General features: G+C 31.6%; 2 protein-coding genes and 1 long non-coding RNA gene across 3 annotated transcripts; 1 reads left to right on the forward strand and 2 right to left on the reverse strand.

Annotated features, from left to right (window-relative positions):
• Window positions 1–12,824: 12,824 nt before the first annotated feature.
• Window positions 12,825–14,030, reverse strand: LOC139901663 (L-type lectin-domain containing receptor kinase IX.1-like). Its single transcript, XM_071884348.1, has 2 exons — window positions 14,024–14,030; window positions 12,825–13,909 (listed from the first exon to the last, which is right to left on the reverse strand). Exons 1-2 carry the CDS (start codon window positions 14,028–14,030, stop codon window positions 12,825–12,827), a joined length of 1,092 nt encoding a protein of 363 aa, XP_071740449.1.
• Window positions 14,031–14,528: 498 nt separating this feature from the next.
• Window positions 14,529–16,538, forward strand: LOC139901664 (L-type lectin-domain containing receptor kinase IX.1-like). The gene has a single exon (XM_071884349.1). It carries the CDS (start codon window positions 14,529–14,531, stop codon window positions 16,536–16,538), a length of 2,010 nt encoding a protein of 669 aa, XP_071740450.1.
• A 164-nt stretch (window positions 16,539–16,702) lies between these two features.
• On the reverse strand, window positions 16,703–17,384 carry LOC139898109 (uncharacterized). The gene is made up of 2 exons (XR_011776881.1): window positions 17,158–17,384; window positions 16,703–17,031 (listed from the first exon to the last, which is right to left on the reverse strand). It is a non-coding gene; the product is annotated as an uncharacterized lncRNA (long non-coding RNA).
• Window positions 17,385–72,089: the final 54,705 nt, after the last annotated feature.

Here is a 72,089-nt window from a genome sequence, read left to right on the forward strand (position 1 = left end):
ACTTTAAACATTTGATAATGAACTTTCAATGATCTTTTGATGTAGAATTAATTGTTGTAAATACTAGTTTTGGTTTATTATATGTTCTTAGTTCTATCCCTCGTTAAAGTAGCTTTCCAACGATGTATGATATGTGTTTTAAGTGTTCTCGGGTCATATTATGTGTTGTGGTGAAAATTGTTTCGAGACTTGAACACTTGAAACAGCCCAGGAATCAGCCCAAGTGGTTTGCCGCGGCGCGGCCAACCTTGGCGCAGCGCGGCATATGCCTTGAAAGTGGGCTGTCCAATTTTGTGGTTTCACGATTAATTCTAACTATGCTACGCAACTCCGATTAACATGAAACTTGTTTTAACATGCTCATATATGATTATGAAACTCAGAAAAATTGTCCGAGACCCGACCCGAACGTGTTGAATTTTTCGTTGACTTTGACTTAACCAAAGTTGACTTTTATTCAAACTTAACCAATACTTTGTTTAATCGTTATAACTTTTCTCTTATACTTGATTCTTGCATGAAACTTGACAACTTGATTCACATGCTATATAATCGAGTAGTAACGAGCCATAGGACTAATTAAACGCATTTTGACCGACCTCGTGTCTTACCCGGTATTGATATAACATACTTGTTTAGGTCAAGACTAAACAACTTTCATGCACACGTTTACTTTATGAAGTACCTTTATACTCGTGCACTCAAGGTGAGATCATAGTCCCACCTTTTCAACAACTTTTACTCTTTAAATTATGGGATGAGAAACATATACGTATCATACTTTTATACTTTGAACACAAATACGAAAAAAAACATTCCATGTGCGAGTTAGAACAAAAAGCCTCAATTCAATTATCATTAGTTACACTTGTAGGGTGTAAGCGAGAACTTATGTTGTGTGGATCCATGCGGGCTTGACGTGCCCTCATTCGGACGGTTCGCTACCGTTAGCGGATGAAATATATTTTCGAGTATACTGTATGTTCTAACACTACGTAACAGGGTACAAAACAGTTAAGTCTTGATAATTGGGTGCTCCACAAACGTACAACAACTTTGGAATGCAAACGATTTGAATAATCAACTATACAAAATCTTGTGGTTCAAAAAAAACGTTTACAAATACACCTATGATTTCACCAACGTTTTTCGTTGATAGTTTTCAATATGTTTCTCATGTTCATACTTGGCTACTTGATACATGCTTCCGCACACATTGATTACTTGCTTGGGGTCAAGCATACAAGCATACGCTAGTGATAGCACCTTTAGATTCAAACTTAATGTTTACATGCATACGCTATTGATAGCATTCGTGATTTTCAAGTTATATTATGTCGCAAGTTATTTCATTTATACTTTACAACTTATGTAAACTTAAACTCATTGTCGAACCGTTTGGTAACTTAAAACTTTGCAAGTCTTACACGTTTCAAATGATTGCGACATAATTTTGGTCAAACGCGTCTCATTTAGGGACTATGACCACGTAACGGGACCTAAGTTGACGGCGCCGTCAATGACAATTTTGTCGGGTCATCACACATACAGTCTACCATTCACTAAACTACCTTCTGTTTCTTTTCCCTGAATCCCAAAAATTCTCTCACAAAAAACCCTAAAACCCTGAATACTCTCCCAAAATCTTCTTCCATACTCAACGACAGCCGCATTTTTCAACATTTAAATCAAAATCTCCCACGAGGCCACGAACGTACCTTGAAAAAGTAAACGTACACATATTGGTATGTGCTTTTCTGGATTTAATTCTTATGAATTTTGATTCAGATGTTGATCGTTTTTTCTAGTTTTTTTTTTCAACTGATAATCACAAATTTATTATTGAAATTCTTGTCTGTTTCTTCGATTGATACGTTGTGATTTTTTTGCTGTTCACAATTTTTATTGAAACCTTCTAACATGTTGTAACCTATTTGTACCTTTCAATGGTGACAACGTGTTGTGACTTTGGTTTAATATTTGAAACAATTTAGGGCTTTTATGACTGATTCTGTAATAAGTATTGTATTATCCTACAAATGATATCCGCGCACACAAGAGAGCGAGACTCGCACAATGACCGAAAGTGTACACAACATCCATTAGTGTACTTAATACCACGTATCACTAACCCCTAGGTGGTGTCTTAACACCTCGACTAACCCACCCATCACGACAAATGTGGCACTTTCACAAGAAAGTATTTTGATTCTTTCTTCACTTGGAAGAACTCTATGAAGTAGTGATATAGCATCAAATTGCTTTAGCACTTTGTTCATTACTTCAACATTTTGGAATGTTGAGTACACCATATTTGAAGATTCTTGAGGAACAAGGTTTCCTTCCTTGACGATCCTTCATATGTCATAATCCTTTGATTTGACATAAATCATGAATCTTAATTTCCACACATAGGCATCCATTTTATCAAAGATTGATGCTTCTCCAGCCAATCCATCTAGGTATGCCATTATATGAGTTGATCCCAAGAACGTTTGACTCGCATTTTTGCACAAAATAATTTTTGACACAATAAAAAATGTTTTTAGAGCAAAGGATCAAGCAATCGCTCTAATACCAATTATAAGTAACTAAAAGGGGGGGTTGTGAATAGTTACTTAATACGTGTTAAAAACTTTTTCGATGATTAACAATATTTTATCAACCTTGATCAACTTAATCAACTCAAACTCAATGTGTGTAGTGTTTAAGTTTGAAGAAATCTTGAAATTAAAGTAAAGAACATAAACACGAGGATTTATGGTGGTTCGGGTGGATGCTAACTAATCCACCTTAATCCACTCCCTGATTCACTAATCGGGAGTTTGCTTCACAAAGCCTTTTCTCCAAACTCGGTGAAGATCCGATTTAAAAATCTTGTACTCCTTGTAGACAAAACATCTAATCTTTCTGTCCTTTCGAAAGATTAATTCTAACTTAGATCAACTTGTCTTCACCTTGGACAAGTATTAATTCCCAATGGAATTAATCAAGCTCCTAGTTCTCTTTAAGGAAGATGATCCTTAAGCTAACTTTTTCTTCTATTACAAAGTACAAGATTCACTCTTATAGTGATGATATTCCTAAGACAATTCAAAGGATAATATCACACTAAGTGAACTCACAAAGATAGTAATTTGAAAGTAAGTTTACATCAATTCTACAATCTATGTGATTATAGAATATCTCTCTTGCTAATCACAAACATATATGAATGAAGGTATTGTGATTCTCTGATATATTTAGAGTTCAAGCATGCAAGAGAGTCCCCATTTGAATCTCTCCAAATCTTGCTATTTATAGTGAGAGACAAAAAAATAGTCGTTGCCACGGCTTTTCCTACGGTCGACCGTGGGTCGACCGCACGCTGGCTGGTCATTTTCACCTAGCCGTTGTATGACCGTGTGAATCCATTCAAACCTGATTCTTTAGGCCTCTTTACTTCATTTAATACCTGCAAAAGATGCCCAACATCCTATACAAGTACTACATGCATTAAGTGTTTGGTTTCTCTTGGATGTATTACCTTGATAGTGACTTGTCATAACCAAAGAGGCAAGTCTACTTTTCATGGATACAATTCTTGATAATATTTGAGGTAATCTCAGATTTGCCATAACCATTAATTTATATTTAACATACATGCTATTGGATAGTCATTTTGTTTGTATGTACATGCTTAAGTGTTATTGGCTAGTCAACATGTTATTAACAACATTATCATAATTTAATCACTAAGCATATTGTAGTTCATCTTTAAGCTTGCACATAGATTAATTAGGTGTGTTTATGATATCTTACTAAGTGAAACATGTAAGTTCAATTAAGCTCATTATAAGCAAGACATCATATTAAACAAGACTAAACCATACTTAGACATGTTGCTAGACTTAAACATGTTTCTTGTGATATTTCAATGTGTGTGTTAATAATCCTTTAAGCATACAAGACCATTTGATTATGAACCTTCAATTGTTATCAAAAAAGTTACACTTAATGCATTTGTGTAGGCTAAACATACATTTGTGGTTTCTTAACTTATAGCATATAGCAAGACAAAGATCATATTTAATGAGTATAAGCAAGTTGACATTTAGCACACAGTGAAGTAATACTTATGTAATGATAGCAAGTAGTCAAGTTATACTTATGTAATGATATCAAGATTGCACTGGTGATTAACCTAGGATTAAACACATAGTGATGACATAGCAGTATACTAAGGCTATGTAAGTTTACTTGCAATATAGCATATTGCAAGATTAATGTATAATTATACATTAATGTTCAAAACATGTACAAGGAAAGAAAAACTCTTGGTTGGGACTTGATGATCATCCTAAATATGTCTAGATACATTTTAGCAGCACAAGTTATTTTGTAACACTTATGTGCTCTCCTTAATTAAGGCTAGAACGTCATTAAGATGTCATTAAGTGTGATTAACAAAGATTAACATTCTAGTGACCAAAACTCTTTTGGATATGAAGATGGCAACTATTCTAAGTATGTTGAAAAAGGTTTAGTGAATTATAGATGCCCCAAAGTGGTCAAACATTATTTGGTTAACGATTTTAGACAGAACAACTGCGGTAGATTCACGATCAGCCTAGGAGTCAACCGTGTACCTGGTTTCTTAGGAACCAAGGTACAGGACATCCACAGTCTGATTGCGATCGACCGTGGACCCAAACCATGTACCACCTGAGTTTTGTATTCTTTTTGATTTTCTAATGTTTTCACTTTAAGCTTCATTTGGTTTGCTCATTTGCTAGAGTAAGTGTAGATTAGTGAACTTGTATATTTATGTCAAGATGTTTACCTTCACTTTTGGTTATGTGTGTGTGTCATCATCAAAACACTTATTACCGTTGGTTAAGATTAATATTACCGTTAAGCATAAACTAACATTCTCCCTCAACACCCTTTTCTTTACAACCTCCTTTTCATTACAACCTTTTATTCACTTCCTTTTTCATTTCATAATCTTTTAAACGTCCAATTAACCAATCAAATCGCTGACTGTTAACCGACCGAAACAACCCCGCGACGAAGCACGAGTTTGTTTTCCTCGTTGTTACTATTTTTGAGTTGAGAAGTTATTTATTTTGTATTTGTTTTCACCCATTATCCATCACACTAGAGTTAATAGACCAACCACTTCGTTAACTCTATGTAATGTGATCATGAATGAGTGATATTATTATCACCTTGATATCTATGTAGTAAGGTAGTAATCTATCACAATGGTTTTTAAACAAACCCGTAAATTTACGGGTCATTTAACTAGTTATATATTGATACAACTAGTAGGACATCCAACCGCGCATTGCTGCGGCATTTTTTTAGTAAAAATGGGGGTGATAACTCGTGTGTTGCTGCGGGAAATGATTTTGCTTCATACACTTATAATTACAATTCGCACATCGACGATTAATACAACCATTTTAACAATTAAAAGTTATATATATATATATATATATATATATATATATATATATATATATATATATATATATATATATATATATATATATATATATATATATATATATATATATATATATATATTTACACACACACTCCGCTAAAGTTTATAAATGTAAAAATGTAAAGCTAAAGCATGTTGCGAACAAAAAACATTTTTTAAAGAGTAAAAAATAACAAAAAACATTTTTAAGGGGCTATGATAAATAATTTCGCTATATATCACACCGATGACCAGTACAAAAAAATAATAATAATTTTTGTTATTACTATTATTATAATTATAATAACAATAATAATAAATATAATATAACAAAAATATTAATTAATAACAATAACTATTAATATTAATTAATAACATATGAATGGAGTAACAATTAAAAGACACTTAAACTTGATCAAACCATGTGCTTATCGTTTTGTCATTAAGTGGAACTAAAGTACACTTCAAACGACATAATTTGGAGCGTGTTTTAGTATATAAAAGAAATAACATAAGAAGAGAAACCATCCTCCTATTACAATTCTATCTCAAAAAATATGTGTGAACTAATTGGGCGACTTGGCTTTACGCCGGTTCTTCACCATTTATTAACATTAATTACATAGCTAATTATTGAAAAAGTAACTATTTATCATCTTTTTTGTTTTATTTTTCTTTTTGTCGAGGAAGAACCCAAAATAGTTATGTGATTGATTTTTTAATAAGCGTGAAAGTAATTATTCATCATTTTTTGTTTTAGTTTTCGTCTTGTCGAGAGAAAAGACCCAAATGCTGAATCAATAAAGTGAGACGTACATCAACGATTGATACAAACTATTTAATGAAATAGGGAAAACTATTTATATAATATGTATATATATATATATATATATATATATATATGTGTGTGTGTGTGTGTATGTGTGTGTGTGTATATATATATATATATATATATATATATATATATATATATAGTGGTAGGATCAAGGGGGAAGTAACCAATCGGGGGAAAGCGGGGGAAAGCAATTTTTTTTTTCGTTTTTTGTGATGACCCGTACTAATCCTCATGGATGAATCATCAACATCTGGTCCCATTGCGAGGTTCTGACCTAAATATGTCATGAATGACTCCAAGTAATATCTTTCAATTGAGCATATGCACAGCGGAAGATTTCTTTCATACCTGAGAATAAACATGCTTAAAAGTGTCAACCAAAAGGTTGGTGAGTTCATAGGTTTATCATAACAATCATTTCAATATTTTAATAGACCACAAGATTTCCATTTATAAATATATGTACACTCGCAAGTGTATAAAACTGTTCTGCTTATGTTGAGGCCTCAGTAACCAACCTTAACAATAATATAATAAGTCATCTTTGCAAAGATGGATACGTACACCGGTGCTAATAAATAATCCTCGAAGTACTAAACATCCGCCCACTAGCTCTAATGTCTAGTGCAGCCTACAGGATGGGGGTGTCAAGCCCGATAGATCTATCTTTAGGATTCGCGCTTACATGTTCTTATAACATGTAACTAAATTACCTAGCACATCAATCCGCAGAATATCATTTTTAATCACTTGTCTCTATTTCGTAAAGCATTTATAAAAGCAGCGCATGTATTCTCAGCCCAAAAATATATATTGCAAAAGCAATTTAAAAGGGAGCAAATGAAACTCACAATACGATTTTTGTAGTAAAAATATGCATACGACGGAACCGAACAATGCAGGGTTGGCGTCGGATTCACGAACCTATATCAAGTATGTATATTAACACATATAATAATATTCAAATAAATGTATATTTTGATATTAGTGATATACTTGTGATATTAAATTTAATTTTAATAATTACTTAAATATTTTTATTTTATATATTTTATTAAATTATCATAATAATATATTATATACTTTATTAATATATTTTGAATAAATACTTAGTATTAATATTTTTAAATACTCATAATTTTTAATATGATAATATTTTTAATAAATTCGAGTTATATTAAAACGTAAATGAACAAAAAGTATTTTATTAGTAAAAGTAGTATACTTATTATATATACTTCTATATATCTAATGTTTGTATCTAACTTATAATATCTATCTTTTTAGTTTAAGATCATAAAAATATAGTTATATTTTATATACAAGATACATTTAAAACTAAAGTTATAGTTAGTAATATTAATATAATAATAATAATAATAATAATAATAATAATAATAATAATAATAATAATAATAATAATAATAATAATAATAATAATAATAAAAATAATGGTAATAATAATAATATAGTTGTAATAATAATAATAATAATGATACTAGTAGTGAAAATAATAATAATAATAATAATAATAATAATAATAATAATAATAATAATAATAATAATAATAATAATAATAATAATAATAATAATAATAATAATAATAATAATAATAATAATAATAATATCTTAAAGAATAAGCTTCCTAAAAAGTATTTCCACAGATCAGGCTCGAACCCAAGACCTCTCGCTAACCAGTGCTCTGCCTATTGTTTTTCTGTTTTAAAATCACGAAAATAAATATATATAACCACTATCTGCCTGCTTCTTCCTTTTCCTTTCTTTCTGAATCACGTGTTTAACAAAGCAACCAACTTCAAGGTTTATGTAACGGCCCATCATAGAAGCTATTGATTGGAGGCCCAAATTCAATCCTAATTGTTACCGGCCCACTTTGATGACTTAGTTGATCGTTAGCATTGAATAATAATAGGGTTCACGGTTGGTTATGATTTGATCAAATGAAAAACAGCAAAACAATATTAGCAGCATCATTATCATACTCTTCATCATCATCGTTACAATATCATGATCACTGTCTTCCCACCATCTTCATCGTTAACACAGAAACAGACATGGAAAAGTACAGCAAATAACAAAAGGGATATTGATGATGGTTGGGTTTTCGCTAAAAATAAATAAATAAATTACAGTTGCATTAGCGAACAGGAATGGCAGTAGCATTAGTTGGTGTTTATGGTGGTGTTTGTAGCTGCAATAACACGTGATGGAAACAGAATTATAGCGATAGCAACAGCAAGTAACCTGCAGTAATATTACGTATTTGCAAGTGGTATTTTATGGTTTGTTTTGGTGGTGATTTATCGGCTGAAAGAGCTTCATAGCAGCTGCAGCTATATCGTAGTAGTAAGATTAGAAACAGAATATAATCTGAAGTAGAAAAGAGATGACGATTTAAAATGGAGAAGGAGCTCGACCAAGAAAGAAACAGGAAGAAGAAAAACAAAATGGTGATCGTCGGTTGATGGCAGTTGTAGGTGGTTTAATGATGACTATGGTGGTGGTGCTTTAGTGTGGTGGTCGTGGGTGGTGCGAGCCGATGGTGGTTTATGTTGGCAGAGAAAGAGATAGAGAGTGAGAGTGAAATGGTGGCGAGGGTGGTGAAGATTCAAAGGTGGTGGCCGATGGTTTGATAGTGGTCCGGAGAAGAGGTGGTCATGGTGGTGTTGCGTTTATGATGAAACAAGAGAATGACAAAGTTGGTGATCGATCAACTTGAGTCTTTGCCAAAAATCAATTGGGTTTGTTTTTTTATTAAGCAGGTATTGTATGTATGGATATATACAAGAGAATGAGGTCGTGAAGTGGTAGTAATAGCTCTTGGTTCTCAAATGCAGTGTATGTAAGTCATACACAGGCGATTCTAGGATGAAATTTCATTGGGGTCCCAAAAAAAAATTCAAGGCTAAAAAAATTTAAAAAGTACTTTAGTGGTTGTTTACCTCTAAAAAACACAAGTTCTAAAAATATATGGGGTCCTATAGTTAAATTTAGTGGTGTCCTATACAATTTAAAGAGTAAATGATAAAAAAAAAATTCTAAAGTAGTGGGGTCATAGGACCCCACACCCCTCCATGTAGAATCGCCATTGGTCATACATATATAATAAAGTGATTGATAGATAGAGATGTTGATAGGTAGCAAATTGATTGATACAAATTGATAGATAAGAAATTGATTGATACACGGATACATGAATATATATATTTTTCATATAACAAGCTGGTTTCACAAATAAAACAAAAAGGAAAATAGAAGTAGTAGTATGTTCAAATGATTAAGAGATGGTGGGTTTTGATAATTGGAATAGAAACAAGAAGTCAGAGAAAGAGAAGGAATATGTTTCAATTTGCGATATGCATATACGGTAGTGGAAGTGGGTGTGGGGTAGTTGATTATCAATCAATCAAGGAAAAACAATAACACTTCAATTCTCTAATTCAGAAAGTGATCAAAGAAATTAAGAGAATGGTGGAAAGCAAAGAACAAAAACATTATCATAAATTAAGTTCACGTGAATTTTAATTGTTGGTAGGCTACCGACAGTCATGATCCGTTGTTAATCAGTGGCGGATAAAAGTTTTCAGGAAAAAAAATCCCAAATTTTTTTATTAGTTATAATTATTTATTCAGATTATTATGGTATAAAATTTGATCATTAATTTATTAAATAAAAATTACATCAACTGTCCCTCTCAACTCTGGGTAAAATATAAACAGTGTTAAAATTTAATAACTAGATCCTAAATACATTTTTAGTAAGCCTAAAATTTATAGAACTCATTTTCGAATCACCGTTTATTTTAAAATCATATAAGTTTGAATTTAACTTACTTAATATCAATCGGGACATCAAATGAGTATTACAATCATTTAATATTTATTTTTTTAATATACTTTATTTATATATATAGATATATTTTAAATAATAATTATTATAATATCCTATTTTTATTTTATTTTACATAATTAAATTTTAATAGCAATAACATATAGTATTTCAAATTATATTTTCAATTACCATTTATATATATATATATATATACACACACACACACACACACACACACACATATCGATTTACAATTAATTGTTCGTGAATCGTCGAAATTGGTCGAAGGTAATTGAATACATGAACATAGTTCTAAAATTTTCGAGACTCAACATTATAGACTTTGCTTATCGTGTCGGAAACATATAAAGATCAAGTTTAAATTTGGTCGAAAATTTCTGGGTCGTCACATTTTTTTAAAAAACTTTGTTCACGAACATTAAAGATTGGATGAAAATATGAACATTTAATAAAGACACTTTGTGATAAATGTTTTTATTTTGACGGGAAAACGGTCGAAGAATTAATGTATAACAATTATCGTGTTTTTCGAGCGTATTTTGAGGTTTTAGATATTAGGGTTTAGAAAAAAAACATGAAAAAACGTTAATATTCTTCACGATCAATATTATCTTGAATGTTATTTTTGTCGATCGTTTTCCCGCCTAAATAATAACATTCGTCACGAAGTGTCTTTTTTAAATGTTCATATTTTCGTGTGATCTTGATGCCTGAAACAAAATTCCAAAAAAACGAAAAAAAAAATTTACTTTCCCCCGATTGATTACTTCCCATTGATTCTGTCCCTATATATATATATATATATATATATATATATATATATATATATATATATATATATATATATATAACAATAAAACAGTTATTAGACAATGAGTTACGTGGTTAATCTGTAATAAGGAAAAAAGTTAAACAATAATAAAGTGAAAATTATGTGATTTAATAATAATAATAATAATAATAATATTAATAATAATAATAATAATAATAATAATAATAATAATCTAATAATAATAATAATAATAATAATAATAATAATAATAATAATAATAATAATAATAATAATAATAATAATAATAATAGTTGTTAGGTAGTAAAAATTGTGTAGTCGATTCATAATGAATGAGAAGTTTTATGGGTAAATTATAAAACGTGAAAAGGTTATGGTAAGTTTATAAAAGCTATAAAGTTAACTATTATAAATGGGGTGATTGAATTATAGAAATTAAAAAGTTTGGTGTAAATTTGTGAATCTTATGAAGTTAACTATTCATTTGGCGTACCGATTTATAATGAATGATAAGTTTTATGGGTAAATTATATATATATGTGTATGTGTATATATATATATATATATATATATATATATATGTATGTATATATATATATATGTATGTATGTATGTATTCAAACATGTACGGATACTATATCATATCATTTATTTATAAAACAAAAGTATATCTTGAATTTATATAGTCACGTAGTCATATTATGTTGAATATATTCGGTATTTTTAATATTATTTTATATATAGTTTAGGCAATATATTAGGTATTGATATCAATCAAATTTAAAACTGTTAAATAAATATTATTTAATAATATAGTGTCATGTGGCAGTGTAATATGTGGAGTTGACATGTGGCTGGATTTAATCATGAGATAACACGTAGGATTTATATTACGCATTTTATATAATGTAATAATAATAGATAAACTCTTAATAGAGCAATTCTTAAAGATCTAATTCGTTTCAACCATTGGATTTGTAAATTACAAAAATTATTCCCTTAATCTTAACCATCCAAATCAAGTTTAATGACTAATAGACCAATAAGTAATTCTTAATTTATTTTAATCCTTAAGTGCCCTTTCACGATAAACACTATTTATATTTTTTCTAATATATACCATAGGATTAAAGTTACTATTACTAATTTGTTAAATATACATAATTTAATAATTTTTATCATTTTTGTTAATTTTAATTAATATTTACTATATTTGTTTACGGGTATTATTAATAAAGTAAAATTTAATATATTTTGGATTAACATAATAGGGTGTATAAATTGATAACCTAATAATGACATGACATTATATAAATATATAATTTGATTTAAATTATATAATGTTTATCAGCGGATACTCGTCTTATACTAATACTAACTTTATTAATAATAAAGTTAACTTATTGCTCAAATCTAGGAAGAATTTATAATTTATTTAATTAATAATGAAGTTAATAATTTATTTTAAATAATACGGAATAAAATTGTGGGGATAAACACACTTTGTGTATCTTTATTTCTTTTTTAATAAAATAATACGGAGTAATATCTTAATAATAAGTAATACGGAATAAGATTTTGTTTCCAATAATCTCTTTTATACCTTCTTTTTATAATAATGATTATTATTTAATATTTAATTCTGTTTAATAATAAAATGACATGTAGGATTAGTTTAGTTGAGAATTTGACACGTAGGATAATTTTATTCAGATTAATTTAGAAAATGACACGTATGATTTATAGCACGTGCTTTATAATAATGTATAGATGTATAGATAGATAGATAGATGTATAGATAGATAGATAACAGATTGTAAATATACACACACTTATTAACCGCGATAGAAAGTATCTAGTAAGATGAAACTGGCATCTTTGACGGGAGTCTAGGCATGGAAGCTTCGTGTTTTAGTACTTGAATCACTTGTCTCATCGATGGGCGAACATCTAAATCGGGGTGCACACACCATAGCCCAACCATCATCAAATGCTCGACTTCATCTTCTTCAAATTCTGACCCTAGACGCAGATCAACTGCTTGTAATAGAGTACCAGCCCCATATAGCTCCCAAATCCATTCTATCAACCATATTTGATTTTCTCGATCCTTGTACTCAATGATATTTCTCCCACAAGCTATTTCTAATACAACAACTCCAAAACCAAAAACATCTGATTTTGTTTCTTTGCCGGTCACCACACACTCATGAGCCAAGTAATCACTCGTTTGAGCCATCTTTGTTGTTTCCGAGCCTTTCTTGTGGTCAACCAACTTAGCTAGCCCAAAACCGCCAAGCTTTGCGTTGAAATTTGAATCCAAGATAACATTACTCGATTTAATATCTCTGTGCAAAACATGTGGCTCACATTCTTCATGTAGGTGCAACAAAGCACAAGCCAAACCATGAACAATTTTGTACCTTGTGTCCCAAGTTAACAAGCTTTTGTTCTTGAAAAGATGCGAGTCTAAGCTTCCATTTTCCATGTATTCGTACAAAAGCAGGAGTTCGCCTTTTACATGACCCCAACCTATGACCTGCACCAAATTTATGTGCCTCAACCGGCCACCGATCCGTATTTCTGATGCGTATTCATTAATCCATTGTTTCGAACTCCTTAATACTTTTTTGACTGTAACATAGGTATTTGAATCTTTCAAAATAGCTCGATAAACCCCTCCGAAACCTCCCTCCTCATGCTTCTCAAACTCTGCAAATTTCTTGGTTGATGAAGCTAATTCATAGTAAGAGAATTGTTTAGGCACCATGCCCATTTGAAGTTCCTTATTATTGAGTCCACCTTTTTTCGCTTGTAAATCCCTTGTTTTGTTCCTATTACTTAACAAAACAAAAACAAGTACGCCCAAAATAGTAACCGTAATCAGTACTAATCCAACTATAAAACCCACCATTAAAACAATATTGCTAATTTTCTTTGCTTAGATTAACATCTATACTAATATGCTATTGAATTGGTCTTGAATTCGACTTTTGTAATTGACAAAGAGTAATAAAAGATTAAAATTTTATATATTTATAGAAGGTCAAATACGTTCCATAATAATTTATTTTCAGAAATATATATTGATTCACACCTTTAGAGTTTAGAGCCCTCCATTTGGGGTCATGCTAACAGAGTACTTTTTTCTTTTCAACATATGTTTTCTATAAATATATATTAACTGATTGATCAACCTAATTAGGATTAAAAAAGTTGATTGAAAAAGTTGCACCATTTGTTTTTGGCATTAAAAGATGATCAACGCTAGCTGCTAATTTTTTTTCAACCAAAACCCCCCATGTTGTCACATCATGCTAACCCGTGAAAACGGTGATATTTGTATTAATTAATATTAATAACAGATTTAAAAAGTCCAGGTATAATACGGCCTGCAGTTGACTACTCAAGTCTTCTGATATTGTATTTGCTGACGATCATTAGCTAATTAACCTGTACCAGATAACTATGATTCTCTTAATAGATTGCTGAACCAAAAAACTAGCCTTTTATCATTCTGACTTCACCTTATTCCATTTCAATTTACCGGAATCATATCATGGCCATCTTAATATGTTTCCTTATGTTGTTCACAATCTCGTACACAACTTCACTTGCTTTCAATTTGACAAACATTAGACCAGATTCCGATAACATCTTTACGTTACTTGGCGACGCTTATATCTCTGATGACGGTATCCAAGTAACCCCCGAAATCAAACGTTCAAATAAAAGATGGTATTGTGGTCGAGCCACATACGTCAAACCGCTTCATCTTTGGGACAAAACCTCTGATGAGCTGGCAAGCTTTTCAACCAATTTCTCATTTGTCATTAATTCTTACCCGCAAAATAATTACGCCGATGGTCTCACATTCTTCCTCGCTGAGGATAACGACGTATGTGGCTTAGGTGGGGCCATGGGTCTTCCGTTTGATACGAAACCAGAAGGCGCGCAAGTAGGCATGGATAATAACAGTAAGCATCCATTTGTTGCAGTTGAGTTTGATACTTTTGGTATGAATGACTGGGATAATCATTCGATAGGCGACCATGTAGGCATTGATGTTAACAGTCTTTCTTCGGTTAGGGTTTCGGAGTGGTTGAACGATATACCTAATGGAACACGAAATCAAGCTTGGATAGAGTACGATTCTAATTCGAAAAATCTTAGCGTCTCTTTTACTAATTTTGTAAATACTAGCGTTGCAAGGCAAAATGGACTTTCTTACACTATTGATCTGAGAAACGCGTTGCCTGAATGGGTTATTTTCGGGTTTTCAGGTACTACGGGTGATTTGTTTGAGAAAAACACTGTAAATGATTGGAACTTTACTAGTTCTGTTTTACAAGTTGATATAGGGTTAGAAGATGCAGATCGAAATAAGACCGTATCATCAAGCGAGAAAAACAAGACTAGTCGAAATATAACAGTGGTATTGTTAATAAGTGGACTATTGGTTTTAGTTGTGTTTTTAGTTATACTTGCATTTTTTTTCTGGCGAAAAACGAAAAAATATGAAGATGAAGTTGAGGAACTTAAATTTGCTGTAGAGATGAGCAATGAATTCGAGATGCAGGCGACCGGGCCCAGAGGATTTTCTTACTTAGAATTAGCTCAGTCAACGGATGACTTTTCAAGAACGAAGAAGCTTGGAGAAGGGGGTTTCGGTGAGGTTTACAAAGGTTTATTGAAAGATTCAAACACGTATGTCGCAGTAAAAAGAGTGTCAAAGTCTTCTAATCAAGGGATCAAGGAGTACGCGTCAGAAGTAAGGATCATTAGCCGGTTAAGGCACAGAAATTTGGTGCAACTCAAAGGTTGGTGCCACCAAAAAGGCGAACTCTTACTTGTATATGAGTATTTAGAAAACGGAAGCTTAGATTCACATCTTTTTAAGGCGCAAAGCTTGTTAACATGGGAGACAAGGTACAAAATTGCACAAGGTCTTGCTTACGCGTTGTTGTATCTACATGAAGAATGGGAGCAATGTGTTTTGCATAGAGATATTAAATCAAGTAATGTGATGTTGGATTCAAATTTTAATGTAAAGCTTGGTGATTTTGGGTTAGCTAAGTTGGTTGATCACGACAAAGGCTATAAGACAACGGCGTTGGCGGGAACTAGGGGTTACATGGCTCCCGAATGTTTTGTGACGGGCAAAGCGAGTAAGGAATCCGATGTTTTTAGCTTTGGAGTTGTTGCACTGGAAATAGCGTGTGGGCGAAAACCTATAGATATAAGTGCTCAAGATAATAAAGTGTTGTTACTCAAATGGGTTTCAGAACTCTATGGAAAGGGGACTCTTTTAGAAGGAGTGGACCCACGTCTAGGGTCAAGTTTCGACGAAGAAGAAATCAAATGTCTAATGACAGTGGGGTTATGGTGCGTCGACCGAGACCCTAAACATCGCCCATCGATAAAACAAGTGATTCAAGTACTAAACTCTGAAGCTTCCTTGCCGGAACTTCCCTCAAAAACACGGGTGGCGATATTGGGTGACTCTGATTTGAGCTGGTCAAACCGAAAAACGCGATCAGTGACTTTATCTTCTATATACGGTCGGTAAATACCTTTATAGGTCACTCTTTAATAAACAAGTTCTTCATTGTATTGAGCTAGCTTATTACCAAACTGTCAATGTGTACGTTTTCTTCTTTATATGATCATTAATGAAACCGTGTTTTGTAGACTACTGCTTGATAATTAATATTATGATGCCTTTTCAATTGATGTACACAATTTAATACTCAGACTATGATTTATTCTTATTGGGTGCAAACATTTGACAACACATACAATAGCACAGGCATACCAAGCATACATGTACATAGAGATATTACCTAGACATTTCATCAAACAGCTTATGTGCATTCACTATACACTCATCGATTTCAATCATTTCGTTCTAATAAAATAAAATTGATCTCCAATAGCTCAATCCCAGTTAATCACGAAAGATTATTAGCACAATCAATGTAGGACGCATTGTTTTAAAGACTAGCAGATACCGCTTACCAGATATAGGATTTGAATGTGGTAGCTCAATCCCAGTTTATTTCCTGTTGATATTAAGTAATGACGTGAGCAGAAATATACTTAAAAATTTAGGGAAAAGAGGATTCGATTAGTGAGTTTAGGGAAAAACTAGGGCAAAATTTTAAGTAATGACGTGAACAGAAATATACTTAAAAATTTAAAGATCATCATCTGTGACGGGGTGTTTAGCCCCTTTTACGTGTCTTTTGCGTTCCATGGGTTAGAGAGACTGATGGATATAGTTCACATATTTATCAGATTCTTACTAGTTCTCACGCCATCAAGTTTACCATTAGTCTCTCACAGATTCTTTGGGTAGTATTGTGTGTATATATGAATATGAATTCTCTTGGTCTCATTTTCAGTGTCAATTGTATGTTTGGGTCAGTTTTTGCGCGGTCAATTGTTTCGGTCCGTTTACTTTGTCGTTGATCTTCTCAACACTGTAGCGTCTATTTTCTCGGCTTGTCGTTTCAAGTTCGCTAACCTTCCGAGGAATATATTGAGAAGATGGGTTTTTTCCCAAGCTTCCTATTCTATTTACCGAGCCTGCATTCGTCCTTTTTGTGGTTTACTTGTATTTAATAGTCGTGTGTAGCTTCGTTTCTCTGTATGTTTGTTCGAGCTTTTTTAGGATCTCTTTGGAGTTCCCGTTCGTGTATTTGTTATTTTTGTTGATAAAAGTTTGATATTTCAAAAAAAAAAAAAAAGAGGCTTAGAGCAGAAGCTTTTTTTTTCTTTTTTTTTTTTTCAGAGTGTGTGTGACCTGAAAGTACGCTGAATGGGGAACATTATTTACTTAAATGTCTACAAAATAGCTTATTCATCTACGCAACATTTAAAAACATATTTGTAAGTCTGCAAGTTTACAGACAAAATAACATATTATTTTATCTTATATCTTCATAAAAATAAATAGTTCGCAGTAATAATTATACGGACGCGCAGACATAAGACATTTTAAAATTTGCATACTGAAAAAAAAACCACACCAAACTCAATCACATTGTTTCAATCAAGTCAAGGAATCTAATCCAATCAATCAGAAGAAAAGTTTATATAGATGACTTTTATGGTTCTTACAAAGTAAGGAGTGTTATAAAATATCTAGATTGTGTTATAAAATATCTAGATTGGATGTTAAATTTATTATTATTATATTTTTGCATAGTAATATTTTATACTATAAATAGACATGTATGGTAACCATTTAAGGCGTACCATTTCTCTTGAAATATCAATATCAATATTTCTTCTCTCATTCTTCTCTCTTTTTCTCTCTTTGTTCTTATAACCATTAAAGGTAGTTATAAGCCTACTGAATTATAACACGTTATCAGCACGAAGTGCTCCATATAATCAAGGTTTATCTAAGCAAGCACAAGTCACTAATCAAGGTAAGAAATTCTTTAACGATATCTTCTATTATTTATTAGTAAGATCAATGGCGGAGCTAGTAGGGGGACTTTGGGGTGCCCAGCCTCCGCTAATCGTGTTAAGAATATAGAGTACTAATTATGTATATGGCGAAAAAATATTTGAAGTCCGGTCCTGGGAATTGCAGGTGGGGTTTGGTAAAAGATTTAATAGACACGATGAGTTTTTATTATCTTTTTGTTAAAATCCCTTAACTAGTGTATTCCACACTCTTTTACTCCCTCAAATTTTATAATATAAAAATTAAACCCCAAATGTTAATGTATACATAAGTACTCCGTTTTTGTTATAAATGAAACAGAAATCTAAATGTCAATATATCACATATTTCAACCTCATATACTTTTATGTTGTTTACACTAAAAATCTAAGAGTCAATTTTTATCACTATGTCTCACATGTAAGTTTACACTAAAAATAATTTCTCAATTTTCGCTTTTCAATTATGATACTTTTTATGTTGTTCGATATAATTTTATATTTCTATTTAAAAGTAAATGAAGCCTCCCTTAACGGAAATTCCTGGCTCCGCCTCTGAGTAAGGTAAATATTATTATCATCATAAGTAAAATTATATTTCTGCAATCTAACTTTTACTAACTTCACTAACATTTATATTTATGTTATTTAAGTTATATATATGGTCGGTTATACCACCTGAATTATAATTCCATAATCTAACTTTTACTAACTTCACTAACATTTATATTTATGTTATTTAAGTTATATATGGTCGGTTATACCACCTGAATTATATTTCTGTAATCTAACTTTTACTAACTTCACTAACATTTATATTTATGTTATTTAAGTTATATATGGTCGGTTATACCACCTGAATTATATTTCTGTAATCTAACTTTTACTAACTTCACTAACATTTATATTTATGTTATTTAAGTTATATATGGTCGGTTATACCACCTGAATTATATTTTCTGTAATCTAACTCTTATTAACTTCACTAACATTTATATTTATGTTAATAAGACCTCATGATTGTACGCAACACGTCATTTGACAACACGGTACTTTATGTACGCAACACGTCATTTGACAACACGGTACCATGGGTCGAGATTAATTCCGATCAATACGAATACGACGGGGTCTTTATATGTTATCTAACATTTATGATTACTTATGCAATTAATCATTATTTATTTCATGCATACTAATGTTTATTCTTAAATTTATAATTTTAAAAGTTAAAATAAAAAAATAGTTTGTATTTTTATTAAAAGTAAATCTTAAAAGTTAAAATAAGAAAAAGTAGTTTGTACTTTTATTAAAAGTAAATCTTAAAAGTTAAAATACAAAAAGTAGTTTGTATTTTTATTAAAAGTAAATCTTAAAAGTTAAAATAAGAAAAAGTAGTTTGTATTTTTATTAAAAGTATATCTTAAAAGTTAAAGTAAGAAAAAAAAGGGGATGGTAAAATGGAATAGTTTTTTTTGTCAAAAATGAAGTATTGAAAATGAAGTGGTCTCCTTCTATAACTAAAAAAAATATATACTTTTATCAAATGAATTTTTTTGTGGCCGACAATTTCAAACACGAGTCCGTGTTTAGTTTATCAAGAATATCTCTTGCTTTGGTGAAAGGTCACGATCACGATATCAGGTGTTGTGAAAGAATTAAAAAATTGGTCAAGTGGCCTTTTAAAAACTAAAAAAAAAATTTAAACAAAAAGTTTTTTTTATATATTTATAATTTACGGGTAACGTAAAAAAAAGGAAGTTTAAAAAAAAAAAACAAAGAAAGTGTTTAAATGAGTTTTACAGAAAGGGGGAAAGCAAAGTAAAAAAAAAAAAACTTTTTTCCAAACAAAGGTAAATGAAAGTAGGACTTAATACAAGAAAAAAGTAAACATCTCCTAGACGTGATAAAATCTATCAATGATAAGTATTAGACTTGATGAGCTAAATGTGACAAAAATGTTTCAACATGTCTTATGTTAATTTTCTAAAATAAGTTATTATTATTCCGAGTTTAACACATATACATATGTTAATTAAAAACAACCTTTTTGTTCTTATGTAGTGTTGGGTTGCAATTTTGGTTGTATGCCATAATTCCATCCAGTAGAGTGACAATAGAAAACTTTTGATGATAATCAATAAAAAACTTTTTTTCCAAACTTGTCAAATGTTTTGTTAAAAACGTGACCGTTGAAAAAAGGAGGTTGAATAATAAAACTTAAAAAACAAATTATTTTTTTAAGAGTGTGCATCAAAATGGCCCGTTTAATAATGGGGAGTAAAAATATAGTCAAATTGTTTCAACGAACAAGGGTTCAATTGGATGTCTCTTAAAAAAAATCCGCGGGTACGGGTGATGGATCCAATGGATCCGCATCCACGACCCGCGGGTGCTATCCCTAATTGTGACAAGTACAAATCAACTAAAAGTCTAAAAAATAAATGCTCTTATAGGGACCAAATGTTCACAATAATTGCCTAAGCTAGATATGAAACAAATAGTTCATAAAAAAAAAAAAAAAAAAGTCGTTGTGCGTTTTCGGGATGATAGCCGAAATACACTTACAAAAGTAGGTCAGCCGTCAATTCTTTATGGCCATATCAACGTAGATCAATAAAATCATTTATGGTTTTGATAAAAGATTAATTAAAAATTAATTGTTTTTTGGTCTTGGATTCTCGGTAACAAAAGCAAAGGTTGTTTTTGGTTGCCACAACAAACAAGACAGAGGTTGTTGACTTTTGTTGTTAAACATGGCACAGGTGAACAATAACAATAGATTATTGTTTTTTAAAAGAATAATGATGCGTTAATTTTATTGTATAAAATAAAATTAAAGAAAATGGTTTTCATTGATGACTATGAACAAACGCAAACAAAGTGTTTGTGGTATTTGGTGATTAAAAAAAAAAGTGCATCTAAAGCTTCTACTGAAAATAATATGCATCTAAAGCTTCTACTGAAAATTAATGTGCAAGGTACAGCGTATAACTATATGGTCAAATTCATTTGAGCCTTCGGAGTCACAAGTATATGATGTATATATATATATTACTCAATTAACAAAATAGTAAATCTAAATTAATTCATATGAATAGTAAAACGAAATTAATTAATTTACTATTCACATAAAAAAGCGCATATGATAAAAAGCGCATCGCATATGATAAGCGCATATGATAAAAAGCGAATATGATGAAAAGCACAACGCATATGATGAAAATCGCATATGATTAAAAGCGCATATGGTGAAAAACACAGCGCATATGATTAAAAGCGTATATGGTGAAAAGGATATATGATAAAAAAAAAACATATGGTGATTTATAAAAAAAAAACACATATGGTGATTAATGGAAAACACATATGGTGATTAATGAAAAGTATATTGTGAAAAAGAATCACAAATATTTCTTGAAAGAATTCAAGGTAAGATATATGAACCAATTCATCCATCATGTGAACCATTTTGATATTTCATGGTTCTAATAGACGCATCTAGCGGATGGTCTCATATTTGTATGTTATCAAGCCGTAATATGGCATTTGCAAAGTTTCTTGCACAAATTATTAAATTGAGAACACATTATTCTGATTACACCATTAAAAGGATGAGACTTGATAATGCTGGTGAGTTAACATCTCAAGCATTTAATGATCATTATATATCTACAGGGATTGTTGTTGAATATCCAGTTGCTCATGTGCATACACAAAATTGGTTTAGCTAAATCAATAGATAAACGCTTGCAGCTAATAACTAGACAATTGATAATGAGTACAAAACTATCAATATTTATATGTGGACATGTAAATTTACATGCTGCGACATTAATTCGCATTATACCATGTGGAAGTCATAAATATTTTCACTTACTACTTGATTTTGGCCAAGAGCCAAATATTTTCCACCGTAGAACATTGGTTGTACAGTGTATGTTCCAATTGTATCACCACAACACAATAAAATGTTTTTTTTCAAAGAAAGATGGTAATATATTTTGGATATAAAACATCTTCAATCATAAGATATACTGAACCCATGATGGGTGATGTTTTTACAGCACGTTTTGCTGATTGTCATTTTAATAAAACATTGTTCCCTAGATTAGGGGGTGAAGTAAAAAAATAATAAAATGATGCTTCATGATGTGAACATCAATTAAGGTATATTGAACTCGCACAAAAGAATGTGAAACGAAAGTTCAAAAAAATAATGCATATGCAAGATCTTGCAAATTAATTACTTTATGCATTTACAGATAAAAAAAAAAGGTGACTAAATCATATATACCAGCGATAAATGCTTCAGCTCGAACTGAAATTCCAAAAGCTGGCAATAATGTCACTGTTGAGTCTTTGCCACGCATCAAACGTGGAAGATCAATTGGTTCCGAAGATAAAAATCCTCGAAAAAGAAAATCAGCTGATAATGAGGTAAAAGAAAGTGTTCAAGAAGAACCACAAATCAATATTCCTTCTGCAGAGGATATTGATAAATGTAAATACTAAAATTGCGATAAATTATGCAATATTATGGAACCGAAATGAAATTAAAATCTCTATGAGATATTTTCATATAATGTTACAATGACATCATGAATAAAGATGATGATCTGGAACTAAAATCTGTCATTGAATATACAAAATGGACATGATTGAGCTCAATGGAAAGGAACAATACGAGCTGAATTAGAATCGCTCGATAAAAGAAAAGTTTTCGGATCAATCGTTATCACTTTTAAAGATGTGAAACGTATGGGATACAAATGAATTTTTATCCGAAAAGAAATGTGCAAATGAAGTTACAAGGAAAACTAGACTTGTAACTCAATATTTCCCACAAAGACCATAAATGAATTAGGAGGAAAACTTATCCTCCTGTAATGGATACAATTACTTATTAGATACTTAATCAACCTGGTAGTTATTTAAATGCATCTCATGAATGTTGTTACTACTTATCTGTATGGATCATTTAATAATGATATATATGAATATACCTAAAGAGTTAAGGTATCATAAGCATCTAATGTAAAACCCAAGGGAATATATTCCACTAAATCACAAAGATTTTTAAATGGGTTTATACAAACGGGACGTATGTGGTATAACCGATTAGATGACTACTTGATAAAAAAAAAAGGGTATAAATATAAACTTATTTTGCACGTATGTTTTATAAAAACAATGTTCGGATATGAGATCGTAGTTGTTTATGTCAATGTTCTTAACATCATATGAACAAATAAAGAGATCTATGAAATCATTCAACTTCTAAAGAATTATTTTGAAATGAAAGATCTTGAAAAAACCAAGTATTACCTTGGATTGCAAATTGAGCATATGCCTAATGATTTACTTGTACATCAAACAACTTATACCGAAAAGATTTTAAAACATTTTTTTTAAAGACAAACTCATTGTTGTTAGATCACTCAATATTGACACTGATCTATTTCATCCCTGCGAAGATCATGAAAATCTTAACAGATCGGAAGTTCCATATTTTAGTACAATTGAGGTTCTTATGTATCTTATAGATTGTACAAGACCTGACTTTTCTCTTGCAGTTAATTTGTTGGCAAGATTCAGCTCAAATGACAATGGAGCGGGATCAAACACATATTTTGATACCCTTGAGAAACTGCTGATTTAAAATTATTTTATTCTAACGTTTCAAAACAAGATTTGGTTGATTATGTATATACAGGTCATTCATCAAATCCTCATAAAGATAAATCTCAAACTCGATATGTATTCCTAAATGGAGGTACCACAAAATCATGGCGTTCTTAAAACAAACACTTGTTGCAACATCATCAAATCATGACGAAGTGATTGCATTATATGAAACTACTCGAAAATGTGTTTGGTTGAGATCAATGACACAAATCATTATTGATTCTTGTGGACTAGAACGCTATAAAAGACTAACAACTATCTTCACCAACAACTATATATGAAGATAATGCAGCTTGCATAATACAAATGAAAGAAGAGTATCAAAAGTGACTGAACAAAATATAAATACTGACGAGGCGCCAAAGCCATAGACGGTCTTAACGGTCATAAGTTTGATGGGAAAGAATGGTATATTGGTAAGGCTCAGAAAAGACTACAAGGGAATAGGAATTGAAACAAGGGTTTGAGCAAACCATGAAGGAGACTGTAGACAAATCACAGGGGCTAAACTTGTACATAAAAGATTTAGATGATACAGTTTCAAATGAAAACCTCAGATTCTTCTCATATACTCAAGATCTCGTAAAAGACAACCAGATTAAAATGAGATACGTTCAATCAACAACTCTGCTGATCTTTATACCAAAGCACTGCCAACTGCTATTTTCAGAACACACGTTCATAATATTGGCATGAGGCATGTTCAGAAGATGTAACAACTCAGGCGTTGCCTACTTGAGGGGGAGTCAACTCTATGCTGCACTCTTTTTCCCTTAGCTAAAGTTTTATCCCAATGGGTTTTCTTTAGCAAGGTTTTTAACGAGGCAGTACTAGTTATTCTCTAATAAAATTGTCATCCAAGGGGGAGTGTTATAAAATATCTAGATTGTGTTATAAAATATCTAGATTGGATGTTAATTTTATTATTATTATATTTCTTGCATAGTAATATTTTATACTATAAATAGACATGTATGGTAACCATTTAAGGCGTACCATTTCTCTTGAAATATCAATATCAATATTTCTTCTCTCATTCTTCTCTCTTTTTCTCTCTTTGTTCTTATAACCATTAAAGGTAGTTATAAGCCTACTGAATTATAACAAGGAGTATCTATTTTTTTTATTTCGAAAAAAAACGCATAACTTCTATAAGTTCTTATCGGCATGGATAGATGGAGTACCGGTCATTGGATGTAAACATCTGATTGCTACTGTGACGACCAGGAAATTTCCGACCAAATTTAAACTTTAATCTTTATATATTCCCGACACGATAAGCAAAGTTTGTAAGTTGAATCTCAAGAATTTTAAACTGTGTTCATACACTCATTTAACCTCGACCAAGTTTCGATGATTCACGAACCATTATATGAACGGATATGATTAAATATGTATATATTATAATTTGAAAACGTTAGCAAGTATTAAACGTATTTGTTTCAATATGTTTATCGATGAAATTAGAATATTATATCAAATGATTAATTTATATGGTACGGTGTATGATTAAGAGTCTCTGTTGAGAGGTCCACTTTTGATTTAGCAAACCTTTCCTTTTTAACGGTATTCGGAAAAATTGGTAAAGTGATTTATTAGAAAGAACAAAAGTGTCAATTAACGGGAACTAGACAAGGGTTAGTGGAGATTCCCGTCGGATTTTTAATTTATGCTTTACAATAATTGTCTCGTGACTTTTAATAAGATAAAACCATCTGTCATGTTAAGATGATTTTTTATACGTACATTTATCCATTTGATCTAATCCTAAAACCCATGAATAAACTGTAAGTTAATAACTTGAACCTGTTATGATTTATTTATTATTTTACTCTCTTAAGTAAAAACGTTTTTTTCGACATAATAGAACTAGTTATTAATATATATGTTTAAATAACGTAGGTTGGAATATTAGTTGTTAGATATATGAATAACTTGCAACGTACATTAAAACGTGTTCATTAAATATATATGTTTTCAAATTAAGTATACGGTAATAACACTCGCCTAGTGACGCAATTGATATTTAAAACGGTTAGTACATAAATTAATTGTATCTATTTAAATTTTTTTAAATGAAAACATTACGCGTTAAATTATTTTTCTAAACGAAATATAAATAAACTTTGAAATATAAATAGTGTTGAAAAACTAAAGGTTATATTATTAAGTAAGGATTTTGAATACAAACTTATATTTCTAAATATGTATATATATATATATATATATATATATATATATATATATATATATATATTTAGTTTAGTCATAAAAAGTCCTAATTTAAAATAATATTTTGACAAATAACAAGCCACTGATTTATAGAAGCAAATGACCACAACACTCAATTATATAAGTTATATTTTTTATAAGGTAATTTATTGATGAGAAAGTCAAATTATTAATAAGGGTACACGTCGCGTAACGTAAAAGGCTAGTTTTCTAAACGTATTAAAGTGCGCTCGAAAAACCAAAAGTGGTACATGAGTCGAGTGACAACGTACTAGTCATTTGAACAAAAATTACATTTTTACTACGCACGTAAATATAATATAATATTTAATTAATTCTAAAGATTAAATATATTATATATTAAATAATATATAAATTTATGTTTTACGTATGAAATTAGTGTCGGCAGCCAAAAACAAAAGAAGGTGACCAATTGAGGAGGCTCATGCGATCGCATGGCTTCTCCTCTTGCCTCTCATGCGATCGCATGAGGAGGTTAGGTGGGATACATTCGTTAAATTGCTCGATTTTGCTCAGTTTGTGCACCTTAAACTCTTTATCTCTCTGATCTTTACTCCGTAATATTAATTATTATTATTATTATTATTATTATTATTATTATTATTATTATTATTATATTATTATTATTATATTATTATTATTATTATTATTATTATTATTATTATTATTATTATTATTATTATTATTATTATTAGTGAGTGTTATTATTAGTATTATACATAAAATACTACGACGAGGTCATGAACGGGTTATTTTCAAACTGGTTATCGAGTAGGATAGGACTAAGGAAATTATGGGTTATAACTATGGAGGTGATGGGTATGGATCAGGGCTATAGCTCATGAGGTCAACATAGTGTTTATCGTCTCCGTTGCGTCTACGTACTTTCCTACAATATTGAATCTCAATATTGATACGTGAGCGCTCATAACTTAACTTTTATATACTATTAGTGTATCCCTGACTAGTGCTCGAGTATATAGGATTATGCATGCTTGTACTTTTGATATTGCCTTTAGTTAAGTTATGTTGAATCCTAAATTAGTTATATATGCGGTTGAGATAAGGTATAAGATATGCATGTCATTGGAAAGCTAGCGAAAAATTAAGAACTTTTCCTTTAGATATCGAAAGGTTTCGATGAACGGATTTGAAGTTATAGTCAATCGAATTTTTGTATTATTATTAAAAATGGTTATTATTATCGTCGTTATTATCGTCGTTCTAGTTTTATCTTATTATTATTATTATTATTATTATTATCTTCATCAATAAAAGGATTTATCATTAAAAATTGTTATTTTTATTATTATTACTATCGTTATTATCGTTAAAGTTATAATTAGTATTATTATTATTATTATCTAATTATTATTATTATTATTATTATTACTGTTATTATCATTATTATGAACACGATATAAAAGTCGATTAAAAGATATTAAACAAAACGATTAGGAAATAATGAGTATGAGTATGTTGATGAAATTAAAATATTATAAGATATTGATTTAGATAAAATTATCGTTCTTATTTTTATCATTACTATTATTATTAAAAGTATCGTTAGTATTAAAACTATCATTTTAACAAAAATTATCATTTTAATAGAAATGTCATTGTTATTATAAAATATCACTATTATTATCATTTTAAATAGAATTATTATTTTAAAGACAATATTAAAAAGTGTCGTAAATATTAAAGTTTTCATAATTAGAATTATCATTTTATCATAATGTCATCTTAGTAATTATAAATATTGATATTTTTATTAATAAAATAATAATAATTATTACTACAAAATAATACAACTTTTACTTACTATTATCATAGATATTATTTTATCAAATAAATATGTGATACAAACATATTTTACTACGGGTAATAAAATTACTTTAATAATACCTATCATATTATCTTTATAATATTAAATGAACTTTATAAATTTTATTACTTAAGATATATAAAAGTATATTTTTTATAAAGTTTTATTTATTAATAAATGAATTATATTATTTACTCTAATAAATCTTTTAAAAATAGTTAAAAATATAAAACGACGATATTTAAACTATATATTAATCATGTTTAGATTTTTGAAAATTATTTTAAGTCAAATTGAATTTTGTTGACTTTTGCATATTAGTCTCGAGCATTAGGATTGTGATACACTATAACCTAAACTAAATTGTTAGACAAATTTTTGACCAACATATATATATATATATATATATATATATATATATATATATATATATATATATATATATATATATATATATATATATATATATATATATATATATATATATATATATATATATATAATTAATATAGGTTCGTGGATCCGAGGCCAACCTTGCACTTGTTCAATGACGTTATATGTATTTTTACTACGAAATACAATAGGTGAGTTTCATTTGCCTTTTTTACCCTTTATATTTTTGGGCTGAGAATACATGCGAAATTTTTATAAATGTTTTACGAAATAGACACAAGTAATTGAAACTACATTATATGGGTGAATGGTCGAAGCCGAATATGCCCCTTTTGCTTGGTAACCTAAGAATTAGTAAACCGATCAACTAATTGACGCGAATCTTAAAGATAGATCTATTGGGCCTAACGAACCCCATCCATGGTTGCGGATGCTTTAGTACTTCGATGTTGTTTTATCATGTCCGATGGATGTCCCGAAATGATAGGGGATATTCTTATATGCATCTTGTTAATGTCGGTTACCAGGTGTTCACCATATGAATGATTTTTGTCTCTATGCATGGGACGTATATTTATGAGAACTGGAAATGAAATTCTTGTGGTTTATTAAAATGATGAAAATGATCGATTATGATAAACTAATGAACTCACCAACCTTTTGGTTGACACTTTAAAGCATGTTTATTCTCAGGTGTTAAAGAAATCTTCCGCTGTGCATTTGCTCATTTTAGAGAGATTACTTGGAGTCATTCATGGCATATTTTGAAAGACGTTGCATTCGAGTCATTGAGTTCATCAAGATTATTATTAAGTCAATTATAGTTGGATGTATTATGAAATGGTAAGCATGCCGCCAACTTTCGTTGTAAATAAAGTTCGTCTTTTAGAAAAGCAATGTTTGTAAAATGTATCATATAGAGGTCAAATACATCGCGATGTAATCAACTATTGTGAATCGTTTATAATGTATATGAACGGGTCCTTTCAGTTGGTATCAGAGCAGTGGTCTTAGCGAACCAGGTCTGCATTAGTGTGTCTAACTTATAAGTCGTTATGATGCATTAGTGAGTCTGGACTTCGACCGTGTCTGCATGTCAAAAGTTTTGCTTATCATTTCTAGTCAGAAATCATCTACTTATCATCCTTAGGAAATTACATGTTTATCATTATTAGTTTAGACACGTCTTGCTATATTAATTGCATGAGTAGTGTATAGACAAAATTCATATCTTAGCGTATCTGCTAAATCATATCTTATCGTATCTATTACTTTAAACTTTGCCTGACATATCCCGCAAATTCCTCCGTAATCTACGAAATCTTTTGATCTATATATATATAGATATCCTATGTAATTAGAATACCATCCGATAACCGAAAATCATTTCATATAAAAAAAATCCATATTCAATCGTACGAAATGGAATTCATCATTAATTCAAGTTCCTCGGATTCTGAAATGGAATCCCACTCCAGCTCCGAAAGCAGTGTGACCGGAATAGATCAACCAATTAGCCATCATCTATTCTAGATGAATTGGGGATAGGTTCGTAGCCTCCTTAATCATTGGAGACAAGAAGAAGGTGATCCCTTCCATCCACCACATTGCCCTCTTGGCGAAGAACCTGAAGCACTTACCGGCGAACCTGTTCGAGACACCATTTTCTCTCTCATTTCCAGAGTATCTCGTCACGATTACATACTACATCAAATTCTAGATTTTATTTATCCGCTCGTCCGAACCGACAATCACCCCGGTGTAATAGAAGAAGTCAACGAGCTTCGCGCTCGGGTAGTGGCTTTGGAGAATATGGTGCAAAGATTACAAACACTAGCAGCAGCACCATCAACATAACCAATACCATCATCATCAACACCAACAGTACCATCACCACCACCAACAACAACATCCGCATCCCACACCTCAATTTCACAATCTGTTCCACGAACATCAACATTGTTAGTGCACGAAATGGAGTTGTCCATCGCTGTCGAACAACCTGAGAATGGTTTAGGTCTACGTTGTTCACCTAGGGATGTATTGAACAAGAAAACTCATGTCGCAGGAGCATATGTGACCAAATGTTTATTATTGGTCAAACAGACGAGTGACAAATGTCACTCGTACGTGTGATACTGTCAGGCGTACGAATGAGCACTGAAACGTGCGTGTGAGCTGACAGAATGGGCAGACCTATAAATATAGTTTTCCTTGTTCTTGGTCATTTGAGGTTTTCACCAAGAACACTAGAGTGTGTGTGAGGTGAGTGCTCCTCCTCTTCACCTTCACGGTGGAGAGGATCCATGGTGATTTGATGCTCCAAACACCATGGAAATGAAGATTTGATAGTCTTAATTCATGTAATTGTTTATTGTAATCATTTATCTCTTTCATTACATGTAATTGTGACTGTTATTGATTAAATACAGTTGAGTTTTATTTTGTTCATCTCATATTTATCACTTTTAAGCTCAAATTGCTAATCGAAGCTTGTTCCTTGATCAAACGATCCTAGATAGTGATGCACGGGATCCAACAAATGGTATCAGAGCCTAAGATCAAACAAGATTAGATTAATCTGTTGCAATTTGATGAAATTGAGTTTTTAAGTTCGGTTTGACTTTTGTTGACTATTTTTGGGTTTTGAAGATTTAGCACGAATTGAGGAAAACTGAGAATTAGGAAAGCTTGGTAATCATCTAGTGAATGATTCCTCAAATTTACAGCTTCTAATTCATTGTTTTGAGCGAGTTATGTGAAATTTTAGATTTCGAGTTCTAGAAACTGATTTTGATTAATTCTGGAATTTTAAGAGTTTGTTTGGATAATCCGTTTATGGGTTTGTATTTTACGGGTCCTAGCAGTGATTCCTGTTAAGTTTCATGAATTTTGGTGTAGTTTTGAGGTGTTTTCCATGAACACCGCCGTGAACCGCCATGAGCACCACCACCGGTCGCCGGAATTCTGGAAAAGGATGATGAACACGATGAAGGCTTGGATCGTGCGTGTGATGGATGGAACGTACGAGTAATGTTGCTGAATCGTACGTGTGATGGTGAAAGTTCGAATTGTTTTGAGGTTTGAAGGGTGGAGCGTACAATTGATGCTGTGAAGAAGAAACATCTACAGTAACTTTCGGATGGCAATATGGTAATTAAGTGGAACTTTAATGTGGATCCCACTTGGAATTCCTCTTTGACGGCTGAAAACTAAATAAAAAAAACTTATATACACTACAGCTAGAAAAATTCGGAAGGCAACATTGTAATTTTGTGGAAGTTTAACGTTGGGTCCCACCTGCTCTTTGTTATTTGTGGGCTATGAAATAGAAAAGGAATGAACAAAGCGCGTGGACCCCACCTGGTATTTATTCTTGTGAACGGCAATGGAAGGGAAAAAGAAAAGATGCTGTGGGTCCCATGTGTACAAGGTTGTCTCCTTGTCTCCTAAACCTAAAACTTGAACCTAGACACACTTGTTAACCACATTCATCCCACTTAAATAATCAACCAAATATCCAATTCAGTAACCAGATTAGTTCCACGACCCAGATCAGGATCCAACTCGGATCCAGAACCAGGATCCGACCTGAATATCCGACCCAACAGCATACAATTAAATATTTAACACTGTTAGCCCCTACAGTTAAATATTTTAACGGCTGCTAAACCCCTGGGACTTCCAATGCAAAATTTTGAGAACATTTTTAGAATTTTCATTTTTAGCCCCTGAAGTTTAAAAAAGTTTCATTTTCAGCCCTTGAAGTTTCGAGAATTTACAGTTTTGGTCCCTCAACTTTTGAAGTTTACACTGTGGTCACTGAACTTTTTAAAATTTTCAGTGAGGGTTCTTAACTTGTGTGGTTATTTATCAATGGTCCTGGAATGTTACTTTTCAACTGTTAAGTTATGTGTTGGAGGATTAGTCATCAAAACAAAGTCATTTATACCGATTAATGTGTGATTGAGATGTGATCGAGATGTGATCAAGATGATTGAGATGTGATCGTATCGAGAAGCGTAAGAGAGGTGATTTGTACCGGAAATACGAATTAAGCTTTCACGTTTGAGGATCTAGTCCTTACTGGTTATGATGTATGAAATGTGTTAGTAGGTTAATTTCCAGACCGTAGTGGTAGTTAATTGAGTGCATTCGCACAAAAGTTGAACAACCAAGATCTGAAGTCGACCGCTGTTGTTCTTTCTGAAACAACCGGTTTGCACGCCAAAAGTACCAACGCGGCACCAAGTGTAGTTGTGATGTCACACGTATCTTATTTTGATTCGTGCGTAGCTACTTTGGATTTTTAATCATGGGGTGTAATTATAAGACGCACAATCAACATCGACCTACTCAAGCGTTATTAATACTGAGAGAAGATGTTTACTATTCACTGAAGCATTGATATACAAAGTTTAGTGGACAACCTCCTTTGTTCGTTGAACTTAGTTAGTAAGTGTTTATGTAAAGCACTTGTGTTATACGAAGATTAGTGGGGCAGCCAGGAGCATCTGACTGTTTATGGGCCAACAACGTTTTTGATTCCGCATCGTCCGTGTAAGATGAGTACACGAGACACGAGTGTTATGAAGAGTTTTTGTGGGGTAATCAGAACGATCTGATTATTTATGGGCCAAAACGTTTTAAATTCCCAATTTCGAGAGTTCCATTGTTGGAAGAAACCTGGTTGTGGAAATTCCGCTGGATATAGAGCATGTGTTTGAGATGATTCCACTCTGTCAAGGGAATTGATGAGAGTGATGCGCAATCATGAGATACCAGATTGACGACGTGTGATGAATAAGATAAATTGTGGATCAGATTTCTCTAATATTTTGCCCATTACAGTAGGCAAGTCATGATGAAGACGTTTATGCTTGAGCAAATTGTTGAGAGAATGGGATACATTGAACGTTGAGAAAGAAGATTCTATAGTCAAGATACTTTGAGTGCGTCTTTTATCAGAGGAGTTCGTCAGAGATTGATCTCATTTCAGTCTTAGGGGGAGTACTGCTGCAATTGGTTCTGTGGGTAAGTGCAAGTGGATTTGAAGTCTCTTCGAGAATATCAAACGGCAATTCGTAAGGCGGAATCTCAATGACCAAAAATCGTTGAGGTGCGAAGTTCTGTATTACATGCATTCAAAAAGATCTTTAATGAAACCTGAAGATTCAGAAGACCCAGTTCCACTACAGAGACTGACTGAAGATTGCAAGAGGTGTTTTCAACGACTTATCGACAGCAAGATTCGCCAGCAATGTCCAAGGGGGAGTTGTTAGTGCATGAAATGGAGTTGTCCATCGCTGTCGAACAACCTGAGAATGGTTTAGGTCTACGTTGTTCACCTAGGGATGTATTGAACAAGAAAACTCATGTCGCAGGAGCATATGTGACCAAATGTTTATTATTGGTCAAACACACGAGTGACAAATGTCACTCGTACGTGTGATACTGTCAGGCGTACGGATGAGCACTGAAACGTGCGTGTGAGTTGACAGAATGGGCAGACCTATAAATATAGTTTTCCTTGTTCTTGGTCATTTGAGGTTTTCACCAAGAACACTAGAGTGTGTGTGAGGTGAGTGCTCCTCCTATTTACCTTCATGGTGGAGAGGATCCATGGTGATTTGATGCTCCAAACACCATGGAAATGAAGATTTGATAGTCTTAATTCATGTAATTGTTTATTGTAATCATTTATCTCTTTCATTACATGTAATTGTGACTGTTATTGATTAAATACAGCTGAGTTTTATTATGTTCATCACATGTTCATCTCATATTTATCACTTTTAAGCTCAAATTGCTAATCGAAGCTTGTTCCTTGATCAAACGATCCTAGATAGTGATGCACGGGATCCAACAAATATCATACGCACCATAGATACCAAGGAGTACCAACAACAAACAATGAAGTATTGACTCATAACTTCATTGGAGAAACATTCCGCAACGATTATATAATCTTTAAAGTCTTAGAGATTATCTAATCTAGCCCTAACCATAAATCAGTTAAGCGAACCAAAATGATAGAAGGAAGAGTAGAAACCCTGACAAAAATGGTGTGTGATTAACAAGCTAAACTTGTTTTACCAACAGCATCAACAGTACCGTCAGCGTCACCAGCATCGTCAGTACAGTCAACATCAGAATCAACAACACCTATAACATCACAAACTCCGTCAGTTCAAGAATCACTGTGGACATCATTACGAATCAATAACGTGTATATTGTATCAACGAGTTATGAAGAATTAACTCATTTCATCTGAAGAAATCATAAGTATATTATATATATATATATATATATATATATATATATATATATATATATATATATATATATATATATATATATATATATATATATATATTTTGAAATAAAAATAAACCTTTCCGTGCTAAGCTATTGTGTGTGAATCTTAACTACTCGGTTAATTCATATTACAAATATGCAATAATGTACGTCCTTCGCCCGCAACTTAACCATCATTAACTACAATCTCTGTCTCAATTCAACAAATTCCAATTCATAATAGATCAAGTATATATTTGATTTTACACTTTCATCATCGATGTACCCAAAACTTTTCAGATAATATCATTCGTACTTTGCAAAGTTCACAAGAATTTAACAAAAACCAACATCACGCCTCAACAAATAACGAAGTATTGATTCATAATTTCAATATTATTGAAGAAATACTTATGTAATCTCTAAAGCCTTCAAGGGATTATTTAATTCTAGTTTCAACCGTAAATCGAATGAGTTTAATTTAGTATTAACTCATTAAAATCTATGTTACATCTGAGGAGAATATATACATATATATTTTCATAAAGACTGTAATAAAATTCTTATGTACAAAATATTAATTGTGAAATTTTTTTAACGGGTAGGTAATACCCGATATATATATATATATATATATATGTATATATATATATATATGTATATATATATATATGTATATATATATATGTATATATATATATATATATATATATATATATAAATATTCACAATTAATATGTTACATTCTTCGAATCTGATCAAGCAAATTATCAACTATACTTCCTACATTCACAATAATATACATTCTTTCATAGAAATCAAAACAACCATACTCATTCAAACCCAATTACATATTCTGATTTTGAAACCTCAGAATTCAATTCGAGATATAACCGGTATCATTACTTTTAGATTCCTACATCTTTCAAAGCTATACTTTGACTTCAAAACTATGTTAGAACATCAAATTTATATTAACGATTACAATCTGTGTTCAAACCCTTCAAAAATTTCTGAAGACACTTCAAATAATGAGCAATCGAGATGACGATCCAACCATATATTACCCACAGTTATGTACTTAAAAAGCTCTCAAAACCGAAGTCATAATTCAACACATATCCGTGTCAAATCCTTTGACATTTATTAGCAAAAATGACTTTTCAATTCCTTTCCAAAGTAGTCAGTTTTGTCACAGCTCCAGCAAGTCAACTTCGACTCTTCATTCGACACAACCTTATTATAACCCTGATATATATGCGTGCTCTTTTATTGTTACTGGGGAATCTTTCATATTCCACCACATTAGCAATAAACTTATTCACAACTTCACTGATCTTTGACCTTTCGAAGAATCATATATTTATCGAAACCCCATCATTTACTCATTCGTATCTTGTAACGAGAATTGCCATACGAATCATCGAGAATTATCAATCAGTATTTTGAAATCTCGCAGCATGTTTACGCCAATAATTATATATGTGTACGTACAACATCTATCTCCTGGACTTACATACTTCGAATGTGAAGTTTCTGAAAAACACCCTGAACCACGAACTAGTTCTCGAAATGCTAATAAAGCAACAAAAACTGTAAATGACCTTAGCAGTAAAAAGTTTGATGATAAAGATTAGTGTATTGGCAAAGCTCAGAAAAAGAGAAGTTTTGGAACTGGAAAACGGATTGAGCAAAGTATGAAGGAGGCTGTGGACAAATCACAAAGACTGAACCTGCCTTCAAAGAATCCAAATAATTCAGTGTCTGCTGAAGTCATTAACGAATACCTTGCTCCTGACACTAAACCTCTACAGACAATATTCTTCATCATCCTCTGATATTAGAAATTCTAAGATATCATCGTATCTTTCATTATAAATATCCTCCATATTTCTGAAGATATTTCCATAATCATTCTTATCTGAAATCATTTACCTTTTCGCGCTATCTGTATTGCATCATAAAAGAAACTATTTTAGTTTCTAAATTCTGAAACATTCGAGTTTAAAATAGGAATATGTTTGAAGTAGTATTGGGAGCTGAAGCATGAGTTAGTATAATATAATGACACTTGATCAACGTGATTATATTATAGTAAGTCATGCTGAGTTTCTAAATAGAACGTGATGATTCACAGATCATAACATCATCATGTGCCATGTTATACGATTCTTGTATTCTATTTAACCTCTAAAATATGAAGAAAATATTTCTTGATGATTCGGCCTTTTCCGAGGTATTCTGGTAATTTGACAAGTCAAGATCGTGCCATTACAATTTCCTTCCTAAAACAATAACAATGTTCATTCCGAAATTTATATCTGCGAATTCTGTACCATTACAAGCGGTGCTTAATCACAAGAAGAAGAAACGAAAGGACAAAACTCCGAAACAGAAAATTGGGATATAAATCGCAGCAAATAAAAGAGAGCATTAATTGGAGATGACAATGATTATAGAAGACATAAGAAGGGACATCGAAATATAAGGGAAGATATAAAACCCAACAACCACCCAGAAATTATAAACCATATATGTCGATGCATATAGCAATATAAAGACACGGGAGAACTAGAAACACTATAAACCCAAGAGTATAGTAGAAGTAAATAGATTCTTCCAGCGGTAGATGAAAAAAAAGAATGACCGATATGAAAGTTAGAAATATATCAAGAAGCAGAACTGGATGAAGCATATTGACAAATGCTTTAAAATATGAGTTGAGGGAGAAAGAATAGAAGGTGTGAGTTGTAAGGAAATGAAGGAGGTGGAATTTATAGCAAAACATCCGATAGAGCAATCAAAATGGATGATCGCATTTAAAGCGGATCCTAATTTCCTTAATCAAATCTTATACGAAGATTTTCTTCAAATCTCTTGAACTTAAAAATCAATTCTATCTACGTCAAAAGATATGACGAATCTATACCTACTCATTTCACTCTTTTGGTGATAGCTTCACTCGTACTCTTCACAAAATCAAAAGGATTTATCCATATTACTCAATGATGATAAAACCCTAATTTTCAGCTTATATGCGTCATGAAAACATACTTAATGTCAGCCATGACCATCCCAATCAAATTTCGGGACGAAATTTCTTTAACGGGTAGGTACTGTGACGACCCGAAAATTTCTGACCAAATTTAAACTTTAATCTTTATATATTCCCGACACGATAAGCAAAGTTTGTAAGTTGAATCTCAAGAATTTTAAACTGTGTTCATACACTCATTTAACCTTGACCAAGTTTCGATGATTCACGAACCATTATATGAACGGATATGATTATATATGTATATATGTATATATTATAACTTGAAAACGTTAGCAAGTATTAAACGTATTTGTTTCAATATGTTTATCGATGGAATTAGAAGATTATATCAAATGATTAATTTATATGGTACGGTGTATGATTAAGAGTCTCTGTTGAGAGGTCCACTTTTGATTTAGCAAACCTTTCCTTTTTAACGGTATTCGGAAAAATTGGTAAAGTGATCTATTAGAAAGAACAAAAGTGTTAATTAACGGGAACTAGACAAGGGTTAGTGGTGATTCCCGTCGGATTTTCAATTTATGCTTTACAATAATTGTCTCGTGACTTTTAATAAGATAAAACCATCTGTCATGTTAAGATGATTTTTTATACGTACATTTATCCATTTGATCTAATCCTAAAACCCATGAATAAACTGTAAGTTAATAACTTGAACCTGTTATGATTTATTTATTTTTTTACTCTCTTAAGTAAAAACGTTTTTTTCGACATAATAGAACTACTTATTAATATATATGTTTAAATAACGTAGGTTGGAATATTAGTTGTTAGATATATGAATAACTTGCAACGTACATTAAAACGTGTTCATTAAATATATATGTTTTCAAATTAAGTACACGGTAATAACACTCGCCTAGTGACGCAATTGATATTTAAAACGGTTAGTATATAAATTAATTGTATCTATTTAAATTTTTTTAAATGAAAACATTACGCGTTAAATTATTTTTCGAAACGAAATAAAAATAAACTTTGAAATATAAATAGTGTTGAAAAACTAAAGGTTATATTATTAAGTAAGGATTTTGAATACAAACTTATATTTCTAAATATGTATATATATATATATATATATATATATATATATATATATATATATATATATATATATATATATATATATATATCTATATATTTTAACTTAGTCATAAAAAGTCCTAATTTAAAATAATATTTTGACAAACAAAGAGCCACTGATTTATAGAAGCAAATGACCACAACACTCAATTATATAAGTTATATTTTTTATAAGGTAATTTATTGATGAGAAAGTCAAATTATTAATAAGGGTACACGTCGCGTAACGTAAAAGGCTAGTTTTCTAAACGTACGAAAGTGCGCTCGAAAAACCGAAAGTGGTGCATGAGTTGAGTGACAACGTACGAGTCATTTGAACAAAAATTACATTTTTACTACGCACGTAAATATAATATAATATTTAATTAATTCTAAAGATTAAATATATTATATATTAAATAATATATAAATTTATGTTTTACGTATGAAATTAGTGTCGGCAGCCAAAAACAAAAGAAGGTGACCAATTGAGGAGGCTCATGCGATCGCATGGCTTCTCCTCTTGCCTCCCATGTGATCGCATGAGGAGGTTAGGTGGGATACATTCATTAAATTGCTCGATTTTGCTCAGTTTGTGCACCTCAAACTCTTTATCTCTCTGATCTTTACTCCGTAATATTAATTATTTTAATTATTATTATTATTATTATTATTATTATTATTATTATTATTATTATTATTATTATTATTATTATTATTATTATTATTATTATTATTATTAGTGAGTGTTATTATTAGTATTATACATAAAATACTACGACGAGGTCATGAACGGGTTATTTTCAAACTGGTTATCGAGTAGGATAGGACTAAAGAAATTATGGGTTATAACTATGGAGGTGATGGGTATGGATCAGGGGTATAGCTCATGAGGTCAACATAGTGTTTATCGTCTCCGTTGCGTCTACGTACTTTCCTACAATCTTGAATCTCAATATTGATACGTGAGCACTTATAACTTAACTTTTATATACTATTAGTGTATCCCTGACTAGTGCTCGAGTATATAGGATTATGCATGCTTGTACTTTTGATATTGTAACATCCCGCGTTTTTTCGTTAAATCTATTATTAACACCTTCTTTTTTTTAGATAATATCTTCCGTTATCTAAATTCGTATCTTTCGTTAACTAACGTTCGTAATATTTCCCATTATTTGATTTTAACATCTCACGTTTACTCTAGCGTTTTAAAATATTCGTTCGATTAATTCCCGTACCCGCTTTGAAACTTGAGGGACTAAACTTGCCAAGAGGGCAAAGAGATGACTAGGTCAACTAGTCAACCTTCACCCTCCTCCGTTCATTTCAACCTCCCCATTTCATTACTTCCATTTTTATTCTCTCAAACCCTCAAACACAAAATCATCATCTAAATTCAATCTAGGAGGCTTACAACAAAACAAATTACATATTCATGATCCTCTCATCATCCTCTACATTTTAGTACCAATTTCATCTCGTTTGGGTAATATTTCTAAAACTCTAGATTTCTCAAATTCGATTTTTAGACTTGAAATGGTGTTAGTTAGTGTCTATGGCTCAAGTCTAACATGAATATGTGTTTGGTTTGCTCGATTTGTTGTTTTGAGTAACTAGCATGAACACTTGAAATGGGTGTGCTTAATTCTTACTTTTGGTTGATTAAATATTGTTTAAATATTAAAGTTCATGTATTAAATGTGTTACTAGCATCATTAGCTTCATTTTGATGTGTAAGTTGATTTAGAAAAGCTTCATTTACAAAATGGTTGAATTCATGATTTTGATTAGGGTTTGATGAACTCTAAAATGAACTTTTGATGCTTTGAATGCCATGAAATGTTATTAGTTAGTGATTAGTTGTATTTTATGTTTCATTACCTTCAAAATGGCGTATCGTATGCGTAAATTGGATTCCCGAGTCAAGAAATGCGTTTTATGAACTTGAAACTTCAATTTTGAACATTTAATGATCATTTATTGAGGTTTTCATTGTTTTTAATGATGGAATTAATTGATGAAATGTGTTTAGTTGTATTCCTCTTTAAATTACCTTTCCAACGATATAAAATACGTGATTTGAATGTTTACGGTTCATAAGTTATGGTTGTTTGAAGTTGAAATCGTCCAAGTGTTAAACTGCCCAGAAATGGCTGATACAGATGCAGATGCGGCGCATCTGAGGCAGACTGCCCAAAAATCTCCGTTTTCGTTTAATTCTAGCTATGCTATGCACCCCCGATTGATATGAAACTTGGCCAACATGCGTATACATGACTTCTAAGCTCAGGAAAATAGTTCGGGACCCGACCCGACCCCGTTGACTTTTTTGTTGACTTTAACCAAGTTTGACTTTTAGTCAAACTTAACAAAACACTTATGCAATCGTTCTAATCCTATTTTATACTTAATTCTTGAATGAAACTTGACAACGTGATTCACATGCTATATAATCGAGTCGTAACGAGCCATAGGACTAATTGAACACATTTCACCCAACCTTGTGTTGTAACCGGTTAATTGATACAACTTACTTGTTTAGGTCAAGGCTAAGCAACTTTCATGCACACGTTTACTTTGTGAAGTACATTTATACTCGTGCACTCGAGGTGAGATCATAGTCCCATCTTTCAACAACTTTTATACTTTTAAATCATGAGATGAGAAACATATACAGTTTTATACTACATACTTTATATTTTGAACACAAGTACGATGAAACAAACATTCCACAGCGAGTTAGAACAAAAATCCTCAACTCGATTATCATTAGTTACACTTGCAGGGTGTAAGCGAGAACTTATATTGTGTGGCCATACGGGTTTGACAAACCCTCATTCAAATGGTTCGCTACCGTTTACGAATGAAATATATTTTCGAGAAACAGTGTATGTTCTAACACTATTGCGATGGGGTTCTATGGAAGGAATGTTAAGCATTGATAATTGGGTGCTCGCGAACCTATTTTTGGAATGAAACTTTTGGATGATCAATTTTATGGAAATACTAAATCTTGTGATTCAAAAATAATGTTTATTACTACACCTATGATTTCATCAATGTTTTTCGTTGACAGTTTTCTATATGTTTCTCAGGTTCATACTTGGCTACTTGATACATGCTTCCGCACACTTTGATTCCTTGCTTGGAGTCAAGCATACATGCATACGCTAGTGATAGCACCTTTGGATTCAAACTTAAAGCATACATACTTACGCTATTTATAGCAACCGTGATTTTAAACTAATTATGTCGCAGGTTATTTCAATTATATCTTATAACTATTGTAAACTTAAACTGGTTGTCGAACCATTTGGTAAACAAAACTTTGTAAGTCTTGTACGTTTCAAATGAATGCGACATAATTTTGGTCAAATGTGTCTCACATAGGGACTACGACCACGTAACGGGACCTAAGTTAATGGCGCCATCAATGACGATTTTGTCGGGTCGTTACTGATGGTATCAGAGCGTTGGTTGTAGGGAACTAGGATATGCATTAGTGTGTCTGACAGAGTCGTTAGGACGCATTAGTGAATCTAGACTACAACCGGATAGTTAGCCATTGCATTCTGACATACATTTGCTATAGATAGCACTTATTTGACTACTTGTGCATTATACTTGAATCATTCTTAGGCAAACTTCTTAATGGTACCAAGTTTTCATCATTCGAATCCGTATTCTACCACTTTCTGGGAACACACATAAATTCAAGATTCATACGCGTAAGGATGACGATGACTTCATTAGTCACACTTGTTCGGGAACTCTGTCTCCCAGACTGTTATTCGCCACCATTTCAACTTACTATCGGTGTCACACCGGTGTTCCTTACTATCTACCATTTCGTGTTACCACCATCACTACTCTAGGTGAGTATCGTCATCAATATTTATCACTACGGTTGCGTACTATTCGTTATCATGATTCGTTACACTTCTCGTACCGGAATACATTATTGTTTGACTTGAACCGCATTTACTGAACAATCATTTATACATTTCCCTCGGGGAACGCTTCTTTAGAGTTGCACTAATTCTTTCGATTCAATACGAGTCACGTTAGGGACGTCGTTACACTTTGTTCATTTTAAAACTTCACGATTACACGAACTTGAATCTATGGAGTGATGTGGGAATGGAGGTGTGAGTTAGCGTAATATAACGACACTCGATCAATGTGGTTATACTACGGTAAGTCATACCAAAGTTCTAATGACTCGTGATGGTGATTGGAATCGATCAACCTAATCACCACCATGTGCCATGTACATGACTTCATTTTTCTTGTTTGAACATCCGAAAACTCCAACAATACTGATAACAACCATACCCGGGACACATCTTCGATTATTGTCGAACCATATTTATGCTTTCAAATGAATGGCAAATTCTTACCACATCAGACATATGCTACACGTGTATACTATCTCGTTTTCGCACAGTTTTATCGACGAACTACAACATGCTTGATATGCTCACATTGAGGCGGAAACTTCTCTCGCATTACACTCGTACTTCCGTATAAGGAAATCTTTTATCTAAATTCTCAACGGAGAGAGAGACTCTTCACATTATACTAGTATTCACCATGAGGGAGAATAGTCGTAACGAACGTTTTCGAAAACCGATAAATCTTCCGCGGCGCGAAATTCTTGAGAAACGGAAACTTGTTCCAACAAACGTTTTCAGGTCCTAACAAGCTTGTTCAAATGTATCTTAAAAGAACTGTACCTCGTTTTAGATCGAAATCCTCGTTCACTTCTAAATTTTGGGGTGCTTTACAAAAAGCCTCGGGACCACGTTTAAACATGAGTACAACACATCAACCACATCCCGAATGACCAAACAAACATACGATTAAAACCTTGGAAACCATAATACGAATTTGTGTTATCGACTTCAAATTTACTTTAGAAAAGTCTTTGCCTTTAACCGAATTCTCTTACAACCATAGTTATCACACGAGTATTAACGTCACACCTTTCGAAAACTCATATAGACGCACTTATCGTTTTCTTAATTGTTGAACCGAAGTAAATGATAATCAAACCACCGGACCCGAACTCATTCATGAAACAACCGAGAAATTGTTCAAATCCAAGAAAAACTCAAGACGGCCGTAGTTGCCAAAGGAGCTATACCGATGTTCGACGTAAACCTCTCGAATTCCTAGTGGGTAACCGCGTAATATTAAAAGTCGCACCTTGAAAAGGTGTAATCCGTTTTGGGAAACGTAGAAAGCTAAATCCACGATATTTTGATCCTTTTGAAATCTTGAGGCGTTTTGGACCCATTGCTAGCCGTTTAGATTCTCCGACCCATTTGAGTCTCCGTTCATCCTACATTCTATGAATCAAACTTACAGACGTGTCTTGCGAAACAAGAACTTGCTATCCTCTTCGATGAGCTTACTATCGATGATAGACTCCACTTCCTAGGAGAACCGGTTGAAATATTGACTCGTGAAATCAAACTCGGAAACAACGTAAAATCCCGACTGTTAAAGTTCGTTGTAATACCCAAGGAAGCACCTTCACTTATTCGTAGAATTGACAACGCAAGATCTCGAGGAAGAAACAACAACTGCTACTTCCAACTAAATTTCGGGACGAAATTTCTTATAAGGTGTGGGTAATGTAACATCCCGCGTTTTTCCGTTAAATCTAGTTTTAACACCGTCTTTTTTTTAGATAATATCTTCCGTTATCTAAATTCGTATCTTTCGTTAACTAACGTTCGTAATATTTCCCGTTATTTGATTTTAACATCTCACGTTTACTCTAGCGTTTTAAAATATTCGTTCGGTTAATTCCCGTACCCGCTTTGAAACTTGAGGGACTAAACTTGCCAAGAGGGCAAAGAGATGACTAGGTCAACTAGTCAACCTTCACCCTCCTCCATTCATTTCAACCTCCCCATTTCATTACTTCCCTTTTTATTCTCTCAAACCCTCAAACACAAAATCATCATCTAAATTCGATCTAGGAGGCTTAAAACAAAACAAATTACATATTCGTGATCCTCTCATCACCCTCTACATTTTGGTACCAATTTCATCTAGTTTGGGTAATATTTCTAAAACTCTAGATTTCTCAAATTCGATTTTTAGACTTGAAATGGTGTTAGTTAGTGTCTATGGCTTAAGTCTAACATGAATATGTGTTTGGTTTGCTTGATTTGTTGTTTTGAGTAACTAGCATGAACACTTGAAATGGGTGTGTTTAATCCTTGCTTTTGGTTGATTAAATGTTGTTTAAATGTTAAAGTTCATGTATTAAATGTGTTACTAGCATCATTAGCTTCATTTTGATGTGTAGGTTGATTTAGAAAAGCTTCATTTACAAAATGGTTGAATTCATGATTTTGATTAGGGTTTGATGAACTCTAAAACGAACTTTTGATGCTTTGAATTGTAGTGACCCGAACTTTTCCATGTTTATATATATTAATTGAGATTGATATTTACATGATTAAATGTTTCCAACATGTTAAGCAATCAAACTTGTTAAGACTTGATTAATTGAAATATGTTTCATATAGACAATTGACCACCCAAGTTGACCGACGATTCACGAACGTTAAAACTTGTAAAAACAACATGACGATATATATATGGATATACATATGGTTAACATGAGATTATGATAAGTAAGTATCTCCATAAGTATATTAACAATGAGTTATATACATATAAACAAGACTACTAACTTAAGGATTTCGAAACGAGACATATATGGAACGATTATCATTGTAACGACATTTAAATGTATATATATCATATTAAGATATATTAATATATCATAATATCATGATAATATAATAATTTAACATCTCATTAGATATAATAAACAATGGGTTAACAACATTAATTGAGATCGTTAACTTAAAGGTTTCAAAACAACACTTACATGTAACGACTAACGATGACTTAACGACTCAGTTAAAATGTATATACATGTAGTGTATTTAGATGTATTAAAATACTTTTGGAAGACTTCAATACATATATCAAAACACTCATACTTAACGAAAATGGTTAGAGTTACTTTTCCATTCTTTTCTTTCATCAAGAATTCTAGTCGTATTCTTACCCGTATTATACACAGCTTCAAAACGTACTTACTATGAGTATATACCAATAGGAACTAGCATGGGATTCCACTCTTGATTATGTCATGTATGACTAACCAATTTTAACTTCTACCATGAGCTAGTCAACTAACTAGAACTCCTTTTAACCCCACTCACCACTCACCAATTACCACTCATCATTCACTCCATTTCACTTCCAATTCTCTTTCTAATTCTCTCTCAACACACACACACACTATTATGAACATATTTTTCCAGTATTTAATCATCATATTCATCAAAAATCACTTCAAGAATCAAGCTATAATCATCATAGGAAGAACACTTCAAGAACATTTCAAAAATCCCTTCAAGTTTACTAATTTACTTCCAAGCTTTCTAATCCATTCCAAGTAATCATCTAAGATCAAGAAACCTTTGTTATATACAGTAGGTTATCTTTCTTATTCAAGGTAATATTCATATTCAAACTTTGATTCAATTTCTATAACTATAAACTATCTTAATTCGAGTAAAAATCTTACTTGAACTTGTTTTTGTGTCATGATCCTACTTCAAGAACTTTCAAGCCATCCAAGATCCTTTGAAGCTAGATCATTTCTTGTCACTTCCAGTAGGTTTACCTACTAAAATTGAGGTAATAATGATGTTCATAACATCATTCGATTCATATATATAAAACTATCTTATTCGAAGGTTTAAACTCGTAATCACTAGAACATAGTTTAGTTAATTCTAAACTTGTTCGCAAACAAAAGTTAATCCTTCTAACTTGACTTTTAAAATTAACTACACACATGTTCTATATCTATATGATATGCTAACTTAATGATTTAAAACCTGGAAACACGAAAAACACCGTAAAACCGGATTTACGCCGTCGTAGCAACACCGCGGGCTGTTTTGGGTTAGTTAATTAAAAACTATGATAAACTTTGATTTAAAAGTTGTTATTCTGAGAAAATTATTTTTATTATGAACATGAAACTATATCCAAAAATTAAGGTTAAACTCAAAGTGGAAGTATGTTTTCTAAAATGGTCATCTAGACGTCGTTCTTTCAATTGAAATAACTACCTTTACAAAAACGACTTGTAACTTATTTTTCCGACTATAAACCTATACTTTTTCTGTTTAGATTCATAAAATAGAGTTCAATATGAAACCATAGCAATTTGATTCACTCAAAACGGATTTAAAATGAAGAAGTTATGGGTAAAACAAGATTGGATAATTTTTCTCATTTTAGCTACGTGAAAATTGGTAACAAATCTATTCCAACCATAACTTAATCAACTTGTATTGTATATTATGTAATCTTGAGATACCATAGACACGTATACAATGTTTCGACCTATCATGTCGACACATCTATATATATTTCGGAACAACCATAGACACTCTATATGTGAATGTTGGAGTTAGCTATACAGGGTTGAGGTTGATTCCAAAATATATATAGTTTGAGTTGTGATCAATACTGAGATACGTATACACTGGGTCGTGGATTGATTCAAGATAATATTTATCGATTTATTTCTATACATCTAATTGTGGACAACTAGTTGTAGGTTACTAACGAGGACAGCTGACTTAATAAACTTAAAACATCAAAATATATTAAAAGTGTTGTAAATATATTTTAAACATACTTTAATATATATGTATATATTGTTATATGTTCGTGAATCAACCAGTGGCCAAGTCTTACTTCCCGACGAAGTAAAAATCTGTGAAAGTGAGTTATAGTCCCACTTTTAAAATCTAATATTTTTGGGATGAGAATACATGCAGGTTTTATAAATGATTTACAAAATAGACACAAGTACGTGAAACTACATTCTATGGTTGAATTATCGAAATCGAATATGCCCCTTTTTATTAAGTCTGGTAATCTAAGAATTAGGGAACAGACACCCTAATTGACGCGAATCCTAAAGATAGATCTATTGGGCCTAACAAACCCCATCCAAAGTACCGGATGCTTTAGTACTTCGAAATTTATATCATATCCGAAGGGTGTCCCGGAATGATGGGGATATTCTTATATATATGCATCTTGTTAATGTCGGTTACCAGGTGTTCACCATATGAATGATTTTTATCTCTATGTATGGGATGTGTATTGAAATATGAAATCTTGTGGTCTATTGTTACGATTTGATATATATAGGTTAAACCTATAACTCACCAACATTTTTGTTGACTTTTAAAGCATGTTTATTCTCAGGTGAATACTAAGAGCTTCCGCTGTTGCATACTAAAATAAGGACAAGATTTGGAGTCCATGTTTGTATGATATTGTGTAAAAACTGCATTCAAGAAACTGATTTCGATGTAACATATTTGTATTGTAAACCATTATGTAATGGTCGTGTGTAAACAGGATATTTTAGATTATCATTATTTGATAATCTACGTAAAGCTTTTTAAACCTTTATTTATGAAATAAAGGTTATGGTTTGTTTTAAAAATGAATGCAGTCTTTGAAAAACGTCTCATATAGAGGTCAAAACCTCGCAACGAAATCAATTAATATGGAACGTTTTTAATCAATAAGAACGGGACATTTCAGTTGGTATCCGAGCGTTGGTCTTAGAGAACCAGAAAATTTGCATTAGTGTGTCTTATCGAGTTTGTTAGGATGCATTAGTGAGTCTGGACTTCGACCGTGTTTTCTTTAAAAATGATTGCTTAACATTTTTGTTGGAAACTATATATTTTTAACATATGAATATTATGTGATATATTAATCTCTTAACGTGTTTGATATTATGTGATAGATGTCTACCTCTAGAACAAGTCCCATTGACTCACCTAATAATAATGAAGAGTCAAATGTAAATTGGAATGATTCGTGGACTGATTCACAAGTTCCCGAAGAGGAACCGGAAGAAGAGTCGGAACCGGAAGAAGAATCGGAACCGGAAGAAGAATCGAAACCGGAAGAAGAAATAGAACCGGTGGGGGAAATAATAAAACGGTTAAGTAAAAGAGAATCCTCAACCAACCGACCAAGGTTAATTATGGTCAATGGTGTTTCCGCCAAGGAAGCAAAATATTGGGAGGATTACCAATTCTCCGATGAATCGGATTCCGACGAGAATTCCGATGATGTTATAGAAATTACCCCAACTGAATTTAAAAAGGCAAAAGAAAATAATAAGGGAAAGGGCATAAAAATAGAGAAATCTAATTCCAACCCCGATGAACTTTATATGTATCGTCAACCCCCGAAGTCCTTAAGTTGTAACAATGACCCGGGAACCTCTAAACCACCAGGTTTTTCTAAACCAATGTGGACAACGACGGCTCGTATTAGGGGAACATCATATATCCCTAGAAACTTGGCAAAACGAACCAAAACCGAATAAGAAGAAACGAGCGAGTCGGAATAAGATAGTTGTATTCGTGTGGTGTAATATATGTAATATAGTGTGCTTATGCTTTATGATATATGTAAAAATTGCTTGTATTAATAAGTATTTTTTTTTATGAATCTAACTCTTGTCTATTATACAGTATAAAAACACAAAATGGATAGACAACCCAATATTTTAAGAGACCTACCCAGAGACATGATTGATGAAATCTTGTCTAGAGTCGGTCAGAATTCCTCGGCACAACTATTTAAGGCGAGATCAGTTTGTAAGACATTCGAAGAACGTTCCAAGAATGCCTTGGTTTATAAAAGGCTTTCGTTCAAAAGATGGGGGATATCACATTGGGAAATCCATAAGTTACGATGTGTTTACTTTGACGCATATATTGAGGGGAACCCAAATGCTATTTTACGCAACGGGTTAAGAAATTATTTTGACTCAGTATATCCGAATATAGGACTTCGTGATTTAGAAAAAGCGGCTAACATGCAACATAAAGAAGCATGTTATGCTTACGGGTTAGTAATGTTCGCTTCTCACCAAAGTGAGAACAAGAACATCGGGCTACAACTATTAAACAAAACGTTCCCACAAGTGACGGAGTCGGTAATTGGGGTAAGAAATGAGGTTTTTAGGTTATTACGAGACTGTTGGTCATTACGTAACCCTCGTCCCTTTGACGACGTTACAACACGCTGTCTTATCAACGGCCATAACGGTTATGTTCCACAAGACCAAGGATGGGAAGTAGTCCTAGTAAAACCAGAATGCATGACTTGTTTCTGGACGTATGAATTACGTGTCTTTATTGCCTTTGCTGAACGACTTGTGTACTAGCTAGAATTATCTTCACAACTATCTTGTATCAAAGTTTTTGTGTGCTATATTTCATGCTTTATGTAAAATAAGCGGTATTGTAAGTTTGTAAAATATTGTATAAAAATTTGAACGCGAAATATTATTACAATCAGTTTTTCATATAGAATTGTAGTAGTTGAATTGTATATTAGCTACTAAGTATGAACTTAACGGGTAGGTACTACCCGAATTTAAACTTATAAAACGCTAATATGAAGAAAAAGCTTTTATAAATGAGTTCATATTATGCTACGAAATACTATTAACTACTCTTAATATTCTGTATGATTAACTTGTTCCATTTGACTATTTTGAAGGAAATGGCACCGACTACTCGACACACCGTAAATATGAATGAAGAGGAATTTCGTACTTTTCTAGCTTCAAACATAGCCGCAGTACAGGCTGCGCTACATACCAACAATAACCTTGGATCTGGCAGTACAGGAAATCATGTAGGATGCACCTACAAAGAATTCACTGCCTGCAAACCTTTGGAATTTGATGGAACCGAAGGACCGATCGGATTGAAACGGTGGACCGAGAAGGTCGAATCGGTGTTTGCCATAAGTAAGTGTACTGAAGAGGACAAAGTGAAGTACGCTACGCATACCTTCACAGGTTCTGCGTTAACATGGTGGAATACCTATCTAGAGCAAGTGGGACAAGATGATGCGTACGCACTACCGTGATCAGCATTCAAGCACTTGATGAACGAGAAGTACCGTCCCAGAACCGAGGTCAATAAGCTCAAGACAGAACTTAGAGGGTTACGAACCCAAGGATTTGATATTACCACGTATGAAAGACGATTCACAGAATTGTGCCTATTGTGTCCGGGAGCATTCGAAGATGAGGAAGAGAAGATCGACGCGTTTGTGAAAGGATTACCGGAAAGAATCCAAGAAGATATAAGTTCACACGAGCCCGCCTCCATACAACAGGCATGTAGAATGGCTCACAAACTAGTGAACCAGATTGAAGAAAGAATTAAAGAACAGACTGCTGAAGAGGCCAATGTGAAGCAAGTCAAAAGAAAGTGGGAGGAAAACGGTGATAAGAATCACCAATACAACAACAACAGCAATTACAACAATAATCGCAACAATTATCCCAACAATCGCAACATCAATCGCAACTACAACAAACGGCCCAACAACAACAACAATAACAACAACAACAACAACAACAACAGCAACTACAACAATCATCCCAACAACAATAATAACCGCAACAACAACAACAACAACAATCAGAAGCAGCTATGCCAAAGGTGTGAAAAGTATCACTCGGGGTTCTGCACCAAATTTTGGAACAAGTGTAAAAGAAATGGTCATAGTGCGGCGAAGTGTGAGGTCTACAGACCAGGGGTTAATTGAACGAAAGGAACAAATGGTGTCGGAACGAGTAATGGCGGAGCAAGTAGTGTCGGAGCAAGTTATGCCAATGTAGTTTGTTATAAATGTGGAAAACCGGGCCACATTATTAGAAATTGCCCGAACCAGGAGAACACGAATGGACAAGGCCACGGAAGAGTTTTCAATATTAATGCGGCAGAGGTACAGGAAGACCCGGAGCTTGTTACGGGTACGTTTCTTATTGACAATAAATCTGCTTACGTTTTATTTGATTCGGGTGCGGATAGAAGCTATATGAGTAGAGATTTTTGTGCTAAATTAAGTTGTCCATTGACGCCTTTGGATAGTAGATTTTTACTCGAATTAGCAAATGGTAAATTAATTTCAGCAGATAATATATGTCGAAATCGAGAAATTAAACTGGTTAGCGAAACATTTAAGATTGATTTGATACCAGTAGAGTTAGGGAGTTTTGATGTGATAATCGGTATGGACTGGTTGAAAGAAGTGAAAGCAGAGATCGTTTGTTACAAAAATGCAATTCGCATTATACGAGAAAAAAGAAAACCCTTAATGGTGTACGGAGAAAAGGGCAACACGAAGCTACATATTATTAGTAATTTGAAGGCACAAAAACTAATAAGAAAAGGTTGCTATGCTGTTCTAGCACACGTCGAGAAAGTACAAACTGAAGAAAAGAGCATCAATGATGTTTCCATTGCAAAAGAATTTCCCGATGTATTTCCGAAAGAATTACCGGGATTACCCCCACATCGATCCGTTGAATTTCAAATAGATATTGTACCAGGAGCTGCACCAATAGCTCGTGCTCCTTACAGACTCGCACCCAGCGAGATGAAAGAACTGCAAAGCCAATTACAAGAACTTTTAGAGTGTGGTTTCATTCGACCAAGCACATCACCGTGGGGAGCTCCTGTTTTGTTTGTCAAGAAGAAAGATGGTACATTCAGGTTGTGTATCGACTACCGAGAGTTGAACAAACTTACCATCAAGAACCGCTACCCACTACCGAGAATCGACGACTTATTTGTTCAACTACAAGGCTCGTCTGTTTATTCAAAGATTGACTTACGTTCCGGGTATCATCAAATGCGGGTGAAAGAAGATGATATTCCAAAGACTGCTTTCAGAACACGTTACGGTCATTACGAGTTTATGGTCATGCCGTTTGGTTTAACTAATGCACCAGCTGTGTTCATGGACCTTATGAACCGAGTGTGTGGACCATACCTTGACAAGTTTGTCATTGTTTTCATTGATGACATACTTATTTACTCAAAGAATGACCAAGAACACGGTGAACATTTGAGAAAGGTGTTAGAAGTATTGAGGAAGGAAGAATTGTACGCTAAGTTTTCAAAGTGTGCATTTTGGTTGGAAGAAGTTCAATTCCTCGGTCACATAGTGAACAAAGAAGGTATTAAGGTGGATCCGGCAAAGATAGAAACTGTTGAAAAGTGGGAAACCCCGAAAACTCCGAAACACATACGCCAGTTTTTAGGACTAGCTGGTTACTACAGAAGGTTCATCCAAGACTTTTCCAAAATAGCAAAACCCTTGACTGCATTAACGCATAAAGGGAAGAAATTTGAATGGAATGATGAACAAGAGAAAGTGTTTCAGTTATTGAAGAAAAAGCTAACTACGGCACCTATATTGTCATTGCCTGAAGGGAATGATGATTTTGTGATTTATTGTGACGCATCAAAGCAAGGTCTCGGTTGTGTATTAATGCAACGAACGAAGGTGATTGCTTATGCGTCTAGACAATTGAAGATTCACGAACAAAATTATACGACGCATGATTTGGAATTAGGCACGGTTGTTTTTGCATTAAAGACTTGGAGGCACTACTTATATGGGGTCAAAAGTATTATATATACCGACCACAAAAGTCTTCAACACATATTTAATCAGAAACAACTGAATATGAGGCAGCGTAGGTGGATTGAATTATTGAATGATTACAACTTTGAGATTCGTTACCACCCGGGGAAGGCAAATGTGGTAGCCGATGCCTTGAGCAGGAAGGACAGAGAACCCATTCGAGTAAAATCTATGAATATTATGATTCATAATAACCTTACTACTCAAATAAAGGAGGCGCAACAAGGAGTTTTAAAAGAGGGAAATTTAAAGGATGAAATACCCAAAGGATCGGAGAAACATCTTAATATTCGGGAAGACGGAACCCGGTATAGGGCTGAAAGGATTTGGGTACCAAAATTTGGAGATATGAGAGAAATGGTACTTAGAGAAGCTCATAAAACCAGATACTCAATACATCCTGGAACGGGAAAGATGTACAAGGATCTCAGGAAATATTTTTGGTGGCCGGGTATGAAAGCCGATGTTGCTAAATACGTAGGAGAATGTTTGACGTGTTCTAAGGTCAAAGCTGAGCATCAGAAACCATTAGGTATACTTCAACAACCCGAAATCCCAGAATGGAAATGGGAAAACATTACCATGGATTTCATCACTAAATTGCCAAGAATTGCAAGTGGTTTTGATACTATTTGGGTAATAGTTGATCGTCTCACCAAATCAGCACACTTCCTGCCAATAAGAGAAGATGACAAGATGGAGAAGTTAGCACGACTGTATTTGAAGGAAGTCGTCTCCAGACATGGAATACCAATCTCTATTATCTCTGATAGGGATGGCAGATTTATTTCAAGATTCTGGCAGACATTACAGCAAGCATTAGGAACTCGTCTAGACATGAGTACTGCCTATCATCCACAAACTGATGGGCAGAGCGAAAGGATGATACAAACGCTTGAAGACATGCTACGAGCATGTGTTATTGATTTTGGAAACAGTTGGGATCGACATCTACCATTAGCAGAATTTTCCTACAACAACAGCTACCATTCAAGCATTGAGATGGCGCCGTTTGAAGCACTTTATGGTAGAAAGTGCAGGTCTCCGATTTGTTGGAGTGAAGTGGGGGATAGACAGATTACGGGTCCGGCAGATTATACAAGAAACTACCGAGAAGATCATCCAAATTCAACAACGGTTGAAAACCGCCCAAAGTCGACAAAAGAGCTACGCTGACATTAAAAGAAAAGATATAGAAATTGAAATTGGAGAGATGGTCATGCTTAAAGTTGCACCTTGGAAAGGCGTTGTTCGATTTGGTAAACGAGGGAAATTAAATCCAAGGTATATTGGACCATTCAAGATTATTGATCGTGTCGGACCAGTAGCTTACCGACTTGAGTTACCTCAACAACTCGCGGCTGTACATAACACTTTCCACATCTCGAATTTTAAGAAATGTTTTGCTAAAGAAGATCTCACTATTCCGTTAGATGAAATCCAAATCAACGAAAAACTTCAATTCATCGAAGAACCCATCGAAATAATGGATCGTGAGGTTAAAAGACTTAAGCAAAACAAGATACCAATTGTTAAGGTTCGATGGAATGCTCGTAGAGAACCCGAGTTCACCTGGGAGTATGAAGATCAGATGAAGAAGAAATACCCGCATCTATTTCCAGAAGATTCGTCAACACCTTCAACAGCTTAAAATTTCCGAACGAAATTTATTTAACGGGTAGGTACTGTAGTGACCCGAACTTTTCCATGTTTATATATATTAATTGAGATTGATATTTACATGATTAAATGTTTCCAACATGTTAAGCAATCAAACTTGTTAAGACTTGATTAATTGAAATATGTTTCATATAGACAATTGACCACCCAAGTTGACCGGCGATTCACGAACGTTAAAACTTGTAAAAACGACATGACAATATATATATGGATATACATATGGTTAACATGAGATTATGATAAGTAAGTATCTCCATAAGTATATTAACAATGAGTTATATACATATAAACAAGACTACTAACTTAAGGATTTCGAAACGAGACATATATGTAACGATTATCGTTGTAACGACATTTAAATGTATATATATCATATTAAGATATATTAATATATCATAATATCATGATAATATAATAATTTAACATCTCATTAGATATAATAAACAATGGGTTAACAACATTAATTGAGATCGTTAACTTAAAGGTTTCAAAACAACACTTACATGTAACGACTAACGATGACTTAACGACTCAGTTAAAATGTATATACATGTAGTGTATTTACATGTATTAAAATACTTTTGGAAGACTTCAATACATATATCAAAACACTCATACTTAACAAAAATGGTTAGAGTTACTTTTCCATTCTTTTCTTTCATCAAGAATTCTAGTCGTATTCTTACCCGTATTATACACAGCTTCAAAACGTACTTACTATGAGTATATACCAATAGGAACTAGCATGGGATTTCACTCTTGATTATGTCATGTATGACTAATCAATTTTAACTTCTACCATGAGCTAGTCAACTAACTAGAACTCCTTTTAACCCCACTCACCATTCACCAATTACCACTCATCATTCACTCCATTTCACTTCCAATTCTCTTTCTAATTCTCTCTCAACACACACACACACACTATTATGAATGTATTTTTCCAGTAGTTAATCATCATATTCATCAAAAATCACTTCAAGAATCAAGCTATAATCATCATAGGAAGAACACTTCAAGAACACTTCAAAAATCCCTTCAAGTTTACTAATTTACTTCCAAGCTTTCTAATCCATTCCAAGTAATCATCTAAGATCAAGAAACCTTTGTTATATACAGTAGGTTATCTTTCTTATTCAATGTAATATTCATATTCAAACTTTGATTCAATTTCTATAACTATAAACTATCTTAATTCGAGTAAAAATCTTACTTGAACTTGTTTTTGTGTCATGATCCTACTTCAAGAACTTTCAAGCCATCCAAGATCCTTTGAAGCTAGATCATTTCTTGTCACTTCTAGTAGGTTTACCTACTAAACTTGAGGTAGTAATGATGTTCATAACATCATTCGATTCATATATATAAAACTATCTTATTCGAAGGTTTAAACTCGTAATCACTAGAACATAGTTTAGTTAATTCTAAACTTGTTCGCAAACAAAAGTTAATCCTTCTAACTTGACTTTTAAAATTAACTACACACATGTTCTATATCTATATGATATGCTAACTTAATGATTTAAAACCTGGAAACACGAAAAACACCGTAAAACCGGATCCAAAAATTAAGGTTAAACTCAAAGTGGAAGTATGTTTTCTAAAATGGTCATCTAGACGTCGTTCTTTCAACTGAAATGACTACCTTTACAAAAACGACTTGTAACTTATTTTTTCGACTATAAACCTATACTTTTTCTGTTTAGATTCATAAAATAGAGTTCAATATGAAACTATAGCAATTTGATTCACTTAAAACGGATTTAAAATGAAGAAGTTATGGGTAAAACAAGATTGGATAATTTTTCTCATTTTAGCTACGTGAAAATTGGTAACAAATCTATTCCAACCATAACTTAATCAACTTGTATTGTATATTATGTAATCTTGAGATACCATAGACACGTATACAATGTTTCGACCTATCATGTCGACACATCTATATATATTTCGGAACAACCATAGACACTCTATATGTGAATGTTGGAGTTAGCTATACAGGGTTGAGGTTGTTTCCAAAATATATATAGTTTGAGTTGTGATCAATACTGAGATACGTATACACTGGGTCGTGGATTGATTCAAGATAATATTTATCGATTTATTTTTGTACATCTAACTGTGGATAACTAGTTGTAGGTTACTAACGAGGACAGCTGACTTAATAAACTTAAAACATCAAAATATATTAAAAGTGTTGTAAATATATTTTAAACATACTTTGATATATATGTATATATTGTTATAGGTTCGTGAATCAACCAGTGGCCAAGTCTTACTTCCCGACGAAGTAAAAATCTGTGAAAGTGAGTTATAGTCCCACTTTTAAAATCTAATATTTTTGGGATGAGAATACATGCAGGTTTTATAAATGATTTACAAAATAGACACAAGTACGTGAAACTACATTCTATGGTTGAATTATCGAAATCGAATATGCCCCTTTTTATTAAGTCTGGTAATCTAAGAATTAGGGAACAGACACCCTAATTGACGCGAATCCTAAAGATAGATCTATTGGGCCTAACAAACCCCATCTAAAGTACCGGATGCTTTAGTACTTCGAAATTTATATCATATCCGAAGGGTGTCCCGGAATGATGGGGATATTCTTATATATATGCATCTTGTTAATGTCGGTTACCAGGTGTTCACCATATGAATGATTTTTATCTCTATGTATGGGATGTGTATTGAAATATGAAATCTTGTGGTCTATTGTTACGATTTGATATATATAGGTTAAAAATATAACTCACCAACATTTTTGTTGACGTTTAAAGCATGTTTATTCTCAGGTGAATACTAAGAGCTTCCGCTGTTGCATACTAAAATAAGGACAAGATTTGGAGTCCATGTTTGTATGATATTGTGTAAAAATTGCATTCAAGAAACTGATTTCGATGTAACATATTTGTATTGTAAACCATTATGTAATGGTCGTGTGTAAACAGGATATTTTAGATTATCATTATTTGATAATCTACGTAAAGCTTTTTAAACCTTTATTTATGAAATAAAGGTTATGGTTTGTTTTAAAAATGAATGCAGTCTTTGAAAAACGTCTCATATAGAGGTCAAAACCTCGCAACGAAATCAATTAATATGGAACGTTTTTAATCAATAAGAACGGGACATTTCATGAATGCCATGAAATGTTATTAGTTAGTGATTAGTTGTATTTTATGTTTCATTACCTTCAAAACGGCGTATCGTATGCGTAAATTGGATTCCCGAGTCAAGAAATGCGTTTTATGAACTTGAAACTTCGATTTTGAACATTTAACGATCATTTATTGAGGTTTTCATTGTTGTTAATGATGGAATTGATTGATGAAATATGTTTAGTTATATTCCTCTTTAAATTACCTTTCCAACGATATAAGATACGTGTTTTGAATGTTTACGGTTCATAAGTTATGGTTGTTTGAAGTTGAAATCGTCCAAGTGTTAAACTGCCCAGAAATGGCTGATACAGATGCAGATGCGGTGCATCTGCCTCAGATGCGGCGCATCTGAGGCAGACTGCCCAAAAATCTCCGTTTTTGTTTAATTCTAGCTATGCTATGCACCCCCGATTGATATGAAACTTGGCCAACATGCTTATACATGACTTCTAAGCTCAGGAAAATAGTTAGGGACCCGACCCTGTTGACTTTTTCATTGACTTTGACCAAGTTTGACTTTTAGTCAAACTTAACAAAACACTTATGCAATCGTTCTAATCTTATTTTATACTTGATTCTTGCATGAAACTTGACAACGTGATTCACATGCTATATAATCGAGTCGTAACGAGCCATATGACTAATTGAACACATTTCGCCCAACCTTGTGTTGTAACCGGTTAATTGATACAACTTACTTGTTTAGGTCAAGTCTAAGCAACTTTCATGCACACGTTTACTTTGTGAAGTACATTTATACTCGTACACTCGAGGTGAGATCATAGTCCCATCTTTCAACACTTTTATACTTTTAAATCATGGGATGAGAAACATATACAGTTTTATACTACATACTTTATACTTTAAACACAAGTACGATGAAACAAACATTCCACAACGAGTTAGAACAAAAATCCTCAATTCAATTATCATTAGTTACACTTGCAGGGTGTAAGCGAGAACTTATATTGTGTGGCCATACAGGTTTGACAAACCCTCATTCAAACGGTTCGCTACCGTTTACGAATGAAATATATTTTCGAGAAACAGTGTATGTTCTAACACTATTGTGATGGGGTTCTATCGAAGGAATGTTAAGCATTGATAATTGGGTGCTCACGAACCTATTTTTGGAATGAAACTTTTGGATGATCAATTTTATGGAAATACTAAATCTTGTGATTCAAAAATAACGTTTATTACTACACCTATGATTTCACCAACGTTTTTTGTTGATAGTTTTCTATATGTTTCTCAGGTTCATACTTGGCTACTTGATACATGCTTCCGCACACTTTGATTACTTGCTTGGAGTCAAGCATACATGCATACGCTAGTGATAACACCTTTGGATTCAAACTTAAAGCATATATACTTACGCTATTTATAGCAACCGTGATTTTAAACTAATTATGTCGCAAGTTATTTCAATTATATCTTATAACTCTTGTAAACTTAAACTGGTTGTCGAACCATTTGGTAAACAAAACTTTTTAAGTCTTGTACGTTTCAAATGAGTGTGACATAATTTTGGTCAAACGTGTCTCACATAGGGACTACGACCACGTAACGGGACCTAAGTTAACGGCGCCGTCAATGACAATTTTGTCAGGACGTTACAGATATTGCCTTTAGTTAAGTTATGTTGAATCCTAAATTAGTTATATATGCGGTTGAGATAAGGTATAAGATATGCATGTCATTGGAAAGCTAGCGAAAAATTAAGAACTTTTCCTTTAGATATCGAATGGTTTCGATGAACGGATTTGAAGTTATAGTCAATCGAATTTTTGTATTATTATTAAAAATGATTATTATTATTATCGTCGTTATTATCGTCGTTCTAGTTTTATCTTATTATTATTATTATTATTATTATTATTATTATTATTATTATTATTATTATTATTATTATTATTATTATTATTATTATTATTATTATTATTATTATTATTATCTTCATCAATAAAAGGATTTATCATTAAAAATTGTTATTTTTATTATTATTGCTATCGTTATTATCGTTAAAGTTATAATTAGTATTATTATTATTATTATTATTTAATTATTATTATTATTATTATTATTATTATTATTATTATTATTATTATTATTATTATTATTATTATTATTATTATTATTATTATTATTATTATTATTATTACTATTATTATCATTATTCTGAACACGATATAAAAGTCGATTAAAAGCTATTAAACGAAACGATTAGGAAATAATGAGTAAGAGTATCTTGATGAAATTAAAATATTATAAGATATTGATTTAGATAAAATTATCGTTCTTATATTTATCATTACTATTATTATTAAAAGTATCGTTAGTATTAAAACTATCATTTTAATAAAAATTATCATTTTAATAGAAATGTCATTGTTATTATAAAATATCACTATTATTATCATTTTAAATAGAATTATTATTTTAGAGACAATATTAAAAAGTGTCGTAAATATTAAAGTTTTCATAATTAGAATTATCATTTTATCATAATGTCATCTTAGTAATTATAAATATTGATATTTTTATTAATAAAATAATAATAATTATTACTACAAAATAATACAACTTTTACTTACTATTATCATAGATATTATTTTATCAAATAAATATGTGATACAAACATATTTTACTACGGGTAATAAAATTACTTTAATAATACCTATCATATTATCTTTATAATATTAAATGAACTTTATAAATTTTATTACTTAAGATATATAAAAGTATATTTTTTATAAAGTTTTATTTATTAATAAATGAATTATATTATTTACTCTAATAAATCTTTTAAAAATAGTTAAAAATATAAAACGACGATATTTAAACTATATATTAATCATGTATAGATTTTTGAAAATTATTTTAAGTCAAATTGAATTTTTTTGACTTTTGCATATTAGTCTCGAGCATTAGGATTGTGATACACTATGACCTAAACTAAATTGTTAGACAAATTTTTGACCAACATATATATATATATATATATATATATATATATATATATATATATATATATATATATAGGTTCGTGAATCCGAGGCCAACCTTGCACTTGTTCAATGACGTTATATGTATTTTTACTACGAAATACAATAGGTGAGTTTCATTTGCCTTTTTTACCCTTTATATTTTTGGGCTGAGAATACATGCGAAATTTTTATAAATGTTTTACGAAATAGACACAAGTAATTGAAACTACATTATATGGGTGAATGATCGAAGCCGAATATGCCCCTTTTGCTTGGTAACCAAAGAATTAGTAAACCGATCTACTAATTGACGCAAATCCTAAAGATAGATCTATTGGGCCTAACGAACCCCATCCATGGTTGTGGATGCTTTAGTACTTCGATGTTGTTTTATCATGTCTGATGGATGTCCCGGAATGATAGGGGATATTCTTATATGCATCTTGTTAATGTCGGTTACCAGGTGTTCACCATATGAATAATTTGTGTCTCTATGCATGGGACGTATATTTATGAGAACTGGAAATGAAATTCTTGTGGTCTATTAAAATGATGAAAATGATCGATTATGATAAACTAATGAACTCACCAACCTTTTGGTTGACACTTTAAAGCATGTTTATTCTCAGGTGTTAAAGAAATCTTCCGCTGTGCATTTTCTCATTTTAGATATATTACTTGGAGTCATTCATGGCATATTTTGAAAGACGTTGCATTCGAGTCATTAAGTTCATCAAGATTATTATTAAGTCAATTATAGTTGGATGTATTATGAAATGGTATGCATGCCGTCAACTTTCATTGTAAAGAAAGTTCGTCTTTTAGAAACGAATGCAATGTTTGTAAAATGTATCATATAGAGGTCAAATACCTCTCGATGTAATCAACTATTGTGAATCGTTTATAATGTATATGAACGGCTCCTTTCAGCTACCATCATTATATACTCAAACGCTTTGGAATATATGGACTATGGAGGTTGCGGAACTGTGTCATCTTCAAGGATCATGCTTTTCAGAAATGTCACGTGGTAGATTCCATCGTTTTGACTAGTTTAATTGGTTATTTGCTAGATTTCACAAGAAAATATTTAACTGGAATCAATGGTTGAAGTCACCATTAAATTCTTTATACTTTTTTATTCTTTGTAATTTTTGTATCCTTTCTAGCGTTTTGCTAGTTTATTAATAAAAAATTCTCGTTGTTCGAAAAAGAAAAAAATAAATAATAGCACTTACTGTGACAACCCGGAAAATACCAACCAAATTTAAACTTTATCTTTGTATTATTCCGACACGATAAGCAAAGTTTGTTAAGTTAAATATCAAGAATTTTAAACTGTGTTCATACATTCATTATAACCTCGACCAAATTCCGACGATTCACGAACCGTTATATATAAATAGATATGTATATATATGTATATATATATATATATATATATATATATATATATATATATATATATATATATATATGTATATATATATATTATAACTTGAGAATATTAATAAAGTATTAAACGTATAATACTTTACACGAACGTATTTGTTTCAATATGTTTATCGATGGAATTAGAAGATAATATCAAATAATTGATTTATCAGATACATTGTGATATGATTACGGGTCCATGTTATGAGGTCCACTGTGATTTAAGAAATCTATTTTTTTTACAACATTCGAAAAAGGGAGCTGATACGTACACCACTTACTTTTTTCCATACACCACCAAAATTTAATTTTGGACCATTTTACCCTTTCTCATAATTAATTTAGGGAAAAGGGCCTTGAGTTAGAAAGGGTAAAATAGTCAAAAATTGTAGTTTGGTGGTGTATGGCAAAAAACAAGTGGTGTACGGATCAACTCCCTTCGAAAAATGGTAAAGTGATTTATAAGCAAGAACGTGGAGTGTAAATAACTTAGATGTTGGATATCGATAAGTTAAGTAACTCGACATTTTTCAGTAAGATGATTTCATACGTTTATTTAACCTTTGGACTTTATCCCATGCTTCACCAACAGACTGTAATTTAAAAACTTGAAACCTATTATGAATATATATGATTCTACTTTTCTAAAATGTTTTATGATATAACGATTTCCATTATTTTAACCTTTAAACAAAATGATTCTTAAATATATTTAGCTTTGGAAAACAAAATTATCATATTTATTTGATTTAGTTTCAAACGTACAAAAACGTTTTCAGTTTAAAAAAGAACTTTATTATTAAAACGTATATAACTTTTATAAATATCTAAAACCACTTTTGACAACTCATTACTTAACCAGTATGATAAAGATAACGATATTTATATTTTATTTTATTAAATATATATAACGATTTAAATTAATATTATATATATTTATACGCGTATTATACGTATATAGTTTTATACTTTTACTATACTTAAACTTTACCTTTACTTTATTTTTACTTTACTTTAACTTTAATAATTCATACTTTAATAATTTACTTTAATAATTCATACTTTAATAATTCACTTTAATAATTCACTTTAATAATTCATACTTTAATAATTCATACTTTAATAATTCATTTTAATCATTCAAAAATCTATTATAAATAGAATTCAATAGGTTTCATTATTTCATAGAAACTTGAAAATATTTTTCTCTAAACTATCTCAATCGATTTACATATATATATATATATATATATATATATATATATATATATATATATATATATATATATATATACTCCGTGTTATTTCAAGATATTATTAGTATACATAAAATATTACGACGGAGTGCTGTCCGAGTGATTTCGATATTGTTTTTCGAGCGGGATAGAGCTAAGGAAATTATGAGTTATAGCTATGGAGGTTATGGGTATGGTTCGGGAGTATTGTTCATGAGTCAAACTAGTGTTTATCATCCCCGTTGCGTCTACGTACTTTTCCTACAATATTGAATCTCAATATTGATACGTGAGCACTCATAACTTAACTTTTATATATTATTAGTGTATCCCTGACTAGTGCTTGAGTATATAGGATTATGCATTCTTATACGTTCGTTACTGTCGTTAGATAGGTTATGTCAAATCTTGAATTAAATACATATGCTATTAAGATGAGGTATATGATATGCATATAGTTGGAAAGCTCGCGAAAAATTGAGAACTTTTCATTTAGATATCGAATGATTTCGATGAACGGTTTAGAAGTTATAGTCAATTGAATTTTTGTAAAAGTGATTATTATTATCGTCGTTATTATCGTCGTTATAATCTAATTATTATTATTATTATTATTATTATTATTATTATTATTATTATTATTATTATTATTATTATTATTATTATTATCATTGTCGTTATTAATAAAAGATATTATTGTTATTTTTATTATTATTATTATTATTGTTATTATCGTTAAGGTTATAATTATTATTATTATTATTATTATTATTATTATTATTATTATTATCATTCAAAAGTTATTAGTATTATCATTAATATTAGTATTATTATAATTAAAATTAATATTAGTAACATCTAATTATTATGATTACTATTATTATTATTAATATGACTGCGATATAAAAGACGACTAAAAGCTATTAAACGAAGCGATTAGGAAATAATGAGTATGAGTATCATGATGAAATTAAGATATTGTAAGATATTGATTTAAAGAAAAAATATCATTTTCATTATTTTACTATTATTATTATTAAAAGTATTATTAATATTAAAACTATCATTTTTACTAAAATTATTATTTTTAATAAAATATCATTGTTAATATAAAACATCATTATTATTATCATTTTAGTACTATTATTAATAAAAATTATCATTTTATCATTTTTAGAAAATATAATTATTGTTATTTTTATTAGTAGAATAATAATAATTATTACAAAATAATACAACTTTTACTTATTATTATTATTATCAATATTATTTTATCAAATAAATATGTGATACAAAGATATTTTACTATGTATAATATAATTACATTAATAATACCTATCATATTATTTTTATGATATTAAATGAACTTTATAAATTTTATTACTTAAGATATATAAAAGTATATTTTTATTATATAAATTTTAATATAAAATTTTATTTATTAATAAAAGAACTATATTATTTACTTTAATAAAATCTGTTAAAAATATTTAAATATATAAAACGACTAAATTTAAACTATATAATAATCATGTATACATTTTGGAAGACATTTTGGTTAATATGACTTTTGCATATTTAGTCTCGAGCATTAGGATTGTGATACACTATGACTTGACCTAAATTGTTAGACAAAAATTGATCAAACATATAAATATATATAATTAATATAGGTTCGTGAATCCGAGGCCAACCTTGCACTTGTTCAATGCCATCATATGCTTAATTACTACGAAATACAATATTGTGAGTTTCATTTGCTCCCTTTTTAAATGCTTTTGCAATATATATTTTTGGAACTGAGAATACATGCGCTGCTTTTATAAATGTTTTACGAAATAGACACAAGTAATCGAAACTACATTATATGGTTAGATTATCGAAATTGAATATCGCCCCTTCAAGTCTGGTAACTTAAGAATTAGGGAAATGACCCCTAATTGACGCGAATCCTAAAGATAGATCTATGTGCCTAACAAACCCCATTCTGGAATTTGGAATGCTTTAGTACTTCGATTTAAATGGTGATTGCGATTGCCAATATTTATGGCATACTTGCGAGTATGCGGGGGATATTCTATATGCATTATGTTAATGTCGATTATCAGGTGTCCATCATATGAATGATTTTTATGCACTTGCGAGTGTAATGAGATTTATGGAAAAATGAGAATCTTGTGGTCTATTATATAAATGGGAAATGATTGATTATGATAAACTAATGAACTCACCAACCTTTTGGTTGATACTTTCAAGCATGTTTATTCTCAGGTATTAAGGAAATCTTCCGCTGTGCATTAGCTCATTTTAAGGATATTACTTGGAGTCATTCATGGCATATTTCGAAAGACGTTGCATTCGAGTCGTTGAGTTCATCAAGATTATTATTAAGTCAATTATAGTTGGATGTATTATGAAATGGTATGCATGCCGCCAACTTTTGATGTAAAGAAAGTTTGTCTTTTGAAAATGAATGCAATGTTTGTAAAATGTATCATATAGAGGTCAAATACCTCGCGATGTAATCAACTATTGTGAATCGTTTATAATGTATATGAACGGGTCCTTTCAGTTGGTATCAGAGCGGTGGTCTTAGCGAACCAGGTCTGCATTAGTGTGTCTAACTGATAGTCGTTAGGATGCATTAGTGAGTCTAGACTTCGACCGTGTCTGCATGTCAAAAGTTTTGCTTATCATTTTTGTCGGAAATCGCGTGCTTATCATTCTTAGTCTAGGCACGTCTTACTGCATTGATTGCATGAATAGTGTTTAGACAAAATTCATATCTTAGCGTATCTGTTACTGTAAACTTTACCTGACATATTCCGTAAATTCCTCCGTAATCTACGAAATCTTTTGCGCTATATATAGATATTCTATGTGATTAGAATACCACCCGATAGCCGGAAAATCATTTCATATCGAAAAATCCTTTATTCAATCGAACGAAATGGAATTCGTCATTAGTTCAAGTCCCTCGAATTCCGATATTGAATCCCACTCAAGCTCCGAAAGTAGTGAGACTGGAATGGATCAACCAATCAGCCATCATCTATTTTGGATGAATTGGGGATGGGTTCGTAGCCTCCTCAATCATTGGAGATAAGAAGAAGGCGATCTTTTCCATCCATCACATTGCCCTCTTGGCGAAGAACCTGAAGCACTTACCGACGAACCTGTCCGAAACACCATTTTCTCTCTCATTTCCAGAGTATCTCGTCACGATTATATACTACATCAAATTCTAGATTTTATTTATCTGCTCGTCCGAACTGACAATCACTCTGGTGTAATAGAAGAAGTTAACGAGCTTCGCGCTCGGGTAGTGGCTTTGGAGAATATGGTGCAAAGGTTACAAACACCAGCAGCAGCACCAGCAGCATAACCAGTACTACCATCATCAACGCCAACAGTTCCATTACTACCCCCAACCACAACCGCGTCGTAAACCTCAACTTTACAATCTATCCCACGAGCACCAATGTCATACGCCCTGTAGATACCAAGGAATACCAACAACAATAAACGATGAAGTGTTGATTCATAACTTCATTGGAGAAACACTCTGCGGCGATTATGTAATCTCTAAAGTCTTAGAGATTATCTATTCTAATCCTAACCATAAATCAGATGAGTGAATCGAAATGATAGAAGGAAGAGTAGAAACCCTGACAAGAATGATGCGTGATTTATAAGCTAGACTTGTTTTACCAATAGCATCAACATTACCGTAGCATCACCATCACAGTCAGTGCCGTCAGTGTCATCAGAATCAGCAGCACCTATAACATCACAAACTCCGTCAGTTCAAGAATCATTGTGGACATCATTACGAATCAATAACGCATATATTGTATCAACGAGTTATGAAGTATTAACTCACTCCCTCTGAAGAAATTTTATATATATATATATATATATATATATATATATATATATATATATATATATATATATATATATATATATATATATATATATATATATATATAAATTTCGAGATCAAAATAAATCTTTCTATACTAATCTATTATGTGTGAATCTTAATTACTCGGTTAATTCATATTACTAATATGCAATGAGGTACGTCCTTCGTCCGCAACTGAACCATCATTAGCTACAATTTCTGTCTCAATTCAATAAATTCCAACTCATAATAAACCAAGTGTATTATTTAAATATATGTTTGATTTTACACTTTCATCATCGATGTACTCGAAACTTTCCAAATAACATCATTCGTACCTGGCGAAGTTCACAAGAATTTCACAAAAACCAGCATCATGTATCAACAAATAACGAAGTATTGATTCATAATATTATTGAAGAAATACTTAAGTAATTTCTAAAATTTTAGGGATTACTCAATTCTAGTTTCAACCATAAATCAGATGAGTTTAATTTAATATTAACTCATTAAATCTATGTTACATCTAAAGAAAATATACACATATATATTTTCGTAAAGACTGTAATAAAATTCTTTTGTACAAAATATTAATTGTGAATGTTTTTTTTAACGGGTAGGTAATACCCGAGAGATATATAAATTCACAATTAATATGGTACATTCTTCGAATCTGATTCAGCAATCAACAACTATACACACTATTTTCTCAACAATATACATTCTTTTATAAAAATCAAAACAACCATACTCGTTCAAATTCAATTACATATGCTGATCTTGAAATCGCAGAATTTAATTCGAAATATAACCAGTATCATCACTCTTAGATTCCTATATCTTTTTAAGTTATACTTTGACTTCAAAACTGTGCTAGAACATCATATGTATATTAAAGATTACATTCTGTGTTCAAACCCTCCGAAATTCCTGAAGACACTTCAAATAATGAACAATCGAGATGATGATCCAACCACATGTTACCCACAGTTATGTATCTGAAAAACTCTTGAAACCAAAGTCATAGTTTACAACGTATCCGTGCCAGACCCTTTGGCATTTATTAGCTAAAATAACTTTTCAATCTCTTTTCAAAGTAGCCAGTTTTGTCACAGCTCCAGCAAGTCGACTTCAACTTTTCAGTCGGACTAACCTTATTATAACCTTGATATATACGTTGCCCTTTCGCCATCGTTACCGGGGAACCATTTATATTCCACCACAATAGCAGTAAACTTATCAGCAACTGTAATGATCTAGGATTTTTCGAAAAATCATCAAAACCCCATCATTTACTCATCTGCATCTTGTAACAGGAATTCCCATACGAATCATCGGGAATTAGCAATCAGTATTTTGAAATCTCGCAGCATGTCTACGCCAACAGTTATATGTGTACATATAACATCTATCTCCTGGACTTACATACTTCGAATGTGAAGTTTCTGAAAAACACCCTAAACTGCGAACTAGTTCTCGAAATTTTGAAAAAATGCCGATGAAGCATCAAAAACTGTAAACCTTAACAGTAAAAAGTTTGATGATAAAGAATAGTGTGTTGGCAAAGCTCAGAAAAAGAAAAGGTTTAGAACTGGAAAACGGATTGAGCCAGTTATGAAAGAGGATGTGGACAAATCACAAAGACTAAACCGCCTTCAAAGAATCCAAATGATTCAGTATCTGCTGAAGTCATTAATGAATACCTTGCTCCTAACTCTAAACCTTTGCGGACAATATTCTTCATCATCTCCTGATATTAGAAATTTTAAGATATCATCGTATCTTTCATTATAAATATCCTCCATATTTCTGAAGATATTTCCATAATTATTCTTATCCAAAATCATTTACCTCTTCGCACTATCTGTATTACATCATAAAAGAAACTATTTATGTATCTAAATTCTGAAACCTTCAAGTTTAAAATAAGAATGTTTTTGAAGTAGTGTTGGAAACTGAAGCATGAGTTAGTATAATATATTGACACTTGATCAACGTGATTATATTACAGTAAGTCATGCTGAGTTTCTTAATGGAATGTGATGATTCATAGATCATAACATCATCATGTGCCATGTTACACGACTCTGATATTCTATTTAACCCCTAAGAATATCAAGAAAAATATTTTCTTGATGATTCGGTCTTGTTCGAGGTATTCTAGTAATTTGACAAATCAAGTCATTACAATTACTTTCTTAGAATATTAATTATGTTCATTCCAAAATCCATACCTACAAATTTTGGACCATTATTCGCTTGACTTGAAGTCGGGAAGGGGAGACAAAAGTATGGAACTCTTGAATATAAAAAAAATATAAAGCTCAACAACTACACATAAATTACAAACCGTGCATATCAATAGGTATTGCCACGTAGAGGCACGGGAGTATTAAAATTACTATAATCCCAAGGTAATAGTAGAAATAAATAAAATCCTCTGGTGGTAGATGAAAGAGAAGAATGACAGATATGAAAGTGAAGAGTATATCAAGAATCAGTACTGGATGGAGCATATTGACGAATACTTTAAAATATGAGTTGAGGGAGAAAGAATAGAAGGTGTAAATTACAAGGAAACGAAGGGGGTGGATTTATAGTAAAATATCCGACAGAGCAATCAAAACAGATTATCGCATTTAATCAAAGCGGATCCTAACTTCCTTAATTACCGAAGAACCAAATCTTATTACGAAGATTTTCTCTAAATTTCTTGAATTCCGGAAATCAACCGTGACTATGTCATTGGTTAAAAAGAACGTGCATTTACTCATTTCATTCTTTTGTGATAACTTCACTCGTACTCTTCACAAAAATCAAATTGCTTTATCTATATTATTTGATGATAATAAAACTCTAATTTCCAACTCGTATACGTCATGAAAACATACTTATTGTCAGCCATGACCATCCCATTCAAATTTCGAGACGAAATTTCTTTAACGGGTAGGTACCGTGACAACCCGGAAAATTCCAACCAAATTTAAACTTTATTTTTGTATTATTCCGACACGATAAGCAAAGTTTGTTAAGTTAAATATCAAGAATTTTAAACTGTGTTCATACATTCATTATAACATCGACTAAATTCCGATGATTCACGAACCGTTATATATAAATAGATATGTATATATATGTATATATATATATATATTATAACTTGAGAATATTAATAAAGTATTAAACGTATAATACTTTACACGAACGTATTTGTTTCAGTATGTTTATCGATGGAATTAGAAGATAATATCAAATGATTGATTTATCAGATACATTGTGATATGATTACGGGTCCATGTTATGAGGTCCACTATGATTTAAGAAATCTATTCTTTTTGACAACATTCGGAAAATAGTAAAGTGATTTTTAAGTAAGAACGAGGAGTGTAAATAACTTAGATGTTGGATATCGACAAGTTAAGTAAGTCGACATTTTTCATTAAGATGATTTCATACGTTTATTTAACCTTTGGACTTTATCCCATGCTTCACCAACAGACTTTAATTTAAAAACTTGAAACCTATTATGAATATATATGATTCTACTTTTCTAAAACGTTTTATGATATAACGATTTCCATTATTTTAACCTTTAAACAAAATGATTCTTAAATATATTTAGTTTTGGAAAATAAAATTATCATATTTATTTGATTTAGATTCAAACGTACAAAAACGTTTTCAGTTTAAAAAAGAACTTTATTATTAAAACGTATATAACTTTTATAAATATCTAGAACCACTTTTGACAACTCATTACTTAACCAGTATGATAAAGATAACGATATTTATATTTTATTTTATTAAATATATATAACGATTTAAATTAATATTATATATATTTATACGCGTATTATACGTACATAGTTTTATACTTTTACTATACTTAAACTTTACCTTTACTTTATTTTTACTTTACTTTAACTTTAATAATTCATACTTTAATAATTCACTTTAATAATTCATACTTTAATAATTCACTTTAATAATTCATACTTTAATAATTCACTTTAATAATTCAAAAATCTATTATAAATAGAATTAAATAGGTTTCATTATTTCATA

Source organism: Rutidosis leptorrhynchoides, chromosome 3 (genome assembly GCF_046630445.1).
Source record: "Rutidosis leptorrhynchoides isolate AG116_Rl617_1_P2 chromosome 3, CSIRO_AGI_Rlap_v1, whole genome shotgun sequence".
NCBI classification, from domain to species: Eukaryota; Viridiplantae; Streptophyta; class Magnoliopsida; order Asterales; family Asteraceae; genus Rutidosis; species Rutidosis leptorrhynchoides.

What these genes read in the sequence shown, in the direction of transcription:
- LOC139901664 (XM_071884349.1), top strand. Translation starts at nt 14,529, where the DNA reads ATGGCCATCTTAATATGTTTCCTTATGTTGTTCACAATCTCGTACACA.